Genomic DNA, 72,089 nt, shown 5'->3' with positions numbered 1-72,089 from the left:
CCAAGTAACAAAGACACACACTTACACCAAGTAACACAGACACACACTGACACCCAGTAACACAGACACACACTTACACCAAGTAACACAGTCAAACACTGACACCAAGTAACAAAGACATACACTGATACCCAGTAACACAGACACACAATTACACCAAGTAACACAGACATACACTGACACCAAGTAACAAAGACATACACTGACACCCAGGAACACAGTCACACACTTGCACCAAGTAACACAGGCACACACTGACACCAAGTAACAAAGACATACACTTACACCAAGTAACACAGACATACACTGACACCAAGTAACAAAGACACACACTTACACCAAGTAACACAGATATACACTGGTCCCAAGTAACAAAGACATGCACTTACACCCAGTAACACAGACACACACGGACACCAAGTAACAAAGACATGCACTTACACCCAGTAACACAGACATACACTGACACCAAGTAACAAAGTAATACACAGATACCCAGTATCACAGACACACACTTACACCGAGTAACAAAGACATACACTGACACCAAGTCACAAAGACACACACTGAAACCCAGTAACAAAGACAGGCTCTGACACCAAGTCACAAAAACATACACTGGTACCCAGTAACACAGAAACACACTGACACCCAGTTACAAAGACATACACTGATACCAAGTCACAAAGACATACACTGATACCCAGTAACACAGACACTCACTGGCACCAAGTAACAAAGACATGCACTGACACCAAGTAACAAAGACATACACTTGCACAACTTAACAAAGACACACACTTACACCAAGTAACACAGACATACACTGACACCAAGCAACAAAGACATACACAGATACCCAGTAACACAGACACACAATTACACCAAGTAACACAGACATACACTGACACCAAGTAACAAAGACATACAATGATACCCAGGAACACAGACACACACTTACACCAAGTAACACAGACACACACTTACACCAAGTAACAAAGACATACACTTGCACCAAGTAACACAGACATACACTGACACCAAGTAACAAAGACATGCACTGATACCCAGTAACATAGTCACACACTGACACCCAGTTAGAAACACGCACTGACCCCCCTGTAACACAGGCACACACTGGCCCCCAGTAACAAAGACATACACTGACACCAAGTCACAAAGACATACACTGATACAAAGGCACACACTTACACCTAGTAACACAGACATACACTGACACCAAGTAACAAAGACATACACTGATACCCAGTATCACAGACATACACTTACACCGAGTAACAACGACATGCACTGACACCAAGTCACAATGACACAACTGACACCCAGTAACAAAGACATACACTGACACCAAGTCACAAAAACATACACTGATACCCAGGAACACAGAAACACACTGAAACCCAGAAACAAAGACATACACTGATACCAAGTCACAAAGACATACACTGATACACAGTAACACAGACACACACTGACACCAAGTAACAAAGACATACACTGATACCAAGTCACAAAGACATACACTGATACCAAGTAACACAGACACACACTGGCACCAAGTAACAAAGACATGCACTGACACCAAGTAACAAAGACATACACTTACACAACTTAACAAAGACACACACTTACACCAAGTAACACTGACATACACTGACACCAAGCAACAGATAAATACACTGACACCAAGTAACAAAGACATACACTTACACCAAGTAACAAATAAAGACACTTACACCAAGTAACACAGACACACACTTACTCCAAGTAACAAAGACATACACTAACACTAAGTCACAAAGACACACACTGACACCCAGTAACAATGACATACACTGACACCAAGTCACAAAGACATGCACTGATACCCAGTAACACAGACACACACTTACTCCAAGTAACACAGACATACACTGACACCAAGTAACAAAGACATACACTGATACCCAGTAACAAAGACACACTCTTACACCAAGTAACAAAGAAAGACACTGATACCCAGTAACACAGACACACACGGACACCAAGTAACAAAGACACACACTTACACCAAGTAACACAGACACACACTGACACCCAGTAACACAGACACACACTTACACCAAGTAACACAGTCAAACACTGACATCAAGTAACAAAGACATACACTGATACCCAGTAACACAGACACACAATTACACCAAGTAACACAGACATACACTGACACCAAGTAACAAAGACATACACTGACACCCAGGAACACAGACACACACTTGCACCAAGTAACACAGGCACACACTTACACCAAGTAACAAAGACATACACTTACACCAAGTAACACAGACATACACTGACACCAAGTAACAAAGACATACAATTACACCAAGTAACAAAGACACACACTTACACCAAGTAACACAGATATACACTGGTCCCAAGTAACAAAGACATGCACTTACACCCAGTAACACAGACACACACGGACACCAAGTAACAAAGACATGCACTTACACCCAGTAACACAGACATACACTGACACCAAGTAACAAAGAAATACACAGATACCCAGTAACACAGACACACACTTACACCAAGTAACACAGACATACACTGACCCCAAGTAACAAAAGACATACACTGATACCCAGTAACACAGACACACTCTTACACCAAGTAACAAAGAAAGACACTGATACCCAGTAACACAGACACACACGGACACCAAGTAACAAAGACACACACTTACACCAAGTAACACAGACACACACTGACACCCAGTAACACAGACACACACTTACACCAAGTAACACAGTCAAACACTGACACCAAGTAACAAAGACATACACTGATACCCAGTAACACAGACACACAATTACACCAAGTAACACAGACATACACTGACACCAAGTAACAAAGACATACACTGACACCCAGGAACACAGACACACACTTGCACCAAGTAACACAGACATACACTGACACCAAGTAACAAAGACATACAATTACACCAAGTAACAAAGACACACACTTACACCAAGTAACACAGATATACACTGGTCCCAAGTAACAAAGACATGCACTTACACCCAGTAACACAGACGCACACGGACACCAAGTAACAAAGACATGCACTTACACCCAGTAACACTGACATACACTGACACCAAGTAACAAAGAAATACACAGATACCCAGTATCACAGACACACACTTACACCGAGTAACAAAGACATACACTGACACCAAGTCACAATGACACACACTGAAACCCAGTAACAAAGACAGGCTCTGACACCAAGTCACAAAAACATACACTGGTACCCAGTAACACAGAAACACACTGACACCCAGTAACAAAGACATACACTGATACCAAGTCACAAAGACATACACTGATACCCAGTAACACAGACACTCACTGGCACCAAGTAACAAAGACATGCACTGAAACCAAGTAACAAAGACATACACTTGCACAACTTAACAAAGACACACACTTACACCACGTAACACAGACATACGCTGACACCAAGTAACAAAGACATACACTGACACCAAGTAACAAAGACATACACTTACACCAAGTAACAAAGACAGACAATTACACCAAGTAACAAAGACATACACTTACACCAAGTATTTTGACAGACACTTACTCCAAGTAACAAAGACATGCACTGACACTAAGTCACAAAGACACACACTGACACCCAGTAGCAAAGACATACACTGACACCAAGTCACAAAGACGTACACTGATACCCAGGAACACAGACACACACTGACAACCAGTAGCAAAGACATACACCGATACCAAGTCACAAAGACATACACTGATACCCAGTAACACAGACAGACACTGACACCCAGTAACAAAGACATACACTGATACCCAGTAACACAGACAAACTCCGACACCCAGTAACAAAGTGATACACTGATACCAAGTCACAGAGTCATACACTGATACCCAGTAACACAGACACTCACTGACACCCAGTAAGAAAGACATACACTGATACCAAGTCACAAAGACATACAATGATACCCAGGAACACAGACACACACTTACACCAAGTAACACAGACACACACTTACACCAAGTAACAAAGACATACACTTGCACCAAGTAACACAGACATACACTGACACCAAGTCACAAAGACATACACTGATACCCAGTAACACAGACAGACACTGACACCAAGTAACAAAGACATACACTGATAACCGGTATCACAGACACACACTTACACCGAGTAACAAAGACATTCACTGACACCAAGTCACAAAGACACACACTGACACCCAGTAACAAAGACATACACTGACACCAAGTCACAAAAACATACATTGGTACCCAGTAACACAGAAACACACTGACACCCAGTAACAAAGACATACACTGATACCAAGGCACAAAGACATACACTGATACCAAGTAACACAGACACTCACTGGCACCAAGTAACAAAGACATACACTTACACAACTTAACAAAGACACACACTTACACCAAGTAACACAGACATACACTGACACCAAGTAACAAAGACATACACTGACACCAAGTAACAAAGACATACACTTACACCAAGTAACAAAGACAGACAATTACACCAAGTAACAAAGACATACACTTACACAAAGTATTTTGACATACACTGACACCAAGTAATAAAGACATACACTGAGACGCAGTAACACAGACACACACTTACTCCAAGTAACAAAGACATACACTGACACTAAGTCAAAAAGACACACACTGACACCCAGTAGCAAAGACATACACTGACACCAAGTCACAAAGACATACACTGATACCCAGGAACACAGACACACACTGACACCCAGTAGCATAGACATACACTGACTCCAAGTCACACAGACATACACTGATACACAGTAACACAGACAGACACTGACACCCAGTAACAAAGACATACACTGATACCCAGTAACACAGACACACACCGACAGCCAGTAACAAAGTCAAACACTGATACCAAGTCACAAAGACATACACTGATACCCAGTAACACAGACACACACTGACACCAAGTAACAAAGACATACACAGACACCAAGTAACAAAGACATACAGTTGCAACAAGTAACAAAGACACACACTTACACCAAGTAACACAGACATACACTGACACCCAGAAATAAAGACATACACTGACACCAAGTTACAAAGACATACACTGACACCAAGTAACAAAGACAGACAATTACACCAAGTAACAAAGACAGAAAATAACACCACGTAACAAGGACATACACTTACACCAAGTATTTTGACATACACTGACACCAAGTAACAATGACATACACTGATACCCAGTAACACAGATACACACTTACTCCAAGTAACACAGACATACACTGACACCCAGTAACAAAGACATACACAGACACCCAGTAACACAGACACACATGGACACCAATAACAAAGACACAAACTTGCACCAAGTAACACGGACACACATTGACACCCAGTAACACAGACACACACTTACACCAAGTAACACAGACATACACTGACACCAAGTAATAAAGACATACACTGATACCCAGTAACACAGACACACACTTACACCAAGTAACACAGACATACACTGATACCCAGGAACACAGACACATACTTACACCAAGTAACACAGACACATACTTGCACCAAGTAACAAAGACACACACTTACAACAAGTAACACAGATATACACTGGCACCAAGTAACAAAGACATGCACTGACCCCTAGTAACACAGACACACACGGACACCAAGTAACAAAGACACACAATTACACCAAGTAACACAGACACACACTGACACCCAGTAACACAGACACAGACTTACACCAAGGAACACAGACATACCCTGACACCAAGTAACAAAGACATACACTGATACCCAGTAGCATAGACACACACTTACACCAAGTAACACAGACATACACTGACACCAAGTAACAAAGACAGACAATGATACCCAGGAACACAGACACACAATTACACCAAGTAACACAGACACACACTTACACCAAGTAAAAAAGACATACACTTACACCAAGAAACACAGACATACACTGACACCAAGTAACAAAGACATGCACTGATACCCAGTAACACAGACACACACTGACACCCAGTTAGAAACACACACTGACCCCCAGTAACACAGGCACACACTGACCCCCAGTAACAAAGACATAAACTTACACCAAGTAACACAGACATACATTGACACTAAGTCACAAAAACACACACTGATACCCAGGAACACAGACACACACTGACACCCAGGAACAAAGACATAAACTGAAATCAAGTCACAAAGACATACACTGGTACCCAGTAACACAGAAACACACTGACACCCAGTAACAAAGACATACACTGATACCAAGTCACAAAGACATACACAGATACCCAGTAACACAGACACACGCTGACACCCAGTAACAAAGACATACACTGATACCAAGTCACAAAGACATACACTGATACCAAGTAACACAGACACACACTGGCACCAAGTAACAAAGACGTGCACGGACACCAAGTAACAAAGACATACACTTACACAACTTAACAAAGACACACACTTACACCAAGTAACACAGACATACACTGACACCAAGTAACAAAGACATACACTGACACCAAGTAACAAAGACATACACTTACACCAAGTAACAAAGACAGACAATTACACCAATTAACAAAGACATACACCTACACCAAGTAACAAAGACATACACAGACACCCAGTAACAAAGACATACACTGACATCAAGTCACAAAGACATACACTGACACCCAGTAACAAAGACATACACTGACATCAAGTCACAAAGACATACACTGACACCCAGTAATACAGACACACACGTACATCAAGTAACACAGACATACCCTGACACCAAGTAACAAAGACATACACTGATACCCAGTAACACAGACACACACTTACACCAAGTAACAAAGACATACACTGACACCCAGGAACAAAGACATACACGGACACCAAGTAACAAAGACAAACTTACACCAAGTAACACAGACAGACACTGACACCCAGTAACACAGACACACACTTACACCAAGTAACACAGACATACACTGACACCAAGTAACAAAGACATACACTGATACCCAGGAACAGACACACACTTACACCAAGTAACACAGACACACACTTACACTAAGTAACAAAGACATACACTTGCACCAAGTAACACAGACATACACTGACACCAAGTAACAAAGACATACAATTACACCAAGTAACAAAGACACACACTTACACCAAGTAACACAGATATACACTGGTCCCAAGTCACAAAGACATACACTGACACCCAGTAACACAGACACACACGTACACCAAGTAACACAGACATACACTGACACCAAGTAACAAAGACATACACTGATACCCAGTAACACAGACACACTCTTACACCAAGTAACAAAGAAAGACACTGATACCCAGTAACACAGACACACACTTACACCAAGTAACAAAGACATACACTGACACCCAGTAACACAGACAAACACGGACACCAAGTAACAAAGACACACTTACACCAAGTAACACAGACAGACACTGACACCCAGTAACACAGACACAAACTTACACCAAGTAACACAGACATACACTGACACCAAGTAACAAAGACATACACTGATACCCAGGAACACAGACACACACTTACACCATGTAACACAGACACACACTTACACTAAGTAACAAAGACATACACTTACACCAAGTAACACAGACATACACTGACACCCAGTAACAAAGACATACAATTACACCAAGTAACAAAGACACACACTTACACCATGTAACACAGATATACACTGGTCCCAAGTAACAAAGACATGCACTTACACCCAGTAACACAGACACACACGGACACCAAGTAACAAAGACACACACTGAAACCCAGTAACACAGACACACACTTACACATCGTAACACAGACGTACACTGACACCAAGTAAAAAAGACATACACTGATACCCAGTATCACAGACACACACTGACACCGAGTAACAAAGACATACACTGACACCAAGTCACAAAGACACACACTGAATCCCAGTAACAAAGACATACACTGACACCAAGTCACAAAAACATACAATGATACCCAGGAACACAGACACACACTGACACCCAGTAACAAAGACATACACTGATACCAAGTCACAAAGACATACACTGGTACCCAGTAACACAGAAACACACTGACACCCAGTAACAAAGACATACACTGATACCAAGTCACAAAGACACACACTGACACCCAGTAACAAAGACATACACTGATACCAAGTCACAAAGACATGCACTGATAGCAAGTAACACAGACACACACTGGCACCAAGTAACAAAGACATGCACTGACACCAAGTAACAAAGACATACACTTACAAAACTTAACAAAGACATACACTTACACCAAGTAACAAAGACAGACAATTACACCAAGTAACAAAGACGTACACTTACACCAAGTATTTTGACATACACTGACACCAAGTAACAAAGACATACACTGAGACCCAGTAACACAGAAACACACTTACTCCAAGTAACACAGACATACACTGACACTATGTCACAAAGACACACACTGACACCCAGTAACAAAGACATACAATGACACCAAGTCACAAAGACAGACACTGATACTCAGTAACACAGACACACACTTACACCAAGTAACACAGACATACACTGACACCAAGTAACAAAGACATACACTGATACCCAGTAACACAGACACACTCTGACACCAAGTCACAAAGACATACACTGATACCCATTAACACAGGCACACACTGGGGGGGCACATTGGTGCAGTGGTTAGCACCGCAGCCTCACAGCTCCAGGGACCCGGGTTCGATTCTGGGTACTGCCTGTGCGGAGTTTGCAAGTTCTCCCTGTGTCTGAGTGAGTTTCCTCGGGGTGCTCCGGTTTCCTCCCACATGCCAAAGACTTGCAGGTTGATAGGTTAATTGGCCTTCATAAATTGCCCCTAGTATAGGGAGGTGGTAGGGAAATATACAGGGACAGGTGGGGATGTGATAGGAATACGGGATTAGTGTAGGATTAGTATAAATGTGTGGTTGATGGTCGGCACAGACTCGGTGGGCCGAAGGGCCTGTTTAAGTGCTGCATCACCAAACTAAACTAAATACAGACACCTAGTGTCACAGACACACACTGACACCCAGAAACAAAAACAAACACACACTGACACCCAGTAACACAGAGAACCACTGATCCACAGTAACAAAGACATACACTGACACCAAGTAGCACAGACACACACTGACCCCCAGTAACAAAGACATACATTTCCACCAAGTAACAAAGACATACACTGACACCAAGTAACAAAGACATACACTTACACCAAGTAACAAAGACAGACAATTACACCAAGTCACAAACACATACACTGACACCAAGTAACAAAGGCATGCACTGATACCCAGTAGCACAGACACACACTTACACCAAGTAACAAAGGCAGACACTGATACCCAGTAACACAAACACACACTTACACCAAGTAACGAAGACATACACTTACACCAAGTAACACAGACATACACTTACACCAAGTATTTTGACTGACACTTACACCAAGTAACAAAGACAAACACTGACACCCAGTAACAAAGACATACACTGACACCCAGTAACAAAGAAATACACTTACACCAAGTAACAAAGACATACACTGATACCCAGTCACACAGACACACTCTGACACCCAGTTAGAAACACACACTGACCCCCAGTAACACAGACACACTCTGACCCTCAGTAACACAGGCATACACTGACACCAAGTCACAAAGACACACACTGACACCCAGTAACAAAGACATACAATGACACCAAGTCACAAAGACATACACTGATACACAGACACACACTTACACCAAGTAAAACAGACATACACTGACTCCAAGTAACAAAGACATACTCTGATACCCTGTATCACAGACACACACTTCAGGCAAGTAACAAAGACATACACTGACACCAAGTCACAAAGACATACGCTGACCCCCAGTAAAACAGACATACACTGACACCAAGTCGCAAAGACACACACTGACACCCTGTAAAAAGACATACACTGACACCAGGTCACAAAGACACACACTGATACACAGACATACACTTACACCAAGTAACACAGACATACACTGACACCAAGTGACAAAGACATACACTGATACCCAGTATCACAGACACACACTTACACCACGTAACAAAGGCATACACTGACACCAAGTCACAAAGACACACACTGACACCCAGTAACAAAGACATACACTGACACCAAGTCACAAAGACATACATTGATACCCAGGAACACAGACACACACAGACACCCAGTAACAAAGACATACACTGCTACCAAGTCACAAAGGCATACACTGATACCCAGTAACACAGACATACACTGACACCCAGTAACAAAGACATGCACTGCTACCAAGTCACAAAGACATAGACTGATACCCAGTAACACAGACACACACAGACACCCAGTATCACAGACACACACTTACACCAAGAAACAAAGGCATACACTGACACCAAGTCACAAAGACACACACTGACACCCAGTAACAAAAACATACACTGACACCAAGTCACAAAGACATACACTGATACCCAGGAACACAGACACACACAGACACCCAGTAACAAAGACATACACTGCTACCAAGTCACAAAGACATACACTGATACCCAGTAACACAGACATACACTGACACCCAGTAACAAAGACATGCACTGCTACCATGTCACAAAGACATACACTGACACCCAGCAACAAAGACATGCACTGACACCAAGTAACAAAGACATACACTTCCAACAAGTAACAACGACAGACAATTACACCAAGTAACAAAAACATACACTGTCACCAAGTAACAAAGACATACACTGAAACCCAGTAACACAGACACACACTTACACCAAGTAACAAAGACAGACACTGATACCCAGTAACGCAGACACACACTTACACCAAGTAACAAAGACACGCACTTACACCAAGTAACACAGACATAATCTTACACAAAGTTTTTTGACTTACACTTACACCAAGTCACAAACACATACACTGACACCAAGTAACAAAGTCATACACTTACACCAAGTAACAAAGACATACACTGAAACCCAGTAACACAGACACACACTGACACCCAGTTAGAAACACACACTGACGCCCAGTAACACAGACACACACTGACCCACAGTAACACAGACATACACTGACACCAAGTCACAAAGACACACACTGACACCCAGTAACAAAGACATACACTGGCACCAAGTCACAAAGACATTCTCTGAAACACAGACACATACTTACACCAAGTAACACAGACATACACTTACACCAAGTAACACAGACATACTCTTACACCAATTATTTTGACTTACACTTACACCAAGTATCAAAGACATACAATGATACCCTTTAACACAGACACACACTTACACCAAGTAACAAAGACATACACATACACCAAGTAACACAGACATACACATACACCAAGTATTTTGACTTACACATACACCAAGTAACAAAGACACACACTGGCACCCAGTAACAAAGACTTACACTTACACCAAGTAACAAAGACATACACTGACACCAAGTCACAAACACATGCACTGACACCAAGTAACAAAGACATACACTGACACCAAGTAACAAAGACATACACTGATACCCAGTAACACAGACACACACTGACCCCCTGTAACACAGACATACAGTGACACCAAGTCACAAACACATACACTGAACCCAAGTAACAAAGACATACACTTACACCAAGTAACAAAGACATACACTGACACCCAGTAACACAGACACACACTGACTCCCAGTTAGAAACACACACTGACCCCCAGTAACACAGACACACACTGACCCCCCGTAACACAGACATACTCTGACACCAAGTCACAAAGACACACACTGACACCCAGTAACAAAGACATACACTGAAACCAAGTCACAAAGACATACACTGATACACAGACACACACGTACACCAGGTAACACAGACATACACTGACACCAAGTAACAAAGACATACAATGATACCCAGTATCACAGACACACACTTACACCAAGTAACAAAGACACACACTGACACCAAGTCACAAAGATACACACTGACACCCAGTAACAAAGACATACACTGACACCAAGTCACAAAGACATACACTGATACCCAGGAACACAGACACACACTGACACCCAGAAACAAAGACATACACTGATACCCAGTAACAAAGACATACACTTATACCCAGTAACACAGACACACACTTACACCAAGTAACAAAGACATACACTGACACCCAGTAACAAAGACATGCACTGACACCCAGTAACACAGACACACACGGACACCAAGTAACAAAGACACACACTTACACCAAGTAACAAAGACACACACTGACAGCCAGTAAGACAAACAAACAGACTGACTCCAAGTAACAAAGACAAACACTGATACCCAGTAACACAGGCACACACGGGGGTGGGTGGGTGGGGGGGGCGCAGTGGTTAGCACCGCAGCCTCACAGCTCCAGGGTCCCGTGTTCGATTCTGTGTACTGCCTGTGCGGAGTTTGCAAGTTCTCCCTGTGCATGCGTGAGTTTCCTCCGGGGGCTCCGGTTTCCTCCCACATGCCAAAGACTTGCAGTTTGATAGATTAATTGGCCATCATAAATTGACTATTGTATAGGTAGGTGGTAGGGAAATATATAGGGGCAGGTAGGGATGTGATAGGAATACGGGATTAGTGTAGGATTAGTATAAATGGGTGGTTTATGGTCGGCACAGACTTGGTGGGCCGAAGGGCCTGTTGAAGTGCTTTATCTCTAAACTAAACTAAATACTGACATCAAGTAACAAAGACAAACACTGACACCCAGTAACAAAGACATACACAGACACCAAGTCACAAACACATACACTGACACCAAGTAACAAAGAAATACACTTACACCAAGTAACAAAGACATACACTGATACCCGGTCACACAGACACACACTGACACCCAGTTAGAAACACACACTGACCCCCAGTAACACAGACACACTCTGACCCTCAGTAACACAGGCATACACTGACACCAAGTCACAAAGACACACACTGACACCCAGTAACAAAGACATACAATGACACCAAGTCACAAAGACATACACTGATACACAGACACACACTTACACCAAGTAAAAAAGACATACACTGACTCCAAGTAACAAAGACATACTCCGATACCCTGTATCACAGACACACACTTCAGGCAAGCAACAAAGACATACACTGACACCAAGTCACAAAGACACACGCTGACCCCCAGTAAAACAGACATACACTGACACCAAGTCACAAAGACACACACTGACACCCTGTAACAAAGACATACACTGACACCAGGTCACAAAGACACACACTGATACACAGACATACACTTACACCAAGTAACACAGACATACACTGACACCAAATGACAAAGACATACACTGATACCCAGTATCACAGACACACACTGACACCAAGTCACAAAGACACACACTGACACCCAGTAACAAAGACATACACTGACACCCTTTAACACAGACACACACTTACACCAAGTAACACAAACATACACATACACCAAGTATTTTGACTTACACATACACCAAGTAACAAAGACATACACTGACTCCAAGTAACAAAGACATACTCTGATACCCTGTATCACAGACACACACTTCAGGCAAGCAACAAAGACATACACTGACACCAAGTTACAAAGACACACGCTGACCCCCAGTAAAACAGACATACACTGACACCAAGTCACAAAGACACACACTGACAACCTGTAACAAAGACATACACTGACACCAGGTCACAAAGACACACACTGATACACAGACATACACTTACACCAAGTAACACAGACATACACTGACACCAAGTGACAAAGACATACACTGATACCCAGTAACACAGACATACACTGACACCCAGTAACAAAGACATGCACTGCTACCAAGTCACAAAGACATACACTGACACCCAGCAACAAAGACATGCACTGACACCAAGTAACAAAGACAGACACTGAAACCCAGTAACACAGACACACACTTACACCAAGTAACAAAGACAGACACTGATACCCAGTAACGCAGACACACACTTACACCAAGTAACAAAGACACGCACTTACACCAAGTAACACAGACATACTCTTACACAAAGTATTTTGACTTACACTTACACCAAGTCACAAAGACATACAATGATACCCTTTAACACAGACACACACTTACACCAAGTAACAAAGACATACACATACACCAAGTAACACAGACATACACATACACCAAGTATTTTGACTTACACATACACCAACTAACAAAGACATACACTGGCACCCAGTAACAAAGACTTACACTTACACCAAGTAACAAAGACATACACTGACACCAAGTCACAAACACATGCACTGACACCAAGTAACAAAGACATACACTGACACCAAGTAACAAAGACATACACTGATACCCAGTAACACAGACACACACTGACCCCCTGTAACACAGACATACAGTGACACCAAGTCACAAACACATACACTGAACCCAAGTAACAAAGACATACACTTACACCAAGTAACAAAGACATACACTGATTCCCAGTAACACAGACACACACTGACTCCCAGTTAGAAACACACACTGACCCCCAGTAACACAGACACACACTGACCCCCCGTAACACAGACATACTCTGACACCAAGTCACAAAGACACACACTGACACCCAGTAACAAAGACATACACTGAAACCAAGTCACAAAGACATACACTGATACACAGACACACACGTACACCAGGTAACACAGACATACACTGACACCAAGTAACAAAGACATACAATGATACCCAGTATCACAGACACACACTTACACCAAGTAACAAAGACATACACTGACACCAAGTCACAAAGATACACACTGACACCCAGTAACAAAGACATACACTGACACCAAGTCACAAAGACATACACTGATACCCAGGAACACAGACACACACTGACACCCAGAAACAAAGTCATACACTGATACCCAGTAACAAAGACATACACTTATACCCAGTAACAAAGACACACACTTACACCAAGTAACAAAGACATACACTGACACCCAGTAACAAAGACATGCACTGACACCCAGTAACACAGACACACACGGACACCAAGTAACAAAGTCACACACTTACACCAAGTAACAAAGACACACACTTACACCAAGTAACACAAACATACACATACACCAAGTATTTTGACTTACGCATACACCAAGTAACAAAGACATACACTGGCACCCAGTAACAAAGACATACACTGACACCAAGTCACAAACACATACACTGAACCCAAGTAACAAAGACATACACTTACACCAAGTAACAAAGACATACACTGATACCCAGTAACACAGACACACACTGACTCCCAGTTAGAAACACATATTAACCCGCAGTAACACAGACACACACTGACCCCATGTAACACAGACATACTCTGACACCAAGTCACAAAGACACACACTGACACCCAGTAACAAAGACATACACTGATACACAGACACACACGTACACCAGGTAACACAGACATTCACTGACACCAAGTAACAAAGACATACAATGATACCCAGTATCACAGACACACACTTACACCAAGTAACAAAGACATACACTGACACCAAGTCACAAAGATACACACTGACACCCAGTAACAAAGACATACACTGACACCCAGAAACAAAGACATACACTGATACCCAGTAACAAAGACATACACTTATACCCAGTAACACAGACACACACTTACACCAAGTAACAAAGACATACACTGACACCCAGTAACAAAGACATGCACTGACACCCAGTAACACAGACACACACGGACACCAAGTAACAAAGACACACACTTACCCCAAGTAACACAGACACACACTGACAGCCAGTAAGACAAACAAACAGACTGACTCCAAGTAACAAAGACAAACACTGATACCCAGTAACACAGGCACACACTGGGGGTGGGTGGGGGGGTGGGCGCAGTGGTTAGCACCGCAGCCTCACAGCTCCAGGGACCCGTGTTCGATTCTGTGTACTGCCTGTGCGGAGTTTGCAAGTTCTCCCTGTGCATGCGTGAGTTTCCTCCGGGGGCTCCGGTTTCCTCCCACATGCCAAAGACTTGCAGTTTGATAGATTAATTGGCCATCATAAATTGACTATTGTATAGGTAGGTGGTAGGGAAATATATAGGGGCAGGTGGGGATGTGAAAGGAATACGGGATTAGTGTAGGATTAGTATAAATGGGTGGTTGATGGTCGGCACAGACTTGGTGGGCCGAAGGGCCTGTTGAAGTGCTGTATCTCTAAACTAAACTAAATACTGACACCTAGTGTCACAGACACACACTGACACCCAGTAACACAAACAATCACACACTGACACCCAGTATCACAGAGAACCACTGATACACAGTAACAAAGACATACACTGACACCAAGTAACACAGAGACGCACTGACACCCAGTAACAAAGACAAAGACTGACAACAAGTCACAAAGACATACACTGACACCAAGTAACAAAGACATAAACTGATACGCAGTAACACAGACACACACTTGCACCAAGGAACAAAGACAGACACTTACACCAAGTAACAAAGACAGACAATTACACCAAGTAACAAAGACATGCACTGACACCAAGTAACAAAGACATAAACTGATACGCAGTAACACAGACACACACTTACACCAAGTAACAAAGACACACACTGACACCCAGTAACACAGAGAACCACTGATACACAGTAACAAAGACATACACTGACACCAAGTAACACAGACACGCACTGACACCCAGTAACAAAGACATACACTGACAACAAGTAACAAAGACAGACACTGATACCCAGTAACACAGACACACACTTACACCAAGTAACAAAGACATACACTTGCACCAAGTAACACAGACACACACTTACACCAAGTAACAAAGACATACACTGACACCAAGTAACAAAGACAGACACTGATACCCAGTAACACAGACACACACTTACGCCAAGTAACAAAGACATACACTTACACCATGTAACACAGACACACACTTACACCAAGTAACAAAGACATACACTTACACCAAGTATTTTGGCTTACACTTACACCAAGTAACAAAGACATGCACTGACACCCAGTGACAAAGACATACACTGACACCAAGTCACAAACACATACACTGACACCAAGTAACACAGACACACACTGACACCCAGTTAGAAACACACACTGACACCCAGTAACACAGACACACACTGACACCCGGTAACACAGACAAGCACTGACACCAAGTCACAAAGACACACACTGACAGCCAGTAACAAAGACATACACTGTCACCAAGTCACAAAGACATACACTGATACACAGACACACACTTAGACCAAGTAACACAGACATACACTGACACCAAGTAACAAAGACATACACTGATACCCAGTATCACAGACACACACTAACACCAAGTAACAAAGACATACACTGACACCAAGTCACAAAGACACACACTGACACCCAGCAACAAAGACATACACTGACACCAAGTCACAAAGACATACACTGATACCCAGGAACACAGACACACACTGACACCCAGTAACAAAGACATACACTTACACCAAGTAACAAAGACATACACTTGCACCTAGGAACACAGACATACACTTACACCAAGTATTTTGACATACGCTTACACCAAGTAACAAAGACATACACTGACACCCAGTAACAAAGACATACACTGACACCAAGTCACAAACACATGCACTGACACCAAGTAACAAAGACATACACTGACACCAAGTAACAAAGACATACACTGATACCCAGTAACACAGACACACACTGACCCCCTGTAACACAGACATACAGTGACACCAAGTCACAAAGACACACACTGACACACAGTAACAAAGACATACACTGACACCAAGTAACAAAGACATACACTGATACCCAGGAACACAGACACACACTGACCCCTTGTAACACAGACATACAATGACACCAAGTCACAAATACACACACTGACACACAGTTACAAAGACATACACTGACACCAAGTCACAAAGACATACACTGATACCATGTCACACAGACATAAACTGATACCCAGAACACAGAGACACACTGACACCCAGTAACAAAGAAATAGACTGATACCCAGTATCACAGATGCACACTTACAACAATAACAAAGACATACACTGACACCAAGTCACAAAGACATGCACTGATACCCAGGAACACAGACACGCACTGACACCCAGTAACAAAGACATATACTGACATCAAGTCACAAAGACATACACTGACACCAAGTAACAAAGACATACACTGATACCCAGTAACACAGACACACACTGACACCCAGTTAGAAACACACAATGACCCCCAGTAACACAGACACACACTGAACCCCCGTAACACAGACATACACTGACACCAAGTCACAAAGACACACACTTACACCAAGTAACAAAGACAGACACTGACACCAAGTAACAAAGACATACACTGACACCAAGTAACAAAGACATACACTTACACCAAGTAACAAAGACAGACAATTACAACAAGTAACAAAGACATACACTGACACCAAGTAACAAAGACATACACTGATACCCAGTAGCACAGACACACACCTACACCAAGTAACAAAGACAGACACTGATACCCAGTAACACAGACACACACTTACACCAAGTAACAAAGACATTCACATACACCGAGTAACACAGACATACACTTACACCAAATATTTTGACATACACATACACCAAGTAACAGAGACATACACTGACACCCAGTAACAAAGACATACACTGACACCAAGTCACAAAGACAAACACTGATACCCAGTAACACAGACACACACTGATACCAAGTCACAAACACATACACTGAACCCAAGTAACAAAGACATACACTTACACCAAGTAACAAAGACATACATTGAAACCCAGTAACACAGACACACACTGACTCACAGTTAGAAACACACACTGACCCCCAGTAACACAGACACACACTGACCCCCCGTAAACAGACATACACTGACACCAAGTCACAAAGACACACACTGACACCCAGTAACAAAGACATACACTGACACCAAGTCACAAAGACATACACTGATACACAGACACACACTTACACCAGGTAAAACAGACATACACTGATACCCAGTATCACAGACACACACTGAAACCCAGTAACAAAGACATACACTGATACCAAGTCACAAAGACATACACTGATACCCAGTAACACAGACACACACTGACACCCAGTAACAAAGACATACACTGATACCAAGACACAAAGACATACACTGATACCCAGTAACACAGACACACACTGACACCAAGTAACAAAGTCATACACTGACACCAAGTAACAAAGACATACACTTACACCAAGTAACAAAGACACACACTTACACCAAGGAACACAGACATACACTGACACCAAGTAACAAAGACATACACTTACACAAAGTAACAAAGACAGACAATTACACCAAGTAACAAAGACATACACTGATACCAAGTAACACAGACACACACTTACACCAAGTAACAAAGACATACACTGACACCAAGTCACAAAGACACACACTGACACCCAGTAACAAAGACATACACTGACACCAAGTAACAAAGACATACACTGATACCCAGTAACACAGACACACACTTACACCAAGTAACAAAGACATACACTGACACCAAGTCACAAAAACACACACTGACACCCAGTAACAAAGACATACACTGACACCAAGTCACAAAGACATACACTGAAACCCAGTAACAAAGACATACACTGATACCCAGCAACACAGACACACACTTACACCAAGTAACAAAGACACACACTGATACCCAGTAACACAGACACACACTTACACCAAGTAACAAAGACATACACTTCCACCAAGTAACACAGACATACACTGACACCAAGTAACAAAGACATACAATTACACCAAGTAACAAAGACACACACTTACACCAAGTAACACAGATATACACCGACACCAAGTAACAAAGACATGCACTTACACCAAGTAACACAGACACACACTGACACCCAGTAGCACAGACACACACGGACACCAAGTAACAAAGACACACACTTACACCAAGTAACACAGACACACACTGACACCCAGTAAAACAGACACACACTTACACCAAGTAACACAGACATACAATGACACCAAGTAACAAAGACATACACTGATACCCAGTAAAACAGACACACACTTACAGCAAGTAACACAGACATTCCTTTGGGCCTCCTTATCTCGAGAGACAATGGATACGCGCCTGGAGGTGGTCAGTGGTTTGTGAAGCAGCGCCTGGAGTGGCTATAAAGGCCAATTCTGGAGTGACAGGCTCTTCCACAGGTGCTGCAGAGAAATTTGTTTGTTGGGGCTGTTGCACAGTTGGCTCTCCCCTTGCGCCTCTGTCTTTTTTTCCTGCCAACTACTAAGTCTCTTCGACTCGCCACAATTTAGCCCTGTCTTTATGGCTGCCCGCCAGCTCTGGCGAATGCTGGCAACTGACTCCCACGACTTGTGATCAATGTCACACGATTTCATGTCGCGTTTGCAGACGTCTTTATAACGGAGACATGGACGGCCGGTGGGTCTGATACCAGTGGCGAGCTCGCTGTACAATGTGTCTTTGGGGATCCTGCCATCTTCCATGCGGCTCACATGGCCAAGCCATCTCAATCGCCGCTGACCCAGTAGTGTGTATAAGCTGGGGATGTTGGCCGCTTCAAGGACTTCTGTGTTGGAGATATAGTCCTGCCACCTGATGCCAAGTATTCTCCGAAGGCAGCGAAGATGGAATGAATTGAGACGTCGCTCTTGGCTGGCATACGTTGTCCAGGCCTCGCTGCCGTAGAGCAAGGTACTGAGGACACAGGCCTGATACACTCGGACTTTTGTGTTCCGTGTCAGTGCGCCATTTTCCCACACTCTCTTGGCCAGTCTGAACATAGCAGTGGAAGCCTTACCCATGCGCTTGTTGATTTCTGCATCTAGAGACAGGTTACTGGTGATAGTTGAGCCTAGGTAGGTGAACTCTTGAACCACTTCCAGAGCGTGGTCGCCAATATTGATGGATGGAGCATTTCTGACATCCTGCCCCATGATGTTCGTTTTCTTGAGGCTGATGGTTAGGCCAAATTCATTGCAGGCAGACGCAAACCTGTCGATGAGACTCTGCAGGCATTCTTCAGTGTGAGATGTTAAAGCAGCATCGTCAGCAAAGAGGAGTTCTCTGATGAGGACTTTCCGTACTTTGGACTTCGCTCTTAGACGGGCAAGGTTGAACAACCTGCCCCCTGATCTTGTGTGGAGGAAAATTCCTTCTTCAGAGGATTTGAACGCATGTGAAAGCAGCAGGGAGAAGACATACACTGACACCAAGTAACACAGACACACACTGACCCCAGTAACAAAGACAGACACTGACACCAAGTAACAAAGACATACACTGATACCCAGTAACACCGACACACACTTACACCAAGTAACAAAGACAGACACTTACACCAAGTAACAAAGACATACACTGACACCAAGTAACAAAGACATACACTTACACCAAGTAACAAAGACAGACAATTACACCAAGTAACAAACACATACACTGACACCAAGTAACAAAGGCATGCACTGATACCCAGTAACACAGACACACACTTACACCAAGGAACAAAGACAGACACTGATACCCAGTAACATAGACACACACTTACACCAAGTAACGAAGACATACACTGACACCAAGTAAAAACGACAGACAATTACACCAAGTAACAAACACATACACTGTCGCCAAGTAACAAAGACATACAGTGAAACCCAGTAACACAGACACACACTTACACCAAGTAACAAAGACAGACACTGATACCCAGTAACGCAGACACACACTTACACCAAGTAACAAAGACACGCACTTACACCAAGTAACACAGACATACTCTTGCACAAAGTATTTTGACTTACACTTACACCAAGTCACAAACACATACACTGACACCAAGTAACAAAGTCATACACTGACACCAAGTCACAAAGACATACACTGAAACCCAGTAACACAGACACACACTGACACCCAGTTAGAAACACACACTGACCCCCAGTAACACAGACACACTCTGACCCTCAGTAACACAGGCATACACTGACACCAAGTCACAAAGACACACACTGACACCCAGTAACAAAGACATACAATGACACCAAGTCACAAAGACACACGCTGACCCCCAGTAAAACAGACATACACTGACACCAAGTCACAAAGACACACACTGACACACTGTAACAAAGACATACACTGACACCAGGTCACAAAGACACACACTGATACACAGACATACACTTACACCAAGGAACACAGACATACACTGACACCAAGTGACAAAGACATACACTGATACCCAGTATCACAGACACACACTTAAACCAAGTAACAAAGGCATACACTGACACCAAGTCACAAAGACACTCGCTGACCCCCAGTAAAACAGACATACACTGACACCAAGTCACAAAGACACACACTGACACACTGTAACAAAGACATACACTGACACCAGGTCACAAAGACACACACTGATACACAGACATACACTTACACCAAGTAACACAGACATACACTGACACCAAGTGACAAAGACATACACTGATACCCAGTATCACAGACACACACTTACACCAAGTAACAAAGGCATACACTGACACCAAGTCACAAAGACACACACTGACACCCAGTAACAAAGACATACACTGACACCAAGTCACAAAGACATACACAGATACCCAGGAACACAGACACACACAGACACCCAGTAACAAAGACATACACTGCTACCAAGTCACAAAGGCATACACTGATACCCAGTAACACAGACATACACTGACACCCAGTAACAAAGACATGCACTGCTACCAAGTCACAAAGACATAGACTGATATCCAGTAACACAGACACACACAGACACCCAGTATCACAGACACACACTTACACCAAGAAACAAAGGCATACACTGACACCAAGTCACAAAGACACACACTGACACCCAGTAACAAAGACATACACTGACACCAAGTCACAAAGACATACACTGATACCCAGGAACACAGACACACACAGACACCCAGTAACAAAGACATACACTGCTACCAAGTCACAAAGACATACACTGATACCCAGTAACACAGACATACACTGACACCCAGTAACAAAGACATGCACTGCTACCAAGTCACAAAGACATACACTGACACCCAGTAACAAAGACATGCACTGACACCAAGTAACAAAGACATACACTTACAACAAGTAACAACGACAGACAATTACACCAAGTAACAAACACATACACTGTCGCCAAGTAACAAAGACATACAGTGAAACCCAGTAACACAGACACACACTTACACCAAGTAACAAAGACAGACACTGATACCCAGTAACGCAGACACACACTTACACCAAGTAACAAAGACACGCACTTACACCAAGTAACACAGACATACTCTTGCACAAAGTATTTTGACTTACACTTACACCAAGTCACAAACACATACACTGACACCAAGTAACAAAGTCATACACTGACACCAAGTCACAAAGACATACACTGAAACCCAGTAACACAGACACACACTGACACCCAGTTAGAAACACACACTGACCCCCAGTAACACAGACACACACTGACCCACAGTAACACAGACCTACACTGACACCAAGTCACAAAGACACACACTGACACCCAGTAACAAAGACATACACTGGCACCAAGTCACAAAGACATTCTCTGAAACACAGACACATACTTACACCAAGTAACACAGACATACATTTACACCAAGTAACACAGACATACTCTTACACCAATTATTTTGACTTACACTTACACCAAGTAACAAAGACATACACTGATACCCTTTAACACAGACACACACTTACACCAAGTAACAAAGACATACACATACACCAAGTAACACAGACATACACTGACACCAAGTCACAAAGACATACACTGATACCCATTAACACAGGCACACACTGGGGGGGCACATTGGCGCAGTGGTTAGCACCGCAGCCTCACAGCTCCAGGGACCCGGGTTCGACTCTGGGTACTGCCTGTGCGGAGTTTGCAAGTTCTCCCTGTGTCTGAGTGAGTTTCCTCGGGGTGCTCCGGTTTCCTCCCACATGCCAAAGACTTGCAGGTTGATAGGTTAATTGGCCTTCATAAATTGCCCCTAGTATAGGTAGGTGGTAGGGAAATATACAGGGACAGGTGGGGATGTGATAGGAATACGGGATTAGTGTAGGATTAGTATAAATGTGTGGTTGATGGTCGGCACAGACTCGGTGGGCCGAAGGGCCTGTTTAAGTGCTGCATCACCAAACTAAACTAAATACAGACACCTAGTGTCACAGACACACACTGACACCCAGAAACAAAAACAAACACACACTGACACCCAGTAACACAGAGAACCACTGATCCACAGTAACAAAGACATACACTGACACCAAGTAAAACAGACACACCCTGACCCCCAGTAACAAAGACATACATTTCCACCAAGTAACAAAGACATACACTGACACCAAGTAACAAAGACATACACTTACACCAAGTAACAAAGACAGACAATTACACCAAGTAACAAACACATACACTGACACCAAGTAACAAAGGCATGCACTGATACCCAGTAACACAGACACACACTTACACCAAGTAACAAAGGCAGACACTGATACCCAGTAACACAAACACACACTTACACCAAGTAACGAAGACATACACTTACACCAAGTAACACAGACATACACTTACACCAAGTATTTTGACTGACACTTACACCAAGTAACAAAGACAAACACTGACACCCAGTAACAAAGACATACACTGACACCCAGTAACAAAGAAATACACTTACACCAAGTAACAAAGACATACACTGATACCCAGTCACACAGACACACTCTGACACCCAGTTAGAAACACACACTGACCCCAGTAACACAGACAAACACTGACACCCAGTAACAAAGACATACACTGATACCAAGTCACAAAGACATACACTGATACACAGTAACACAGACACACACTGACACCAAGTAACACAGACATACACTGACACCAAGTCACAAAGACATAGACTGATACCCAGTAACACAGACACACACTTACACCAAGTAACACAGACATGCACTGACACCCAGTAACAAAGACATACACTGATACCCAGTAGCACAGACACACACTGACACCCAGTAACAAAGACATACACTGATCGCAAGTCAGAAAGACATACACTGATACCCAGTAACACAGACACGCACTGACACCCAGTATCAAAGACATACAGTGATACCAATCACAAATACATTCACTGATACCCAGAAACACAGACACACAGTGACACCAAGTAACAAAGACATGCACTGACACCACGTAAAAAAGACATACACTTACACCAAGTAACAAAGACAAACATTTACACCAAGTAACACAGACATACACTGACGACAAGTAACAAAGACATACACTAACACCATTTAACAAAGACATACACTTACACCAAGTAACAAAGACAGACAATTACACCAAGGAACAAAGACATACACTTACACCAAGTATTTTGACATACACTGACACCAATTCAGAAAGACATACACTGATACCCAGTAACACAGACACACACTTACACCAAGTAACACAGACACACACGGACACCAAGTAACAAAGAGACACGCTTACACCAAGTAACACAGTCACACACTGACACCCAGTAACACAGACACACACTTACACCAAGTAACAAAGACATACAGTGACACCCAGAAACACAGACACACACTGGGAGGCACAGTGGTTAGCACTGCAGCCTCACAGCTCCGGGGACCCGATTTCGATTCTGGGTACTGCCTGTGCGGAGTTTGCAAGTTCTCCCTGTGTCTGCGTGGGTTTCCTCCGGGTGCTCCGGTTTCCTCCCACATGCCAAAGACTTGCAGGTTGGTTGGTTAATTGGCCATTATAAATTTCCCCTAGTATAGGTAAGTGGTAAGGAAATATATTGGGACCGGTGGGGATGTTATTGGAATATGGGATTCGTGTAGGATTAGTACAAATGGTTGGTTGATGGACGGCACAGACACGGCGGGCCGAAGGGCCTGTTTCAGTGCTGCATCTCGAAACTAAATACTGACACCTAGTGTCACAGACACACAGTGACACCCAGTAACACGCACTGATACACAGTAACACAGTCATACACTGATACCCAGTAACACAGGCACACACTGACACCAAGTAACAAAGACATACACTTACACCAAGTAACAAAGACACATACTTACACCAATTATCACAGACATACACTGACACCAAGTAACACAGACACACACTTAAACCAAGTAACAAAGACATGCACTTACACCGAGTAACACAGACATACACTTACACCAAGTATTTTGACATACACTTACACCAAGTAACAAAGACATACACTGACACCCAGTAACAAAGACATACACTGACACCAAGTCACAAACACATACACTGACACCGAGTAACAAAGACATACACTTACACCAAGTAGCAAAGACATACACTGATACCCAGTAACACAGACACACACTGACACCCAGTTAGAAACACACACTGACCCCCAGTAACACAGACAAACACTGACACCCAGTAACAAAGACATACACTGATACCAAGTCACAAAGACATACACTGATACACAGTAACACAGACACACACTGACACCAAGTAACAAAGACACACACTTACACCAAGTAACACAGACAGACACTGACACCAAGTAACAAAGACAGACACTGACACCAAGTTACAAAGACATACACTGACAACAAGTAACAAAGACAGACAATTACACCAAGTAACAAAGACATACACTTCCACCAAGTATTTAGACACACACTGACACCAAGTAACAAAGACACACACTTACACCAAGTAACACAGACAGACACTGACACCAAGTTACAAAGACATACACTGACAACAAGTAACAAAGACAGACAATTACACCAAGTAACAAAGACATACACTTCCACCAAGTATTTAGACATACACTGACACCAAGTAACAAAGTCATGCACTGATACCCAGTAACACAGACACACAGTTACACCAAGTAACAAAGACATACACTGACACCAAGTCACAAAGATACACACTGACACCCAGTAAAAAAAGTCATACACTGATACCAAGTCACAAAGACATACACTGATACCCAGTAACACAGGCACACACTTACACCATGTAACACAGACATACACGGACACCAAGTAACAAAGACATACACTGATACCTAGTAACACAGACACACACTTACAGCAAGTAACAAAGACAGACACTGATTCCCAGTAACACACTCACACACTTACACCAAGTAACAAAGACATACACTGACACCCAGTAACAAAGACATACACTGACACCCAGTAACACAGACGCACACGGACACCAAGTAACAAAGACAGACAATTACACCAAGTAACAAAGACATACACTTACAACAAGTATTTTGACATACACTGACACCAAGTAACAAAGACATACACTGATACCCAGTAACGCAGACACACACTTCCACCAAGTAACAAAGACATACACTGATACCCAGTAGCACAGGCACACACTGGCGCGGGGGGCACATTGGCGCAGTGGTTAGCACCGCAGTCGCACAGATCCAGGGACAAAGGTTCGATTCTGGTTACTGCCTGTGCGGAGTTTGCAAGTTCTCCCTGCGTCTGCGTGAGTTTCCTCCGGGTCATCCGGTTTCCTCCCACATGCCAAAGAGTTGCAGGTTGATAGGTTAATTGGCCTTCATAAATTGCCCCTAGTATAGGTAGGTGGTAGGGAAATATACAGGGACAGGTGGGGATGTGATAGGAATACGGGATTAGTGTAGGATTAGTATAAATGTGTGGTTGATGGTCGGCACAGACTCGGTGGGCCGAAGGGCCTGTTTAAGTGCTGCATCACCAAACTATACTAAATACAGACACCTAGTGTCACAGACACACACTGACACCCAGTAACAAAAACAAACACACACTGACACCCAGTAACACAGAGAACCACTGATCCACAGTAACAAAGACATACACTGACACCAAGTAACACAGACACACACTGACCCCCAGTAACAAAAACAGACACTGACACCAAGTAACAAAGACATACACTGATACCCAGTAACACCGACACACACTTACACCAAGTAACAAAGACAGACACTTACACCAAGTAACAAAGACATACACTGACACCAAGTAACAAAGACATACACTTACACCAAGTAACAAAGACAGACAATTACACCAAGTAACAAACACATACACTGACACCAAGTGACAAAGACAGACACTGATACCCAGTAACATAGACACACACTTACACCAAGTAACGAAGACATACACTGACACCAAGTAACACAGACATACACTTACACCAAGAATTTTGACTGACACTTACACCAAGTCACAAACACATACACTGACACCAAGTAACAAAGTCATACACTTACACCAAGTAACAAAGACATACACTGAAACCCAGTCACACAGACAGACACTGACACCCAGTTAGAAACACACACTGACCCCCAGTAACACAGACACACTCTGACCCTCAGTAACACAGGCATACACTGACACCAAGTCACAAAGACACACACTGACACCCAGTAACAAAGACATACAATGACACCAAGTCACAAAGACATACACTGATACACAGACACACACTTACACCAAGTAAAACAGACATACACTGACTCCAAGTAACAAAGACAGACTCTGATACCCTGTATCACAGACACACACTTCAGGCAAGTAACAAAGACATACACTGACACCAAGTCACAAAGACACACGCTGACCCCCAGTAAAACAGACATACACTGACACCAAGTCACAAAGACACACACTGACACACTGTAACAAAGACATACACTGACACCAGGTCACAAAGACACACACTGATACCCAGACATACACTTACACCAAGTAACACAGACATACACTGATACCAAGTGACAAAGACAAACACTGATACCCAGTATCACAGACACACACTTACACCAAGTAACAAAGGCATACACTGGCACCAAGTCACAAAGACACACACTGACACCCAGTAACAAAGACATACACTGACACCAAGTCACAAAGACATACACTGATACCCAGGAGCACAGACACACACAGACACCCAGTAACAAAGACATACACTGCTACCAAGTCACAAAGGCATACACTGATACCCAGTAACACAGACATACACTGACACCCAGTAACAAAGACATGCACTGCTACCAAGTCACAACGACATAGACTGATACCCAGTAACACAGACACACACAGACACCCAGTATCACAGACACACACTTACACCAAGAAACAAAGGCATACACTGACACCAAGTCACAAAGACACACACTGACACCCAGTAACAAAGACATACACTGACACCAAGTCACAAAGACATACACTGATACCCAGGAACACAGACAGACACAGACACCCAGTAACAAAGACATACACTGCTACCAAGTCACAAAGACATACACTGATACCCAGTAACACAGACATACACTGACACCCAGTAACAAAGACATGCACTGCCACCAAGTCACAAAGACATACACTGACACCCAGTAACAAAGACATGCACTGACACCAAGTAACAAAGACATACACTTACAACAAGTAACAACGACAGACAATTACACCAAGTAACAAACACATACACTGTCACCAAGTAACAAAGACATACACTGAAACCCAGTAACACAGACACACACTTACACCAAGTAACACAGACATACACTGACACCCAGTAACACAAACACACACTTACACCAAGTAACGAAGACATACACTTACACCAAGTAACACAGACATACACTTACACCAAGTATTTTGACTGACACTTACACCAAGTAACAAAGACAAACACTGACACCCAGTAACAAAGACATACACTGACACCCAGTAACAAAGAAATACACTTACACCAAGTAACAAAGACATACACTGATACCCAGTCACACAGACACACTCTGACACACAGTTAGAAACACACACTGACCCCCAGTAACACAGACACACTCTGACCCTCAGTAACACAGGCATACACTGACACCAAGTCACAAAGACACACACTGACACCCAGTAACAAAGACATACAATGACACCAAGTCACAAAGACATACACTGATACACAGACACACACTTACACCAAGTAAAACAGACATACACTGACTCCAAGTAACAAAGACATACTCTGATACCCTGTATCACAGACACACACTTCAGGCAAGTAACAAAGACATACACTGACACCAAGTCACAAAGACACACGCTGACCCCCAGTAAAACAGACATACACTGACACCAAGTCGCAAAGACACACACTGACACCCTGTAAAAAGACATACACTGACACCAGGTCACAAAGACACACACTGATACACAGACATACACTTACACCAAGTAACACAGACATACACTGACACCAAGTGACAAAGACATACACTGATACCCAGTATCACAGACACACACTTACACCAAGTAACAAAGGCATACACTGACACCAAGTCACAAAGACACACACTGACACCCAGTAACAAAGACATACACTGACACCAAGTCACAAAGACATACACTGAAACCCAGGAACACAGACACACACAGACACCCAGTAACAAAGACATACACTGCTACCAAGTCACAAAGGCATACACTGATACCCAGTAACACAGACATACACTGACACCAAGTAACACAGACATACACTGACACCAAGTCACAAAGACATAGACTGATACCCAGTAACACAGACACACACTTACACCAAGTAACACAGACATGCACTGACACCCAGTAACAAAGACATACACTGATACCCAGTAACACAGACACACACTGACACCCAGTAACAAAGACATACACTGATCGCAAGTCAGAAAGACATACACTGATACCCAGTAACACAGACACGCACTGACACCCAGTATCAAAGACATACAGTGATACCAATCACAAATACATTCACTGATACCCAGAAACACAGACACACAGTGACACCAAGTAACAAAGACATGCACTGACACCAAGTAAAAAAGACATACACTTACACCAAGTAACAAAGACAAACATTTACACCAAGTAACACAGACATACACTGACGACAAGTAACAAAGACATACACTAACACCATTTAACAAAGACATACACTTACACCAAGTAACAAAGACAGACAATTACACCAAGGAACAAAGACATACACTTACACCAATTATTTTGACTTACACTGACACCAATTCAGAAAGACATACACTGATACCCAGTAACACAGACACACACTTACACCAAGTAACACAGACACACACGGACACCAAGTAACAAAGAGACACGCTTACACCAAGTAACACAGTCACACACTGACACCCAGTAACACAGACACACACTTACACCAAGTAACAAAGACATACAGTGACACCCAGAAACACAGACACACACTGGGAGGCACAGTGGTTAGCACTGCTGCCTCACAGCTCCGGGGACCCGATTTCGATTCTGGGTACTGCCTGTGCGGAGTTTGCAAGTTCTCCCTGTGTCTGCGTGGGTTTCCTCCGGGTGCTCCGGTTTCCTCCCACATGCCAAAGACTTGCAGGTTGGTTGGTTAATTGGCCATTATAAATTGCCCCTAGTATAGGTAAGTGGTAAGGAAATATATTGGGACCGGTGGGGATGTTATTGGAATATGGGATTCGTGTAGGATTAGTACAAATGGTTGGTTGATGGACGGCACAGACACGGCGGGCCGAAGGGCCTGCTTCAGTGCTGCATCTCGAAACTAAATACTGACACCTAGTGTCACAGACACACAGTGACACCCAGTAACACGCACTGATACACAGTAACACAGTCATACACTGATACCCAGTAACACAGGCACACACTGACACCAAGTAACAAAGACATACACTTACACCAAGTAACAAAGACACATACTTACACCAATTATCACAGACATACACTGACACCAAGTAACACAGACACACACTTAAACCAAGTAACAAAGACATGCACTTACACCGAGTAACACAGACATACACTTACACCAAGTATTTTGACATACACTTACACCAAGTAACAAAGACATACACTGACACCCAGTAACAAAGACATACACTGACACCAAGTCACAAACACATACACTGACACCGAGTAACAAAGACATACACTTACACCAAGTAGCAAAGACATACACTGATACCCAGTAACACAGACACACACTGACACCCAGTTAGAAACACACACTGACCCCCAGTAACACAGACAAACACTGACACCCAGTAACAAAGACATACACTGATACCAAGTCACAAAGACATACACTGATACACAGTAACACAGACACACACTGACACCAAGTAACAAAGACACACACTTACACCAAGTAACACAGACAGACACTGACACCAAGTAACAAAGACAGACACTGACACCAAGTTACAAAGACATACACTGACAACAAGTAACAAAGACAGACAATTACACCAAGTAACAAAGACATACACTTCCACCAAGTATTTAGACACACACTGACACCAAGTAACAAAGACACACACTTACACCAAGTAACACAGACAGACACTGACACCAAGTAACAAAGACAGACACTGACACCAAGTTACAAAGACATACACTGACAACAAGTAACAAAGACAGACAATTACACCAAGTAACAAAGACATACACTTCCACCAAGTATTTAGACATACACTGACACCAAGTAACAAAGTCATGCACTGATACCCAGTAACACAGACACACAGTTACACCAAGTAACAAAGACATACACTGACACCAAGTCACAAAGATACACACTGACACCCAGTAAAAAAGTCATACACTGATACCAAGTAACAAAGACATACACTGATACCCAGTAACACAGGCACACACTTACACCATGTAACACAGACATACACGGACACCAAGTAACAAAGACATACACTGATACCTAGTAACACAGACACACACTTACAGCAAGTAACAAAGACAGACACTGATTCCCAGTAACACACTCACACACTTACACCAAGTAACAAAGACATACACTGACACCCAGTAACAAAGACATACACTGACACCCAGTAACACAGACGCACACGGACACCAAGTAACAAAGACAGACAATTACACCAAGTAACAAAGACATACACTTACAACAAGTATTTTGACATACACTGACACCAAGTAACAAAGACATACACTGATACCCAGTAACGCAGACACACACTTCCACCAAGTAACAAAGACATACACTGATACCCAGTAGCACAGGCACACACTGGCGCGGGGGGCACATTGGCGCAGTGGTTAGCACCGCAGTCGCACAGATCCAGGGACAAAGGTTCGATTCTGGTTACTGCCTGTGCGGAGTTTGCAAGTTCTCCCTGCGTCTGCGTGAGTTTCCTCCGGGTCATCCGGTTTCCTCCCACATGCCAAAGAGTTGCAGGTTGATAGGTTAATTGGCCTTCATAAATTGCCCCTAGTATAGGTAGGTGGTAGGGAAATATACAGGGACAGGTGGGGATGTGATAGGAATACGGGATTAGTGTAGGATTAGTATAAATGTGTGGTTGATGGTCGGCACAGACACGGTGGGCCGAAGGGCCTGTTTAAGTGCTGCATCACCAAACTAAACTAAATACAGACACCTAGTGTCACAGACACACACTGACACCCAGTAACAAAAACAAACACACACTGACACCCAGTAACACAGAGAACCACTGATCCACAGTAACAAAGACATACACTGACACCAAGTAACACAGACACACACTGACCCCCAGTAACAAAGACAGACACTGACACCAAGTAACAAAGACATACACTGATACCCAGTAACACCGACACACACTTACACCAAGTAACAAAGACATACACTGACACCAAGTAACAAAGACATACACTTACACCCAGTAACACAGACACACACTTACACCAAGTAACAAAGGCAGACACTGATACCCAGTAACACAAACACACACTTACACCAAGTAACGAAGACATACACTTACACCAAGTAACACAGACATACACTTACACCAAGTATTTTGACTGACACTTACACCAAGTAACAAAGACAAACACTGACACCCAGTAACAAAGACATACACTACACCCAGTAACAAAGAAATACACTTACACCAAGTAACAAAGACATACACTGATACCCAGTCACACAGACACACTCTGACACCCAGTTAGAAACACACACTGACCCCCAGTAACACAGACACACTCTGACCCTCAGTAACACAGGCATACACTGACACCAAGTCACAAAGACACACACTGACACCCAGTAACAAAGACATACAATGACACCAAGTCACAAAGACATACACTGATACACAGACACACACTTACACCAAGTAAAACAGACATACACTGACTCCAAGTAACAAAGACATACTCTGATACCCTGTATCACAGACAGACACTTCAGGCAAGTAACAAAGACATACACTGACACCAAGTCACAAAGACACACGCTGACCCCCAGTAAAACAGACATACATTGACACCAAGTCGCAAAGACACACACTGACACCCTGTAAAAAGACATACACTGACACCAGGTCACAAAGACACACACTGATACACAGACATACACTTACACCAAGTAACACAGACATACACTGACACCAAGTGACAAAGACATACACTGATACCCAGTATCACAGACACACACTTACACCAAGTAACAAAGGCATACACTGACACCAAGTCACAAAGACACACACTGACACCCAGTAAAACAGACATACACTGACACCAAGTCACAAAGACATACACTGATACCCAGGAACACAGACACACACAGACACCCAGTAACAAAGACATACACTGCTACCAAGTCACAAAGGCATACACTGATACCCAGTAACACAGACATACACTGACACCCAGTAACAAAGACATGCACTGCTACCAAGTCACAAAGACATAGACTGATACCCAGTAACACAGACACACACAGACACCCAGTATCACAGACACACACTTACACCAAGAAACAAAGGCATACACTGACACCAAGTCACAAAGACACACACTGACACCCAGTAACAAAAACATACACTGACACCAAGTCACAAAGACATACACTGATACCCAGGAACACAGACACACACAGACACCCAGTAACAAAGACATACACTGCTACCAAGTCACAAAGACATACACTGATACCCAGTAACACAGACATACACTGACACCCAGTAACAAAGACATGCACTGCTACCATGTCACAAAGACATACACTGACTCCCAGCAACAAAGACATGCACTGACACCAAGTAACAAAGACATACACTTACAACAAGTAACAACGACAGACAATTACACCAAGTAACAAAAACATACACTGTCACCAAGTAACAAAGACATACACTGAAACCCAGTAACACAGACACACACTTACACCAAGTAACAAAGACAGACACTGATACCCAGTAACGCAGACACACACTTACACCAAGTAACAAAGACACGCACTTACACCAAGTAACACAGACATACTCTTACACAAAGTATTTTGACTTACACTTACACCAAGTCACAAACACATACACTGACACCAAGTAACAAAGTCATACACTTACACCAAGTAACAAAGACATACACTGAAACCCAGTAACACAGACACACACTGACACCCAGTTAGAAACACACACTGACGCCCAGTAACACAGACACACACTGACCCACAGTAACACAGACATACACTGACACCAAGTCACAAAGACACACACTGACACCCAGTAACAAAGACATACACTGGCACCAAGTCACAAAGACATTCTCTGAAACACAGACACATACTTACACCAAGTAACACAGACATACACTTACACCAAGTAACACAGACATACTCTTACACCAATTATTTTGACTTACACTTACACCAAGTAACAAAGACATACACTGATACCCTTTAACACAGACACACACTTACACCAAGTAACACAGACATACACATACACCAAGTATTTTGACTTACACATACACCAAGTAACAAAGACATACACTGGCACCCAGTAACAAAGACTTACACTTACACCAAGTAACAAAGACATGCACTGACACCAAGTCACAAACACATGCACTGACACCAAGTAACAAAGACATACACTGACACCAAGTAACAAAGACATACACTGATACCCAGTAACACAGACACACACTGACCCCCTGTAACACAGACATACAGTGACACCAAGTCACAAACACATACACTGAACCCAAGTAACAAAGACATACACTTACACCAAGTAACAAAGACATACACTGATACCCAGTAACACAGACACACACTGACTCCCAGTTAGAAACACACACTGACCCCCAGTAACACAGACACACACTGACCCCCCGTAACACAGACATACTCTGACACCAAGTCACAAAGACACACACTGACACCCAGTAACAAAGACATACACTGAAACCAAGTCACAAAGACATACACTGATACACAGACACACACGTACACCAGGTAACACAGACATACACTGACACCAAGTAACAAAGACATACAATGATACCCAGTATCACAGACACACACTTACACCAAGTAACAAAGACACACACTGACACCAAGTCACAAAGATACACACTGACACCCAGTAACAAAGACATACACTGACACCAAGTCACAAAGACATACACTGATACCCAGGAACACAGACACACACTGACACCCAGAAACAAAGACATACACTGATACCCAGTAACAAAGACATACACTTATACCCAGTAACACAGACACACACTTACACCAAGTAACAAAGACATACACTGACACCCAGTAACAAAGACATGCACTGACACCCAGTAACACAGACACACACGGACACCAAGTAACAAAGACACACACTTACACCAAGTAACAAAGACACACACTGACAGCCAGTAAGACAAACAAACAGACTGACTCCAAGTAACAAAGACAAACACTGATACCCAGTAACACAGGCACACACGGGGGTGGGTGGGTGGGGGGGGCGCAGTGGTTAGCACCGCAGCCTCACAGCTCCAGGGACCCGTGTTCGATTCTGTGTACTGCCTGTGCGGAGTTTGCAAGTTCTCCCTGTGCATGCGTGAGTTTCCTCCGGGGGCTCCGGTTTCCTCCCACATGCCAAAGACTTGCAGTTTGATAGATTAATTGGCCATCATAAATTGACTATTGTATAGGTAGGTGGTAGGGAAATATATAGGGGCAGGTAGGGATGTGATAGGAATACGGGATTAGTGTAGGATTAGTATAAATGGGTGGTTGATGGTCGGCACAGACTTGGTGGGCCGAAGGGCCTGTTGAAGTGCTGTATCTCTAAACTAAACTAAATACTGACACCAAGTAACAAAGACAAACACTGACACCCAGTAACAAAGACATACACAGACACCAAGTCACAAACACATACACGGACACCAAGTAACAAAGAAATACACTTACACCAAGTAACAAAGACAAACACTGATACCCGGTCACACAGACACACACTGACACCCAGTTAGAAACACACACTGACCCCCAGTAACACAGACACACTCTGACCCTCAGTAACACAGGCATACACTGACACCAAGTCACAAAGACACACACTGACACCCAGTAACAAAGACATACAATGACACCAAGTCACAAAGACATACACTGATACACAGACACACACTTACACCAAGTAAAAAAGACATACACTGACTCCAAGTAACAAAGACATACTCTGATACCCTGTATCACAGACACACACTTCAGGCAAGCAACAAAGACATACACTGACACCAAGTCACAAAGACACACGCTGACCCCCAGTAAAACAGACATACACTGACACCAAGTCACAAAGACACACACTGACACCCTGTAACAAAGACATACACTGACACCAGGTCACAAAGACACACACTGATACACAGACATACACTTACACCAAGTAACACAGACATACACTGACACCAAGTGACAAAGACAAACACTGATACCCAGTATCACAGACACACACTGACACCAAGTCACAAAGACACACACTGACACCCAGTAACAAAGACATACACTGACACCCTTTAACACAGACACACACTTACACCAAGTAACACAAACATACACATACACCAAGTATTTTGACTTACACATACACCAAGTAACAAAGACATACACTGACTCCAAGTAACAAAGACATACTCTGATACCCTGTATCACAGACACACACTTCAGGCAAGCAACAAAGACATACACTGACACCAAGTCACAAAGACACACGCTGACCCCCAGTAAAACAGACATACACTGACACCAAGTCACAAAGACACACACTGACACCCTGTAACAAAGACATACACTGACACCAGGTCAGAAAGACAAACACTGATACACAGACATACACTTACACCAAGTAACACAGACATACACTGACACCAAGTGACAAAGACATACACTGATACCCAGTAACACAGACATGCACTGACACCCAGTAACAAAGACATGCACTGCTACCAAGTCACAAAGACATACACTGACACCCAGCAACAAAGACATGCACTGACACCAAGTAACAAAGACATACACTTACAACAAGTAACAACGACAGACAATTACACCAAGTAACAAACACATACACTGTCACCAAGTAACAAAGACATACACTGAAACCCAGTAACACAGACACACACTTACACCAAGTAACAAAGACAGACACTGATACCCAGTAACGCAGACACACACTTACACCAAGTAACAAAGTCACGCACTTACACCAAGTAACACAGACATACTCTTACACAAAGTATTTTGACTTACACTTACACCAAGTCAGAAACACATACACTGACACCAAGTAACAGAGTCATACACTTACACCAAGTAACAAAGACATACACTGAAACCCAGTAACACAGACACACACTGACACCCAGTTAGAAACACACACTGACGCCCAGTAACACAGACACACACTGACCCACAGTAACACAGACATACACTGACACCAAGTCACAAAGACACACACTGACACCCAGTAACAAAGACATACACTGGCACCAAGTCACAAAGACATTCTCTGAAACACAGACACATACTTACACCAAGTAACACAGACATACACTTACACCAAGTAACACAGACATACTCTTACACCAATTATTTTGACTTACACTTACACCAAGTAACAAAGACATACAATGATACCCTTTAACACAGACACACACTTACACCAAGTAACAAAGACATACACATACACCAAGTAACACAGACATACACATACACCAAGTATTTTGACTTACACATACACCAAGTAACAAAGACATACACTGGCACCCAGTAACAAAGACTTACACTTACACCAAGTAACAAAGACATACACTGACACCAAGTCACAAACACATGCACTGACACCAAGTAACAAAGACATACACTGACACCAAGTAACAAAGACATACACTGATACCCAGTAACACAGACACACACTGACCCCCTGTAACACAGACATACAGTGACACCAAGTCACAAACACATACACTGAACCCAAGTAACAAAGACATACACATACACCAAGTAACACAGACATACACATACACCAAGTATTTTGACTTACACATACACCAAGTAACAAAGACATACACTGGCACCCAGTAACAAAGACATACACTGACACCAAGTCACAAACACATACACTGAACCCAAGTAACAAAGACATACACTTACACCAAGTAACAAAGACATACACTGATACCCAGTAACACAGACACACACTGACTCCCAGTTAGAAACACATACTGACCCCCAGTAACACAGACACACACTGACCCCCCGTAACACAGACATACTCTGACACCAAGTCACAAAGACACACACTGACACCCAGTAACAAAGACATACACTGAAACCAAGTCACAAAGACATACACTGATACACAGACACACACGTACACCAGGTAACACAGACATTCACTGACACCAAGTAACAAAGACATACAATGATACCCAGTATCACAGACACACACTTACACCAAGTAACAAAGACATACACTGACACCAAGTCACAAAGATACACACTGACACCCAGTAACAAAGACATACACTGACACCCAGAAACAAAGACATACACTGATACCCAGTAACAAAGACATACACTTATACCCAATAACACAGACACACACTTACACCAAGTAACAAAGACATACACTGACACCCAGTAACAAAGACATGCACTGACACCCAGTAACACAGACACACACGGACACCAAGTAACAAAGACACACACTTACACCAAGTAACACAGACACACACTGACAGCCAGTAAGACAAACAAACAGACTGACTCCAAGTAACAAAGACAAACACTGATACCCAGTAACACAGGCACACACTGGGGGTGGGTGGGGGGGGGGGTGACGCAGTTGTTAGCACCGCAGTCTCACAGCTCCAGGGACCCGTGTTCGATTCTGTGTACTGCCTGTGCGGAGTTTGCAAGTTCTCCCTGTGCATGCGTGAGTTTCCTCCGGGGGCTCCGGTTTCCTCCCACATGCCAAAGACTTGCAGTTTGATAGATTAATTGGCCATCATAAATTGACTATTGTATAGGTAGGTGGTAGGGAAATATATAGGGGCAGGTGGGGATGTGATAGGAATACGGGATTAGTGTAGGATTAGTATAAATGGGTGGTTGATGGTCGGCACAGACTTGGTGGGCCGAAGGGCTTGTTGAAGTGCTGTATCTCTAAACTAAACTAAATACTGACACCTAGTGTCACAGACACACACTGACACCCAGTAACACAAACAAACACACACTGACACCCAGTATCACAGAGAATCACTGATACACAGTAACAAAGACATACACTGACACCAAGTAACACAGAGACGCACTGACACCCAGTAACAAAGACATACACTGACAACAAGTCACAAAGACATACACTGACCCTCAGTAACAAAGACATAAACTGATACGCAGTAACACAGACACACACTTGCACCAAGGAACAAAGACAGACACTTACACCAAGTAACAAAGACAGACAATTACACCAAGTAACAAAGACATACACTGACACCAAGTAACAAAGACATAAACTGATACGCAGTAACACAGACACACACTTACACCAAGTAACAAAGACACACACTGACACCCAGTCACACAGAGAACCACTGATACACAGTAACAAAGACATACACTGACACCAAGTAACACAGACACGCACTGACACCCAGTAACAAAGACATACACTGACAACAAGTAACAAAGACAGACACTGATACCCAGTAACACAGACACACACTTACACCAAGTAACAAAGACATACACTTGCACCAAGTAACAAAGACAGACACTGATACCCAGTAACACAGACACACACTTACGCCAAGTAACAAAGACATACACTTACACCATGTAACACAGACACACACTTACACCAAGTAACAAAGACAGACACTTACACCAAGTATTTTGGCTTACACTTACACCAAGTAACAAAGACATGCACTGACACCCAGTGACAAAGACATACACTGACACCAAGTCACAAACACATACACTGACACCAAGTAACACAGACACACACTGACACCCAGTAACAAAGACATACACTTACACCAAGTAACAAAGACATACACTTGCACCTAGTAACACAGACATACAATTACACCAAGTATTTTGACATACGCTTACACCAAGTAACAAAGACATACACTGACACCCAGTAACAAAGACATACACTGACACCTCGCACAAACACATGCACTGACACCAAGTAACAAAGACATACACTGACACCAAGTAACAAAGACATACACTGATAACCAGTAACACAGACACACACTGACCCCCTGTAACACAGACATACAGTGACACCAAGTCACAAAGACACACACTGACACACAGTAACAAAGACATACACTGACACCAAGTAACAAAGACATACACTGATACCCAGGAACACAGACACACACTGACCCCCTGTAACACAGACATACAGTGACACCAAGTCACAAAGACACACACTGACACACAGTAACAAAGACATACACTGACACCAAGTCACAAAGACATACACTGATACCAAGTCACACAGACATAAGCTGATACCCAGAACACAGAGACACACTGACACCCAGTAACAAAGAAATAGACTGATACCCAGTATCACAGATACACACTTACAACAAGTAACAAAGACATACACTGACACCAAGTCACAAAGACATGCTCTGATACCCAGGAACACAGACACGCACTGACACCCAGTAACAAAGACATATACTGACATCAAGTCACAAAGACATACACTGACACCAAGTAACAAAGACATACACTGATACCCAGTAACACAGACACACACTGACACCCAGTTAGAAACACACAATGACCCCCAGTAACACAGACACACACTGAACTCCCGTAACACAGACATACACTGACACCAAGTCACAAAGACACACACTTACACCAAGTAACAAAGACAGACACTGACACCAAGTAACAAAGACATACACTGACACCAAGTAACAAAGACATACACTTACACCAAGTAACAAAGACAGACAATTACACCAAGTAACAAACACATACACTGACACCAAGTAACAAAGACATACACTGACACCCAGTAACACAGACACACACTTACACCAAGTAACAAAGACAGACACTGATACCCAGTAACACAGACACACACTTACACCAAGTAACAAAGACATACACATACACCGAGTAACACAGACATAAACTTACACCAAATATTTTGACATACACATACACCAAGTAACAGAGACATACACTGACACCCAGTAACAAAGACATACACTGACACCAAGTCACAAACACAAACACTGATACCCAGTAACACAGACACACACTGACACAAAGTCACAAACACATACACTGAACCCATGTAACTAAGACATACACTTACACCAAGTAACAAAGACATACATTGAAACCCAGTAACACAGACACACACTGACTCAAAGTTAGAAACACACACTGACCCCCAGTAACACAGACACACACTGACCCCCCCGTAAACAGACATACACTGACACCAAGTCACAAAGACACACACTGACACCCAGTAACAAATACATACACTGACACCAAGTCACAAAGACATACACTGATACACAGACACACACTTACACCAGGTAAAACAGACATACACTGATACCCAGTATCACAGACACACACTGAAACCCAGTAACAAAGACATACACTGATACCAAGTCACAAAGACATACACTGATACCCAGTAACACAGACACACACTGACACCCAGTAACAAAGACATGCACTGATACCAAGACACAAAGACATACACTGATACCCAGTAACACAGACACACACTGACACCAAGTAACAAAGTCATACACTGACACCAAGTAACAGAGACATACAGTTACACCAAGTAACAAAGACACACACTTACACCAAGGAACACAGACATACACTGACACCAAGTAACAAAGACATACACTTACACAAAGTAACAAAGACAGACAATTACACCAAGTAACAAAGACATACACTGATACCAAGTAACACAGACACACACTTACACCAAGTAACAAAGACATACACTGACACCAAGTCACAAAGACACACACTGACACCCAGTAACAAAGACATACACTGACACCAAGTTACAAAGACATACACTGATACCCAGTAACACAGACACACACTTACACCAAGTAACAAAGACATACACTGACACCAAGTCACAAAAACACACACTGACACCCAGTAACAAAGACATACACTGACACCAAGTCACAAAGACATACACTGAAACCCAGTAACAAAGACATACACTGATACCCAGCAACACAGACACACACTTACACCAAGTAACAAAGACACACACTGATACCCAGTAACACAGACACACACTTACACCAAGTAACAAAGACATACACTTCCACCAAGTAACACAGACATACACTGACACCAAGTAACAAAGACATACAATTACACCAAGTAACAAAGACACACACTTACACCAAGTAACACAGATATACACCGACACCAAGTAACAAAGACATGCACTTACACCAAGTAACACAGACACACACAGACACCCAGTAGCACAGACACACACGGACACCAAGTAACAAAGACACACACTTACACCAAGTAACACAGACAAAAACTGACACCCAGTAAAACAGACACACACTTACACCAAGTAACACAGACATGCAATGACACCAAGTAACAAAGACATACACTGATACCCAGTAAAACAGACACACACTTACACCAAGTAACACAGACATACACTGACACCAAGTAACAAAGACATACACTGATACCCAGTAACACAGACACACACTTACACCAAGTAACACAGACATGCACTGACACCAAGTAACAAAGACATACACTGATACCCAGTAACACAGACACACACTGACACCCAGTAACAAAGACATACACTGATCGCAAGTCAGAAAGACATACACTGATACCCAGTAACACAGACACGCACTGACACCCAGTATCAAAGACATACAGTGATACCAATCACAAATACATTCACTGATACCCAGAAACACAGACACACAGTGACACCAAGTAACAAAGACATGCACTGACACCAAGTAAAAAAGACATACACTTACACCAAGTAACAAAGACAAACATTTACACCACGTAACACAGACATACACTGACGACAAGTAACAAAGACATACACTAACACCATTTAACAAAGACATACACTTACACCAAGTAACAAAGACAGACAATTACACCAAGGAACAAAGACATACACTTACACCAAGTAATTTGACATACACTGACACCAATTCAGAAAGACATACACTGATACCCAGTAACACAGACACACACTTACACCAAGTAACACAGACACACACGGACACCAAGTAACAAAGAGACACGCTTACACCAAGTAACACAGTCACACACTGACACCCAGTAACACAGACACACACTTACACCAAGTAACAAAGACATACACTGACACCCAGAAACACAGACACACACTGGGAGGCACAGTGGCACAGTGGTTAGCACTGCAGCCTCACAGCTCCGTGGACCCGATTTCGATTCTGGGTACTGCCTGTGCGGAGTTTGCAAGTTCTCCCTGTGTCTTCGTGGGTTTCCTCCGGGTGCTCCGGTTTCCTCCCACATGCCAAAGACTTGCAGGTTGGTTGGTTAATTGGCCATTATAAATTGCCCCTAGTATAGGTAAGTGGTAAGGAAATATATAGGGACCGGTGGGGATGTTATTGGAATATGGGATTCGTGTAGGATTAGTACAAATGGTTGGTTGATGGTCGGTACAGACACGGCGGGCCGAAGGGCCTGTTTCAGTGCTGCATCTCGAAACTAAATACTGACACCTAGTGTCACAGACACACAGTGACACCCAGTAACACGCACTGATACACAGTAACACAGTCATGCACTGATACCCAGTAACACAGGCACACACTGATACCAAGTAACAAAGACATACACTTACACCAAGTAACAAAGACACATACTTACACCAATTATCACAGACATACACTGACACCAAGTAACACAGACACACACTTACACCAAGTAACAAAGACATGCACTTACACCGAGTAACACAGACATACACTTACACCAAGTATTTTGACATACACTTACACCAAGTAACAAAGACATACACTGACACCCAGTAACAAAGACATACACTGACACCAAGTCACAAACACATACACTGACACCGAGTAACAAAGACATACACTTACACCAAGTAGCAAAGACATTCACTGATACCCAGTAACACAGACACACACTGACACCCTGTTAGAAACACACACTGACCCCCAGTAACACAGACAAACACTGACACCCAGTAACAAAGACATACACTGATACCAAGTCACAAAGACATACACTGATACCCAGTAACGCAGACATACACTGACACCAGGTAACAAAGACATACAATTACAACAAGTAACAAAGACACACACTTACACCAAGTAACACAGATATACTCTGACACCAAGTAACAAAGACATGCACTGACACCCAGTAACACAGACACACACTGACACCCAGTAACAAAGACATACACTTACACCAATTAACACAGACATGCACTGACACCAAGTAACAAAGACATACACTTACACCAAGTAACAAGAACAGACACTGACACCAAGTAACAAAGACATACACTGCTACCCAGTAACACAGGCACACACTGGGGGAGGGGAGGGGGGGGAGCACATTGTCGCAGTGGTTAGCACCGCAGCCTCACAGCTCCAGGGACCCGGGTTCGATTCTGTGCAAGTTCTCCCTGTGTCTGCGTGAGTTTCCTCCGGGTGCTCCGGTTTCCTCCCACATGCCAAAGACTTGCAGGTTGATACGATAATTGGCCATCATAAATTGCCCCTTGTAAAGGTAGGTGGTAGGGTCATATACAGGGACAGTTGGGGTTGTGATAGGAATACGGGATTAGTGTAGGATGAGTATATTAGTACATGGCCGACCATGTCTCCGTTATAAAGACGTCTGCAAACGCGACATGAAATCGTGTGACATTGATCACAAGTCGTGGGAGTCAGTTGCCAGCATTCGCCAGAGCTGGCGGGCAGCCATAAAGACAGGGCTAAATTGTGGCGAGTCGAAGAGACTTAGTAGTTGGCAGGAAAAAAGACAGAGGCGCAAGGGGAGAGCCAACTGTGCAACAGCCCCAACAAACAAATTTCTCTGCAGCACCTGTGGAAGAGCCTGTCACTCCAGAATTGGCCTTTATAGCCACTCCAGGCGCTGCTTCACAAACCACTGACCACCTCCAGGCGCGTATCCATTGTCTCTCGAGATAAGGAGGCCCAAAAGAAAGTATAAATGGGTGGTTGATTGTCGGCACAGACTCAGTGGGCCGTAGGGCCTGTGAAAGTGCTGTCTCTCCAAACAAAACTAAATACTGACACCCAGTGTCACAGACACACACTGACACCCTGTTAGAAACACACACTGAACCCCAGTAACACAGACACACACTGACCCCCAGTAACACAGACATACACTGACACCAAGTCACAAAGACACACAATGACACCCAGTAACAAAGACATACACTGACACCATGTCACAAAGACATACACTGATACACAGACACGCACATACACCAAGTAACAAAGACAAACATTTACACAAAGTAACAAAGACATACACTAACACCATTTAACAAATACATACACTTACACCAAGTAACAAAGACAGACAATTACACCAAGGAACAAAGACATACACTTACACCAAGTATTTTGACATACACTGATACCAATCACAAAGACATACACTGATACCCAGTAACAAAGACATACACTGACACCAAGTCACAAAGACATACACTGATACCCAGTAACACAGACACACACTTACACCAAGTAACGCAGACATACACTGACACCAAGTAACAAAGACATGCACTGATACCCAGTCACACAGACACACACTTACACAAAGTAAAAAAGACAGACTCTGGTACCCAGTAACACAGACACACACTTACACCAAGTAACAAAGATATACACTGACACCCAGTGACAAAGACATACACTGACACCCAGTAACACAGACACACACGGACACCAAGTAAAAAAGACACAGACTTACACCAGGTAACACAGACATACAATGACACAAAGTCACAAAGACACACACTGACATCCAGTAACAATGACAGACACTGACACCAAGTCACAAAGACATACACTGATACCCAGGAACACAGGCACACACTGACACCCAGTAACAAAGACATACACTGATCCCAAGTCAGAAAGACAGACACTGATCCCCAGTAACACAGAAACACACTGACACCCAGGAACAAAGACATACACTGAAAGCAATCACAGAGACATTCACTGATACCCAGTAACACAGACATACACTGACACCAAGTAACAAAGACATACACTGACACCAAGTAACAAAGACATATACTTACACCAAGTAACAAAGAATGACAATTACACCAAGTAACAAAGACACACACTTACACCAAGTAACACAGACACACACTGACACTCAGTAAAACAGATACACACTTACACCAAGTAACACAGACATACACTGACACCAAGTAACAAAGACATACACTGATACCCAGGAACACAGACACACACTTACACCAATTAACACAGACACACACTTACACCAAGTAACAAAGACATACACTTCCACCAAGTAACACAGACATACACTGACACCAAGTAACAAAGTCATACAATTACACCAAGTAACAAAGACACACACTTACACCAAGTAACACAGATATACACCGACACCAAGTAACTAAGACATGCACTTACACCAAGTAACACAGACACACACTGACACCCAGTAGCACAGACACACACGGATACCAAGTAACAAAGACACACACTTACACCAAGTAACACAGACACACACTGACACCCAGTAAAACAGACACACACTTAAACCAAGTAACACAGACTTACACTGACACCAAGTAACAAAGACATACACTGATACCCAGTAAAACAGACACACACTTACACCAAGTAACACAGACATACACTGACACCAAGTAACAAAGACATACACTGATACCCAGTAACACAGACACACACTTACACCAAGTAACACAGACATGCACTGACACCAAGTAACAAAGACATACACTGATACCCAGTAACACAGACACACATTGACACCCAGTAACAAAGACATACACTGATCGCAAGTCAGAAAGACATACACTGATACCCAGTAACACAGACACGCACTGACACCCAGTATCAAAGACATACAGTGATACCAATCACAAATACATTCACTGACACCCAGAAACACAGACACACAGTGACACCAAGTAACAAAGACATGCACTGACACCAAGTAAAAAAGACATACACTTACACCAAGTAACAAAGACAAACATTTACACCAAGTAACACAGACATACACTGACAACAAGTAACAAAGACATACACTAACACCATTTAACAAAGACATACACTTGCACCAAGTATTTTGACATACACTGATACCAATCACAAAGACATTCACTGATACCCAGTAACAAAGACACACACTTACACCAAGTAACAAAGACAGACTCTGGTACCCAGCAACACAGACACACACTGACACCAAGTAACAAAGATATACACTGACACCCAGTGACAAAGACATACACTGACACCCAGTGACAAAGACATACACTGACACCCAGTAACACAGACACACACGGACACCAAGTAACAAAGACACAGACTTACACCAAGTAACACAGACATACAATGACACAAAGTCACAAAGACACACACTGACATCCAGTCACAAAGACATACACTGATACCCAGGAACACAGACACACACTGACACCCAGTAACAAAGACATACACTGATACCAAGTCACAAAGACATACACTGATACCCAGTAACACAGACACACACCGACACCCAGTAACAAAGACATACACTGATACCAAGTCACAAAGACATACACTGATACCCAGTAACACAGATACACACTGACACCCAGGAACAAAGACATACACTGAAAGCAATCACAAAGACATTCACTGATACCCAGTAACACAGACATACACCGACACCAAGTAACAAAGACATATACTTACACCAAGTAACAAAGAATGACAATTACACCAAGTAACAAAGACACACACTTACACCAAGTAACACAGACACGCACTGACACCCAGTAAAACAGACACACACTTACACCAAGTAACACAGACATACACTGACACCAAGTAACAAAGACATACACTGATACCCAGTAACACAGACACACGCTTGCACCAAGTAATACAGACATACACTGACACCAAGTAACAAAGAAATACACTGATAACCAGGAACACAGACACACACTTACACCAATTAACACAGACACACACTTACACCAAGTAACAAAGACATACACTTACACCAAGTAACACAGACATACACTGATACCCAGTAACACAGACACACACTTACACCAAGTAACACAGACATGCACTGACACCAAGTAACAAAGACATACACTGATACCCAGTAACACAGACACACACTGACACCCAGTAACAAAGACATACACTGATCGCAAGTCAGAAAGACATACACTGATACCCAGTAACACAGACACGCAATGACACCCAGTATCAAAGACATACAGTGATACCAATCACAAATACATTCACTGATACCCAGTACCACAGACACACAGTGACACCAAGTAAAAAAGACACGCACTTACACCAAGTAACACAGACATACACTTACACCAAGTAACAAAGACAGACAATTACACCAAGGAACAAAGACATACACTTACACCAAGTATTTTGACATACACTGATACCAATCACAAAGACATTCACTGATACCCAGTAACAAAGACATACACTGACACCAATTCACAAAGACATTCACTGATACCCAGTAACACAGACACACACTTACACCAAGTAACGCAGACATACACTGACACCAAGTAACAAAGACATGCACTGATACCCAGTCACACAGATACACACTTACACCAAGTAACAAAGACAGACTCCGGTACCCAGTAACACAGACACACACTGACACCAAGTAACAAAGATATACACTGACACCCAGTGACAAAGACATACACTGACACCCAGTAACACAGACACACACGGACACCAAGTAACAAAGACACAGACTTACACCAAGTAACACAGACATACAATGACACAAAGTCACAAAGACATCCACTGACATCCAGTAACAAAGACATACACTGACACCAAGTCACAAAGACATACACTGATACCCAGGAACACAGAGACACACTGACACCCAGTAACAAAGACATACACTGATACCAAGTCACAAAGACATACACTGATACCCAGTACCACAGACACACACCGACACCCAGTAACAAAGACATACACTGATACCAAGTCACAAAGACATACACTGATACCCAGTAACACAGATACACACTGACACCCAGGAACAAAGACATACACTGAAAGCAATCACAAAGACATTCACTGATACCCAGTAACACAGACATACACTGACACCAAGTAACAAAGACATACACTGACACCAAGTAACAAAGACATATACTTACACCAAGTAACAAAGAATGACAATTACACCAAGTAACAAAGACACACACTTACACCAAGTAACACAGACACGCACTGACACCCAGTAAAACAGACACACACTTACACCAAGTAACACAGACATACACTGACACCAAGTAACAAAGACATACACTGATACCCAGTAACACAGACACACACTTACACCAAGTAATACAGACATACACTGACACCAAGTAACAAAGAAATACACTGATACCCAGGAACACAGACACACACTTACACCAATTAACACAGACACACACTTACACCAAGTAACAAAGACATACACTTACACCAAGTAACACAGACATACACTGACACCAAGTAACAAAGACATACAATTACACCAAGTAACAAAGACACACACTTACACCAAGTAACACAGATATACACTGACACCAAGTAACAAAGACATGCACTGACACCCAGTAGCACAGACACACACGGACACCAAGCAACAAAGACACACACATACACCAATTAACACAGACACACACTGACACCCAATAAAACAGACACACACTTACACCAAGTAACACAGGCATACACTGACACCAAGTAACAAAGACATACACTGATACCCAGTAAAACAGACACACACTTACACCAAGTAACACAGACGTACACTGAACCAAGGAACAAAGACATGCACTGATACCCAGGAACACAGACACACACTTAAACCAAGTAACACAGACATACAATTACACCAAGTAACAAAGACACACACTTACACCAAGTAACACAGATATACACTGACACCAAGTAACAAAGACATGCACTGACACCCAGTAACACAGACACACACTGACACCAAGTAACAAAGACATACACTGATACCCAGTAACACAGACACACACTGACACCCAGTAACAAAGACATACACTGATCGCAAGTCACAAAGACATACACTGATACCCAGTAACACAGACACGCACTGACACCCAGTATCAAAGACATACAGTGATACCAATCACAAATACATTCACTGACACCCAGAAACACAGACACACAGTGACACCAAGTAACAAAGACATGCACTGACACCAAGTAAAAAAGACATACACTTACACCAAGTAACAAAGACAAACATTTACACCAAGTAACACAGACATACACTGACAACAAGTAACAAAGACATACACTAACACCATTTAACAAAGACATACACTTGCACCAAGTATTTTGACATACACTGATACCAATCACAAAGACATTCACTGATACCCAGTAACAAAGACATACACTGACACCAATTCACAAAGACATACACTGATACCCAGTAACACAGACACACACTTACACCAAGTAACGCAGACATACACTGACACCAAGTAACAAAGACACGCACTGATACCCAGTCACACAGACACACACTTAAACCAAGTAACAAAGACAGACTCTGGTACCCAGTAACACAGACACACACTGACACCAAGTAACAAAGATATACACTGACACCCAGTGACAAAGACATACACTGACACCCAGTAACACAGACACACACGGACACCAAGTAACAAAGACACAGACTTACACCAAGTAACACAGACATACAATGACACAAAGTCACAAAGACACACACTGACATCCAGTCACAAAGACATACACTGATACCCAGGAACACAGACACACACTGACACCCAGTAACAAAGACATACACTGATACCAAGTCACAAAGACATACACTGATACCCAGTAACACAGACACACACCGACACCCAGTAACAAAGACATACACTGATACCAAGTCACAAAGACATACACTGATACCCAGTAACACAGATACACACTGACACCCAGGAACAAAGACATACACTGAAAGCAATCACAAAGACATTCACTGATACCCAGTAACACAGACATACACTGACACCAAGTAACAAAGACATACACTGACACCAAGTAACAAAGACATATACTTACACCAAGTAACAAAGAATGACAATTACACCAAGTAACAAAGACACACACTTACACCAAGTAACACAGACACGCACTGACACCCAGTAAAACAGACACACACTTACACCAAGTAACAAAGACATACACTGATACCCAGTAACACAGACACACGCTTGCACCAAGTAATACAGACATACACTGACACCAAGTAACAAAGAAATACACTGATAACCAGGAACACAGACACACACTTACACCAATTAACACAGACACACACTTACACCAAGTAACAAAGACATACACTTACACCAAGTAACACAGACATACACTGATACCCAGTAACACAGACACACACTTACACCAAGTAACACAGACATGCACTGACACCAAGTAACAAAGACATACACTGATACCCAGTAACACAGACACACACTGACACCCAGTAACAAAGACATACACTGATCGCAAGTCAGAAAGACATACACTGATACCCAGTAACACAGACACGCAATGACACCCAGTATCAAAGACATACAGTGATACCAATCACAAATACATTCACTGATACCCAGTAGCACAGACACACAGTGACACCAAGTAACAAAGACATGCACTGACACCAAGTAAAAAAGACATACACTTACACCAAGTAACAAAGACAAACTTTTACACCAAGTAACACAGACATGCACAGACAACAAGTAACAAAGACATACACTAACACCATTTAACAAAGACATACACTTACACCAAGTAACAAAGACAGACAATTACACCAAGGAACAAAGACATACACTTACACCAAGTATTTTGACATACACTGATACCAATCACAAAGACATTCACTGATACCCAGTAACAAAGACATACACTGACACCAATTCACAAAGACATTCACTGATACCCAGTAACACAGACACACACTTACACCAAGTAACGCAGACATACACTGACACCAAGTAACAAAGACATGCACTGATACCCAGTCACACAGATACACACTTACACCAAGTAACAAAGACAGACTCTGGTACCCAGTAACACAGACACACACTGACACCAAGTAACAAAGATATACACTGACACCCAGTGACAAAGACATACACTGACACCCAGTAACACAGACACACACGGACACCAAGTAACAAAGACACAGACTTACACCAAGTAACACAGACATACAATGACACAAAGTCACAAAGACATCCACTGGCATCCAGTAACAAAGACATACACTGACACCAAGTCACAAAGACATACACTGATACCCAGGAACACAGAGACACACTGACACCCAGTAACAAAGACATACACTGATACCAAGTCACAAAGACATACACTGATACCCAGTACCACAGACACACACCGACACCCAGTAACAAAGACATACACTGATACCAAGTCACAAAGACATACACTGATACCCAGTAACACAGATACACACTGACACCCAGGAACAAAGACATACACTGAAAGCAATCACAAAGACATTCACTGATACCCAGTAACACAGACATACACTGACACCAAGTAACAAAGACATACACTGACACCAAGTAACAAAGACATATACTTACACCAAGTAACAAAGAATGACAATTACACCAAGTAACACAGACACGCACTGACACCCAGTAAAACAGACACACACTTACACCAAGTAACACAGACATACACTGACACCAAGTAACAAAGACATACACTGATACCCAGTAACACAGACACACACTTACACCAAGTAATACAGACATACACTGACACCAAGTAACAAAGAAATACACTGATACCCAGGAACACAGACACACACTTACAGCAATTAACACAGACACACACTTACACCAAGTGACAAAGACATACACTTACACCAAGTAACACAGACATACACGGACACCAAGCAACAAAGACATACAATTACACCAAGTAACAAAGACACACACTTACACCAAGTAGCACAGATATACACTGACACCAAGTAAAAAAGACATGCACTGACACCCAGTACACAGACACACACGGACACCAAGTAACAAAGACACACACTTACACCAAGTAACACAGACACACACTGACACCCAATAAAACAGACACACACTTACACCAAGTAACACAGGCATACACTGACACCAAGTAACAAAGACATACACTGATACCCAGTAAAACAGACACACACTTACACCAAGTAACACAGACGTACACTGAACCAAGGAACAAAGACATGCACTGATACCCAGGAACACAGACACACACTTAAACCAAGTAACACAGACATACAATTACACCAAGTAACAAAGACACACACTTACACCAAGTAACACAGATATACACTGACACCAAGTAACAAAGACATGCACTGACACCCAGTAACACAGACACACACTTACACCAAGTCACAAAGACATACAGTGATACCCAGTAACAAAGACACACACTGACACACAGTAACAAAGACATGCACTGACACCAAGTAACAAAGACATACACTGACACCAAGTAACAAAGACAAATACTTACGCCAAGTAACAAAGAAAGACAATTACACCAAGTAAAAAAGACACACACTTACACCAAGTAACACAGACACACACTGACACCCAGTAAAACAGACACACACTTTCACCAAGTAACACAGACACACACTTACACCAAGTAACACAGACACACACTGACACCCAGTAAAACAGACACACACTTACACCGAGTTACACAGACATACACTGACACCAAGTAACAAAGACATACACTGATACCCAGTAACACAGACACACACTTACACCAAGTCACACAGACATACACTGACACCCAGTAACACAGACACACACTCACACCAAGTAACAAAGACATACACTGACACTCAGAAACAAAGACATGCACTGAAACCCAGGAACACAGACACACACTGACACCCAGAAACAACGACATACACTGATACCAAGTCACAAAGACATACACTGATACCCAGTAACACAGACACACACTGACACCCAGTAACAAAGGCATACACTGACACCCAGTAACACAGACACATACGGACACCAAGTAACAAAGATACATACTTGCACCAAGTAACACTGACACACACTGACACCCAGTAACACAGACACACACTTACACCAAGTAACACAGAATCACACTGATACCCAGTAACACAGACACACACTTACACCAAGTAACACAGACATTCACTGACACCAAGTAACAAAGACATACACTGATACCCAGTAACACAGACACACAATTACACCAAGTAACACAGACATACAATGACACAAAGTCTCAAAGACTCACACTGACACCCAGTAACAAAGACATACACTGACACCCAGTCACAAAGACATACACTGATACCCAGGAAAACAGACACACACTGACACCCAGTAACAACGACATACACTGATACCAAGTCACAAAGACATACACTGATACCCAGTAACACAGACACACACTGACACCCAGTAACAAAGACATACACTGATACCAAGTCACAAAGACATACACTGATACCCAGTAACACAGACATACACTGACACACAGTAACAAAGACATACACTGAAAGCAATCACAAAGACATTCACTGATACCCAGTGACACAGACATACACTGGCACGAAGTAACAAAGACATACACTGACACCAAGTAACAAAGACATATACTTACACCAAGTAACAAAGACAGACAATTACACCAATTAACAAAGACACACACTTACACCAAGTGACACAGACCCACACTGACACCCATTAAAACAGACACACACTTACACCAAGAAACACAGACATACACTGACACCAAGTAACAAAGACATACACTGATACCCAGTAACGCAGACACACACTTAGACCAAGTAACACAGACATACACTGACACCAAGTAACAAAGACATCCACTGATACCCAGGAACACAGACACACACTTAAACCAAGTAACACAGACACACACTTACACCAAGTAACAAAGACATACACTTACACCAAGTAACACAGACATACACTGACACCAAGTAACAAAGACATACAATTACACCAAGTAACAAAGACACACACTTACACCAAGTAACACAGATATACACTGAAACCAAGTAACAAAGACATGCACTGACACCCAGTAACAGAGACACACACGGACACCAAGTAACAAAGACACACACTTACACCAAGTAACAAAGACATACACTGATACCCAGTAACACAGACACACACTTACACCAAGTAACACAGACATAAACTCACACCAAGTAACAAAGACATACAATTATACCCAGGAACACAGACACACACTTACACCAAGTAGCACAAACATACACATACACCAAGTAACACAGACATACACTGACACCAAGTAACAAAGAAATACAATTACACCAAGTAACAAAGACACACACTTACACCAAGTAACAAAGACAGACACTGATACCCAGTAACACAGACACACACTTACACCAAGTAACAAAGACATACACTGACACCCAGTAACACAAACAAACACTGACACCCAGTAACACAGAGTAACACTAATAAACAGTGACAAATACATACACTGACACCAAGTAACACAGACACACACTGACACCGAGTAACAAAGACATACACTGACACCCAGTAACACAGCCACACACTTACACCAAGTAACACAGAAATACAATGACACCAAGTAACAAAGACATGCACTGATACCCAGTAACACAGACAGTCACTTACACCAAGTAACAAAGACAGACACGGATACCCAGTAACACAGACACACACTTACACCAAGTAACAAAGACATACTCTGACACCCAGTAACAAAGACATACACTGACACCCAGTAAAACAGAGCCACACGGACACCAAGTAACAAAGACATACACTTACACCAAGTATTTTGGCATACACTGACACCAAGTCACAAAGACATACACTGATACCCAGTAACACAGACACACACTGACACCCAGTAACAAAGACATACACTGATACCAAGTCACAAAGACATACACTGATACCCAGTAACACAGACACACACTGACACACAGTCACAAAGACATACACTGATAGCAATCACAAAGACGTACACTGATACCCAGTAACACAGAAACACACTGACACCCAGTAACAAAGACAGACACTGATACCAATCAGAAAGACATTCACTGATACCCAGTAACACAGACATACACTGACACCAAGTAACAAAGACATGCACTGACACCAAGTAACAAAGACATACACTGACACCAAGTAACAAATACATACACTTACACGAAGTAACCAAGACAGACAATTACACCAAGTAACAAAGACATACACTTACACCAAGTATTTTGACATACACTGATACCAATCGCAAAGACATTCACTGATACCCAGAAACACAGACATACACTGACACCAAGTAACAAAGACATACACTTACACCAAGTAACAAAGACATATACTTACACCAAGTAACAAAGAAAGACAATTACACCAAGTAACAAAGACACACACTTACACCAAGTAACACAGACACACACTGACATCCATTAAAACAGACACACATTTACACCAAGTAACACAGACATACACTGACACCAAGTAACAAAGACATACACTGATACCCAGTAACACAGACACACACTTACACCAAGTAACACAGACATACACTGACACCAAGTAACAAAGACATACACTGATACCCAGGAACACAGACACACACTTAAACCAAGTAACACAGACACACACTTACACCAAGTAACAAAGACATACACTTACACCAAGTAACACAGACATACACTGACACCAAATAACAAAGACATACAATTAAACCAAGTAACAAAGACACACACTTACACCAAGTAACACAGATATACACTGACACCAAGTAACAAAGACATACAATGATACCCAGGAACACAGACACACACTTACACCATGTAACACAGACACACACTTACACCAAGTAACAAAGACATACACTTACACCAAGTAACACAGACATACACTGACACCAAGTAACAAAGACATACAATTACACCAAGTAACAAAGACACACACTGACACCCAGTAAAACAGACACACACTAACACCAAGTAACACAGACATACACTGACACCAAGTAACAAAGACATGCACTGATACCCAGTAACACAGACACACACTTACACCAAGTAACACAGACATTCACTGACACCCAGCAACACAGACACACACTCACACCAAGTAACAAAGACATACACTGACACCCAGTAACAAAGACATACACTGACACCCAGTAACACAGACACACACGGACACCAAGTAACAAAGATACATACTTACACCAAGTAACACAGACACACACTGACACCCAATAACACAGACACACACTTACACCAAGTAACACAGACATTCACTGACACCAAGTCACAAAGACATACACTGATACCCAGTAACACAGACACACACTTACACCAAGTAACACAGACATACAATGACACAAAGTCACAAAGACACACACTGACACCCAGTAACAAAGACATACACTGACACCAGGTCACAAAGACATACACTGATACCCAGGAACACAGACACACACTGACACCCAGTAACAACGACATACACTGATACCAAGTCACAAAGACATACACTGATACCCAGTAACACAGACACACACTGACACCCAGTAACAAAGACATACACTGATACCAAGTCACAAAGACGTACACTGATACCCAGTAACACAGACACACACTGACTCCCAGTTACAAAGACATACACTGAAAGCAATCACAAAGACATTCACTGATACCCATTAACACAGACATACACTGACACCAAGTAACAAAGACATATACTTACGCACAGTAACAAAGACAGACATTTACACCAAGTAACAAAGACACACACTTACACCAAGTAACACAGACACACACTGACACCCAGTAAAACAGACACACAGTTACACCAAGTAACACAGACATACAGTGACACCAAGTAACAAAGACATACACTGATACCCAGTAACACAGACACACACTTAGACCAAGTAACACAGACATACACTGACACCAAGTAACAAAGACATACACTGATACCCAGGAACACAGACACACACTTACACCAAGTAACACAGACACACACTTACACCAAGTAACAAAGACATACACTGACACCAAGTAACACAGACATACACTGACACCAAGTAACAAAGACATACAATTAAACCAAGTAACAAAGACACACAAGGACACCAAGTAACAAAGACACACACTTACACCAAGTAACACAGACTCACACTGACATCCAGTAAAACGGACTCACACTTACACCAAGTAACACAGACATACACTGACACCAAGTAACAAAGACATACACTGATACCCAGTAACACAGACACACATTCACACCAAGTAACACAGACACACACTTACACCAAGTAACAAAGACATACACTGACACCAAGTAACACGGACATACACTGACACCCAGTAACAAAGACATACACTGAAAGCAATCACAAAGACATTCACTGATTACCCAGTGACACAGACATACACTGGCACGAAGTAACAAAGACATACACTGACACCAAGTAACAAAGACATATACTTACACCAAGTAACAAAGACAGACAATTACACCAATTAACAAAGACACACACTTACACCAAGTGACACAGACCCACACTGACACCCAGTAAAACAGACACACACTTACACCAAGAAACACAGACATACACTGACACCAAGTAACAAAGACATACACTGATACCCAGTAACGCAGACACACACTTAGACCAAGTAACACAGACATACACTGACACCAAGTAACAAAGACATCCACTGATACCCAGGAACACAGACACACACTTAAACCAAGTAACACAGACACACACTTACACCAAGTAACAAAGACATACACTTACACCAAGTAACACAGACATACACTGACACCAAGTAACAAAGACATACAATTACACCAAGTAACAAAGACACACACTTACACCAAGTAACACAGATATACACTGACACCAAGTAACAAAGACATACACTGACACCAAGTAACAAAGACATCCACTGATACCCAGGAACACAGACACACACTTAAACCAAGTAACACAGACACACACTTACACCAAGTAACAAAGACATACACTGACACCAAGTAACACAGACATACACTGACACCAAGTAACAAAGACATACAATTAAACCAAGTAACAAAGACACACAAGGACACCAAGTAACAAAGACACACACTTACACCAAGTAACACAGACTCACACTGACATCCAGTAAAACAGACTCACACTTACACCAAGTAACACAGACATACACTGACACCAAGTAACAAAGACATACACTGATACCCAGTAACACAGACACACATTCACACCAAGTAACACAGACACACACTTACACCAAGTAACAAAGACATACACTGACACCAAGTAACACGGACATACACTGACACCCAGTAACAAAGACATACACTGAAAGCAATCACAAAGACATTCACTGATACCCAGTGACACAGACATACACTGGCACGAAGTAACAAAGACATACACTGACACCAAGTAACAAAGACATATACTTACACCAAGTAACAAAGACAGACAATTACACCAATTAACAAAGACACACACTTACACCAAGTGACACAGACCCACACTGACACCCAGTAAAACAGACACACACTTACACCAAGAAACACAGACATACACTGACACCAAGTAACAAAGACATACACTGATACCCAGTAACGCAGACACACACTTAGACCAAGTAACACAGACATACACTGACACCAAGTAACAAAGACATCCACTGATACCCAGGAACACAGACACACACTTAAACCAAGTAACACAGACACACACTTACACCAAGTAACAAAGACATACACTTACACCAAGTAACACAGACATACACTGACACCAAGTAAAAAAGACATACAATTACACCAAGTAACAAAGACACACACTTACACCAAGTAACACAGATATACACTGACACCAAGTAACAAAGACATGCACTGACACCCAGTAACACAGACACACACGGACACCAAGTAACAAAGACACACACTTACACCAAGTAACAAAGACATACACTTACACCAAGTAACACAGACATACACTGACACCAAGTAACAAAGACATACAATTACACCAAGTAACAAAGACACACACTGACACCCAGTAAAACAGACACACACTTACACCAAGTAACACAGACATACACTGACACCAAGTAACAAAGACATGCACTGATACCCAGTAACACAGACACACACTTACACCAAGTAACACAGACATTCACTGACACCCAGCAACACAGACACACACTCACACCAAGTAACAAAGACATACACTGACACCCAGTAACAAAGACATACACTGACACCCAGTAACACAGACACACACGGACACCAAGTAACAAAGATACATACTTACACCAAGTAACACAGACACACACTGACACCCAGTAACACAGACACACACTGACACCAAGTAACACAGACATTCACTGACACAAAGTCACAAAGACACACACTGACACCCAGTAACAAAGACATACACTGACACCAGGTCACAAAGACATACACTGATACCCAGGAACACAGAAACACACTGACACCCAGTAACAACGACATACACTGATACTAAGTCACAAAGACATACACTGATACCGAGTAACACAGACACACACTGACACCCAGTAACAAAGACATACACTGATACCAAGTCACAAAGACGTACACTGATACCCAGTAACACAGACACACACTGACTCCCAGTTACAAAGACATACACTGAAAGCAATCACAAAGACATTCACTGATACCCATTAACACAGACATACACTGACACCAAGTAACAAAGACATATACTTACACACAGTAACAAAGACAGACATTTACACCAAGTAACAAAGACACACACTTACACCAAGTAACACAGACACACACTGACACCCAGTAAAACAGACACACACTTACACCAAGTAACACAGACATACAGTGACACCAAGTAACAAAGACATACACTGATACCCAGTAACACAGACACACACTTAGACCAAGTAACACAGACATACACTGACACCAAGTAACAAAGACATACACTGATACCCAGGAACACAGACACACACTTACACCAAGTAACACAGACACACACTTACACCAAGTAACAAAGACATACACTGACACCAAGTAACACAGACATACACTGACACCAAGTAACAAAGACATACAATTAAAAAAAGTAACAAAGACACACAAGGACACCAAGTAACAAAGACACACACTTACACCAAGTAACACAGACTCGCACTGACATCCAGTAAAACAGACTCACACTTACACCAAGTAACACAGACATACACTGACACCAAGTAACAAAGACATACACTGATACCCAGTAACACAGACACACATTCACACCAAGTAACACAGACACACACTTACACCAAGTAACAAAGACATACACTGACACCAAGTAACACGGACATACACTGACACCCAGTAACAAAGACATACACTGAAAGCAATCACAAAGACATTCACTGATACCCAGTGACACAGACATACACTGGCACGAAGTAACAAAGACATACACTGACACCAAGTAACAAAGACATATACTTACACCAAGTAACAAAGACAGACAATTACACCAATTAACAAAGACACACACTTACACCAAGTGACACAGACCCACACTGACACCCAGTAAAACAGACACACACTTACACCAAGAAACACAGACATACACTGACACCAAGTAACAAAGACATACACTGATACCCAGTAACGCAGACACACACTTAGACCAAGTAACACAGACATACACTGACACCAAGTAACAAAGACATCCACTGATACCCAGGAACACAGACACACACTTAAACCAAGTAACACAGACACACACTTACACCAAGTAACAAAGACATACACTTACACCAAGTAACACAGACATACACTGACACCAAGTAACAAAGACATACAATTACACCAAGTAACAAAGACACACACTTACACCAAGTAACACAGATATACACTGACACCAAGTAACAAAGACATGCACTGACACCCAGTAACACAGACACACACGGACACCAAGTAACAAAGACACACACTTACACCAAGTAACAAAGACATACACTGATACCCAGTAATACAGACACACACTTACACCAAGTAACACAGACATACACTCACACCAAGTAACAAAGACATACAATTATACCCAGGAACACAGACACACACTTACACCAAGTAGCACAAACATACACATACACCAAGTAACACAGACATACACTGACACCAAGTAACAAAGAAATGCAATTACACCAAGTAACAAAGACACACACTTACACCAAGTAACAAAGACAGACACTGATACCCAGTAACACAGACACACACTTACACCAAGTAACAAAGACATACACTGACACCCAGTAACACAAACAAACACTGACACCCAGTACACAGAGTAACACTAATAAACAGTGACAAATACATACACTGACACCAAGTAACACAGACACACACTGACACCCAGTAACAAAGACATACACTGACACCCAGTAACACAGCCACACACTTACACCAAGTAACACAGAAATACAATGACACCAAGTAACAAAGACATGCACTGATACCCAGTAACACAGACAGTCACTTACACCAAGTAACAAAGACAGACACGGATACCCATTAACACAGACATACACTGACACCAAGTAACAAAGACATATACTTACACACAGTAACAAAGACAGACATTTACACCAAGTAACAAAGACACACACTTACACCAAGTAACACAGACACACACTGACACCCAGTAAAACAGACACACACTTACACCAAGTAACACAGACATACAGTGACACCAAGTAACAAAGACATACACTGATACCCAGTAACACAGACACACACTTAGACCAAGTAACACAGACATACACTGACACCAAGTAACAAAGACATACACTGATACCCAGGAACACAGACACACACTTACACCAAGTAACACAGACACACACTTACACCAAGTAACAAAGACATACACTGACACCAAGTAACACAGACATACACTGACACCAAGTAACAAAGACATACAATTAAAAAAAGTAACAAAGACACACAAGGACACCAAGTAACAAAGACACACACTTACACCAAGTAACACAGACTCACACTGACATCCAGTAAAACAGACTCACACTTACACCAAGTAACACAGACATACACTGACACCAAGTAACAAAGACATACACTGATACCCAGTAACACAGACACACATTCACACCAAGTAACACAGACACACACTTACACCAAGTAACAAAGACATACACTGACACCAAGTAACACGGACATACACTGACACCCAGTAACAAAGACATACACTGAAAGCAATCACAAAGACATTCACTGATACCCAGTGACACAGACATACACTGGCACGAAGTAACAAAGACATACACTGACACCAAGTAACAAAGACATATACTTACACCAAGTAACAAAGACAGACAATTACACCAATTAACAAAGACACACACTTACACCAAGTGACACAGACCCACACTGACACCCAGTAAAACAGACACACACTTACACCAAGAAACACAGACATACACTGACACCAAGTAACAAAGACATACACTGATACCCAGTAACGCAGACACACACTTAGACCAAGTAACACAGACATACACTGACACCAAGTAACAAAGACATCCACTGATACCCAGGAACACAGACACACACTTAAACCAAGTAACACAGACACACACTTACACCAAGTAACAAAGACATACACTTACACCAAGTAACACAGACATACACTGACACCAAGTAACAAAGACATACAATTACACCAAGTCACAAAGACACACACTTACACCAAGTAACACAGATATACACTGACACCAAGTAACAAAGACATGCACTGACACCCAGTAACACAGACACACACGGACACCAAGTAACAAAGACACACACTTACACCAAGTAACAAAGACATACACTGATACCCAGTAATACAGACACACACTTACACCAAGTAACACAGACATACACTCACACCAAGTAACAAAGACATACAATTATACCCAGGAACACAGACACACACTTACACCAAGTAGCACAAACATACACATACACCAAGTAACACAGACATACACTGACACCAAGTAACAAAGAAATGCAATTACACCAAGTAACAAAGACACACACTTACACCAAGTAACAAAGACAGACACTGATACCCAGTAACACAGACACACACTTACACCAAGTAACAAAGACATACACTGACACCCAGTAACACAAACAAACACTGACACCCAGTACACAGAGTAACACTAATAAACAGTGACAAATACATACACTGACACCAAGTAACACAGACACACACTGACACCCAGTAACAAAGACATACACTGACACCCAGTAACACAGCCACACACTTACACCAAGTAACACAGAAATACAATGACACCAAGTAACAAAGACATGCACTGATACCCAGTAACACAGACAGTCACTTACACCAAGTAACAAAGACAGACACGGATACCCAGTAACACAGACACACACTTACACCAAGTAACAAAGACATACACTGACACCCAGTAACAAAGACATACACTGACACCCAGTAACACAGACACACACGGACACCAAGTAACAAAGACATACACTTACACCAAGTATTTTGGCATACACTGACACCAAGTCACAAAGACATACACTGATACCCAGTAACACAGACACACACTGACACCCAGTAACAAAGACATACACTGATACCAAGTCACAAAGACATACACTGATACCCAGTAACACAGACACACACTGACACACAGTCACAAAGACATACACTGATAGCAATCACAAAGACGTACACTGATACCCAGTAACACAGAAACACACTGACACCCAGTAACAAAGACAGACACTGATACCAATCAGAAAGACATTCACTGATACCCAGTAACACAGACATACACTGACACCAAGTAACAAAGACATGCACTGACACCAAGTAACAAAGACATACACTGACACCAAGTAACAAATACATACACTTACACGAAGTAACAAAGACATACACTTACACCAAGTATTTTGACATACACTGATACCAATCGCAAAGACATTCACTGATACCCAGAAACACAGACATACACTGACACCAAGTAACAAAGACATACACTGACACCAAGTAACAAAGACATATACTTACACCAAGTAACAAAGAAAGACAATTACACCAAGTAACAAAGACACACACTTACACCAAGTAACACAGACACACACTGACATCCAGTAAAACAGACACACATTTACACCAAGTAACACAGACATACACTGACACCAAGTAACAAAGACATACTCTGATACCCAGTAACACAGACACACACTTACACCAAGTAACACAGACATACACTGACACCAAGTAACAAAGACATACACTGATACCCAGGAACACAGACACACACTTACACCAAGTAACACAGACACACACCTACACCAAGTAACAAAGACATACACTTACACCAAGTAACAAAGACACACACTTACACCAAGTAACACAGATATACACTGACACCAAGTAACAAAGACATACAATGATACCCAGGAACACAGACACACACTTACACCATGTAACACAGACACACACTTACACCAAGTAACAAAGACATACACTTACACCAAGTAACACAGACATACACTGACACCAAGTAACAAAGACATACAATTACACCAAGTAACAAAGACACACACTGACACCCAGTAAAACAGACACACACTTACACCAAGTAACACAGACATACACTGACACCAAGTAACAAAGACATGCACTGATACCCAGTAACACAGACACACACTTACACCAAGTGACACAGACATTCACTGACACCCAGCAACACAGACACACACTCACACCAAGTAACAAAGACATACACTGACACCCAGTAACAAAGACATACACTGACACCCAGTAACACAGACACACACGGACACCAAGTAACAAAGATACATACTTACAGCAAGTAACACAGACACACACTGACACCCAGTAACACAGACACACACTTACACCAAGTAACACAGACACACCCTGACACCCAGTAACACAGACACACACTTACACCAAGTAACACAGACATTCACTGACACCAAGTCACAAAGACATACACTGATACCCAGTAACACAGACACACACTTACACCAAGTAACACAGACATACAATGACACAAAGTCACAAAGACACACACTGACACCCAGTAACAAAGACATACACTGACACCAGGTCACAAAGACATACACTGATACCCAGGAACACAGACACACACTGACACCCAGTAACAACGACATACACTGATACCAAGTCACAAAGACATACACTGATACCCAGTAACACAGACACACACTGACACCCAGTAACAAAGACATACACTGATACCAAGTCACAAAGACGTACACTGATACCCAGTAACACAGACACACACTGACACCCAGTAACAAAGACATACACTGAAAGCAATCACAAAGACATTCACTGATACCCATTAACACAGACATACACTGACACCAAGTAACAAAGACATATACTTACACACAGTAACAAAGACAGACATTTACACCAAGTAACAAAGACACACACTTACACCAAGTAACACAGACACACACTGGCACCCAGTAAAACAGACACACACTTACACCAAGTAACACAGAGATACAGTGACACCAAGTAACAAAGACATACACTGATACCCAGTAACACAGACACACACTTAGACCAAGTAACACAGACATACACTGACACCAAGTAACAAAGACATACACTGATACCCAGGAACACAGACACACACTTACACCAAGTAACACAGACACACACTTACACCAAGTAACAAAGACATACAATGACACCAAGTTTCACAGACATACACTGACACCAAGTAACAAAGACATACAATTAAACCAAGTAACAAAGACACACAAGGACACCAAGTAACAAAGACACACACTTACACCAAGTAACACAGACTCACACTGACATCCAGTAAAACAGACTCACACTTACACCAAGTAACACAGACATACACTGACACCAAGTAACAAAGACATACACAGATACCCAGTAACACAGACACACATTCACACCAAGTAACACAGACACACACTTACACCAAGTAACAAAGACATACACTGACACCAAGTAACACAGACATACACTGACACCAAGTAACAAAGACATACAATTAAACCAAGTAACAAAGACACACACTTACAGCAAGTAACACAGATATACACTGACACCAAGTAACAAAGACATGCACTGACACCCAGTAACACAGACACAGAAGGACACCAAGTAACAAAGACACACACTTACACCAAGTAACACAGACTCACACTGACATCCAGTAAAACAGACTCACACTTACACCAAGTAACACAGACATACACTGACACCAAGTAACAAAGACATACACTGATACCCAGTAACACAGACACACACTTACACCAAGTAACACAGACATGCACTGACACCAAGTAACAAAGACATACAATGATACCCAGGAACACAGACACACACTTACACCAAGTAACACAGACACACACTTACACCAAGTAACAAAGACATACACATACACCAAGTAACACAGACATACACTGACACCAAGTAACAAAGACATACAATTACACCAAGTAACAAAGACATACACTTACACCAAGTAACAAAGACAGACACTGATACCCAGTAACACAGACACACACTTACACCAAGTAACAAAGACATAAACTGACACCCAGTAACACAAACAATCACTGACACCCAGTAACAGAGAAACACTAATAAACAGTAACAAAGACATACACTGACACCAAGTAACACAGACACACACTGACACCCAGTAGCAAAGACTTACACTGACACCAAGTCAGAAAGACGTCCACTGATACCACGTCACAAAGACATACACTGATAACCGGTAACACAGACTTACACTGACACCAAGTAACAAAGACATACACTGACACCAAGTAACAAAGACATACACTTACACCAAGTAACAAAGACAGACAATTACACCAAGTAACAAAGACATACACTTACACCAAGTATTTTGACATACACTGACACCAAGTAACAAAGACATACACTGATACCCAGTAACACAGACACACACTTACACCAAGTAACAAAGACATACAAGGACACCAAGTCACCAAGACACACACTGACACCCAGTAACAAAGACATACACTGACACCAAGTCACAAAGACATACACTGATACCCAGTAACACAGACACACACTTACACCAAGTAACACAGACATACACTGACACCCAGTAACACAGACACAGACTTACCCCAAGTAACAAAGACATACACTGACACGCAGTAACAAAGACATACACTGACACCCAGTAACACAGACACACACGGACACCAAGTAACAAAGATGCATATTTACACCAAGTAACACAGACATACACTGACACCAAGTAACAAAGACATACACTGATACCCAGTAACACAGACATACACATACACCAAGTAACACAGACATACAAAGACACAAAGTCACAAAGATACACACTGACACCCAGTAACAAAGACATACACTGACACCAAGTCACAAAGACATACATTGATATCCAGGAACACAGACACACACTGACACCCAGTAACAAAGACATACACTGATACCAAGTCACAAAGACTTACACTGATACCCAGTAACACAGACACACACTGACACCCAGTAACAAAGACATACACTGATACCAATCACAAAGACATTCACTGATACCCAGTAACACAGACATACACTGACACCAAGTAACAAAGACATGCACTTACACCAAGTAGCAAAGACACACACTTACACCAAGTAACACACACATACACTGACACCAAGTAACAAAGACATACACTGACACCAAGTAACAAAGACATACACTTACAACAAGTAACAATGACAGACAATTAAACCAAGTAACAAAGACATACACTTACACCAAGTATTTTGACATGCACTGATCCGAATCGCAAAGACATTCTCTGAGACCCAGTAACAATGACATACACTGACACCAGGTCACAAAGACATACACTGATACCCAGTAACACTGACACACACTTACACCAAGTAACACTGACATACACTGACACCGCTTAACAAAGACATACACTGATACCCAGTAACACAGACACTCACTTACACCAAGTAACAAAGACAGACACTGATACCCAGTAACACAGACACACACTTACACCAAGTAACAAAGACATACACTGACACCCAGTAACAAGGACATACACTTACACCAAGTATGTTGTCATACACTGACACCAAGTAACAAAGACATACACTGATACCCAGTAACACAGTAACACACTTACACAAAGTAACAAAGACATACACGGACACCAAGTCACACAGACACACACTGACACCCAGTAACAAAGACATACACTGATACCAATCACAAAGACATTCACTGATACCCAGTAACACAGACATACACTGACACCAAGTAACAAAGACATGCACTTACACCAAGTAGCAAAGACACACACTTACACCAAGTAACACACACATACACTGACACCAAGTAACAAAGACATACACTGACACCAAGAAACAAAGACATACACTTACAACAA

The sequence above is a fragment of the Heterodontus francisci genome, unplaced genomic scaffold, assembly GCF_036365525.1.
Source record: "Heterodontus francisci isolate sHetFra1 unplaced genomic scaffold, sHetFra1.hap1 HAP1_SCAFFOLD_86, whole genome shotgun sequence".
NCBI classification, from domain to species: domain Eukaryota; kingdom Metazoa; phylum Chordata; class Chondrichthyes; order Heterodontiformes; family Heterodontidae; genus Heterodontus; species Heterodontus francisci.
This window is presented reverse-complemented; position numbering follows the sequence as displayed.